The 56,349-nt window shown below is 36.8% G+C and overlaps 5 protein-coding genes across 14 annotated transcripts in view; all 5 read left to right on the forward strand.

The window, feature by feature from the left end:
* LOC109052829 (pre-B-cell leukemia transcription factor-interacting protein 1-like) overlaps window positions 1-3,382 on the forward strand; it is an 11,099-nt gene extending 7,717 nt beyond the window's left edge. For all 5 annotated transcript variants that reach the window (XM_042776341.1, XM_042776338.1, XM_042776342.1 and 2 more), the window contains one exon: window positions 1,354-3,382. In XM_042776341.1, the coding sequence (XP_042632275.1) occupies window positions 1,354-2,252 (899 nt within the window). In that variant the 3' untranslated portion in view covers window positions 2,253-3,382. The remainder of the gene's footprint in view (window positions 1-1,353) is intronic.
* A 263-nt stretch (window positions 3,383-3,645) lies between these two features.
* LOC109052785 (protein S100-A11-like) lies at window positions 3,646-5,882 on the forward strand. Its single transcript, XM_019070201.2, has 3 exons — window positions 3,646-4,053; window positions 4,308-4,463; window positions 5,600-5,882. Exons 2-3 carry the CDS (start codon window positions 4,335-4,337, stop codon window positions 5,726-5,728), a joined length of 258 nt encoding a protein of 85 aa, XP_018925746.1. The 5' UTR covers window positions 3,646-4,053; window positions 4,308-4,334; the 3' UTR covers window positions 5,729-5,882.
* A 10,691-nt stretch (window positions 5,883-16,573) lies between these two features.
* On the forward strand, window positions 16,574-22,581 carry LOC109052854 (protein S100-A1-like). Of its 2 annotated transcripts, XM_019070278.2 has the most exons (4): window positions 16,574-18,339; window positions 20,380-20,435; window positions 20,711-20,864; window positions 21,621-22,581. In XM_019070278.2, exons 2-4 carry the CDS (start codon window positions 20,413-20,415, stop codon window positions 21,819-21,821), a joined length of 378 nt encoding a protein of 125 aa, XP_018925823.1. In that variant the 5' UTR covers window positions 16,574-18,339; window positions 20,380-20,412; the 3' UTR covers window positions 21,822-22,581. The 2 variants fall into 2 exon arrangements, with proteins under 2 accessions (XP_018925823.1, XP_018925824.1); XM_019070279.2 differs by lacking the exon at window positions 20,380-20,435.
* Window positions 22,582-29,711: 7,130 nt separating this feature from the next.
* LOC122148795 (pygopus homolog 2-like) lies at window positions 29,712-34,871 on the forward strand. 2 transcript variants are annotated; one of them, XM_042776345.1, is made up of 3 exons: window positions 29,712-29,818; window positions 31,749-31,798; window positions 32,042-34,871. In XM_042776345.1, the coding sequence occupies exons 2-3, from the start codon at window positions 31,757-31,759 to the stop codon at window positions 33,662-33,664; spliced, it is 1,665 nt and encodes a 554-aa protein (XP_042632279.1). In that variant the 5' UTR covers window positions 29,712-29,818; window positions 31,749-31,756; the 3' UTR covers window positions 33,665-34,871. The 2 variants fall into 2 exon arrangements, with proteins under 2 accessions (XP_042632279.1, XP_042632278.1); XM_042776344.1 differs by having other exon boundaries at window positions 29,728-30,581.
* Window positions 34,872-36,218: 1,347 nt separating this feature from the next.
* LOC109052782 (cingulin-like) lies at window positions 36,219-55,360 on the forward strand. 4 transcript variants are annotated; one of them, XM_019070196.2, is made up of 21 exons: window positions 36,219-36,472; window positions 41,088-42,104; window positions 42,553-42,653; window positions 43,039-43,108; window positions 47,216-47,331; window positions 47,439-47,571; window positions 48,145-48,357; window positions 48,603-48,730; window positions 49,887-49,913; window positions 50,389-50,485; window positions 50,614-50,817; window positions 51,078-51,161; window positions 51,316-51,558; window positions 52,067-52,237; window positions 52,529-52,690; window positions 52,867-52,956; window positions 53,073-53,156; window positions 53,398-53,516; window positions 53,608-53,716; window positions 53,845-54,008; window positions 54,318-55,360. In XM_019070196.2, the coding sequence occupies exons 1-21, from the start codon at window positions 36,305-36,307 to the stop codon at window positions 54,448-54,450; spliced, it is 3,633 nt and encodes a 1,210-aa protein (XP_018925741.2). In that variant the 5' UTR covers window positions 36,219-36,304; the 3' UTR covers window positions 54,451-55,360. The 4 variants fall into 4 exon arrangements, with proteins under 4 accessions (XP_018925741.2, XP_018925742.2, XP_018925743.2 ...); XM_019070197.2 differs by having other exon boundaries at window positions 36,220-36,472; window positions 50,617-50,817; XM_019070198.2 differs by lacking the exon at window positions 49,887-49,913 and having other exon boundaries at window positions 36,225-36,472.
* Window positions 55,361-56,349: the final 989 nt, after the last annotated feature.

Here is a 56,349-nt window from a genome sequence, read left to right on the forward strand (position 1 = left end):
GCGCTGCTTTGTTTACAGCAGAAACCAAGGAAACGCTTTAAGCTCTGCCTGCTGACAGAGAGTGAATCTGTGTCTCGTTCAGCACATTCGATGTTTCATGCAGATATTTTTATGTAAAGTTTCACAAAACTGAAGTCAAACCATTCTGTTTTTGCTTCAAAATTTCAAAATTATACTACCTAATTTAAATTAAAAACTGCTCATGTATGTATCCAGCATCTTTGTTTGGATCATGATTAAAATGCAGTGGTTGCCTCTAATTTTAAATGGAAAGAGCAAAGACAAAGCGACTTACAAATGAGGACAATAGAAGCAATCACAAGAGTAATAATATGCAAGTGCTATATTAGTATATTATTATAGTTATATTTCAATTTCACAAAGAAATGTGCAGCATTTTGTCCAAGCAATAATAAAAGGACACATTTAATTTATAATTTGTCTTAAATCTCATAAAAAAAAAAAAGAAAATAAAAAAAATGTGAATCGAATAGTGAAATCAAAATCATGAATCGAATTGTTAGTTGAGTGAATCGTTACATCCCTAATTTTTAAAACTCAACATTTAAATTTGGATGTAGTGGATGGGGTTTGTAAATGTAACAGCCAAAATACATCTTTTGGTTTAATAAGATGAGTTTTGTTGTTTGTTTGTTTGTTGTTGTCTGTAAGATATTTAAAAAAAAAAAAATCCATGATTTCACAAAAATATGACGCTGTTTCCACCATTGATAATGATAAAAAACGTTTCCTGAGCACCATCAAATCAGTACATTAGAATAATTTCTGAAGGATCATGTGAAGCTAAAGTCTGGAGTAATGCCTGCAGAAAATTCACAGGAATAAATTATAATAAATTACAATATATATTACTGCTTATACTCTATTATTGCTCTAATAAATGCGGCCTTGGTGAGCAGGAGCGACTTTTTCAAAAACATTAAAAAAATCTCTCCAACCTCAGACTACTCAGAATAAATATTGTTAATGTATATTGGTAATCAGCTGATATTAGAGATTTTCTAATTCATTGGTTTCTGACACGGTTTACCTTCTAACCCTGTTAACACTGAAAACACTAATCATTTAATAACACTGTTAAATGTAACCTTTAGCGAATCTCAAAATAAGTATCTTTTTCATACTTTCCATATTGTCTTACTGCACATTGTAATATTATGATACCTAAATTCACTTGTAGTTAAAATCTCTTATATTAGTATGTTATAAGGTATGGATTTTTTATAAATAAACCAGTCTTTTTACAACCCTACATCAAGATGAAATGTGGGGAAAATATATATTTGCAGTGCATTCTACCATTTTATTTTTATTTATTTATTTTTTTTTCAGCTGAAGAAGATCTTCCACAACAGCTCAAAGACTCTGGCCCACCTTCCACTGCTGAGTCTAGTCTAGAAGGAACTGAGAAACACTGGGATAAGAAAGAAGAACTCAAGCGGCAGAAAACTCTTTTGGAGGAGAGCCGGAAGAGACTGGAGGGAATGAACAAGCAGGGTTTGAGGGAGAGCTTGATGGAAATGCAGAAGAGACTGTCGAAACAGGTGGATCAGCTGGGCAAGCGGGAAGAGTGGAAGAGGAAACACCAAGAGCACAAAGGAGAAAAGAAGGAATGGGGCAGAAAGAAAGAACACGACAGGAAGAAAGACGAGGCAGAGAGAGGAAAAGAGTGGAAGCATGGTAAGGACAAAAGGAGAGACCATCTCAAGAAGTACAAAGAAGAGTGGGACCACAAGAAGGATGAGAGAAGGCAAGAGAGGGAAAGGAGACAGAAGGAAAGACCTTGGGAAGCCAAAACTTCCAAGCATCATCATCATCCCCACCACCATGAGCAGACAGACTTCTGGAAACACCAAGAAGAGAAGCTCAGGAGGAACCGACATCCTGCCGAAGACTGCCATGGCGTATCAAACTGCGCTGATGCAGAGGGGCTTGTTCCTGTGAAGCTTATAGAGTTTCAGGACCTTCTTGAGATCTACCTAAGCAAACTAGATGGTGTTCCACAGGAAAGCAAGGAGTCTCTCAGCCGGCTCACTGCCCAGTTCTTCAGCGGCGGAGTTTTCACCCACGACAGAATGCTCTTCAGCGAGTTCGCCGAGGACGTTGCAGATATCCTGGAAGATCTGGCAGATGGTTTAGAAGGCAAACAGCATGACAGTGATTCCCTCGAGGAAGAGATGGAGGAGTTCGAGAAAGAGGCTCTGCTACAGTTCGCCGCCCCTTTGGTGTAATTGGTGTTGCCCACCCCAGAAACTCGGTTGAACGGATGGAAAAATACACCAAGTGAAGGAGAGCAAATGAAACAATCTTACCCATTACTTTCCCCGTTCTTTACGGACTGTAGATGTAGTTTAATGCCTTGTGTGTGAGGAGTTTTCTTGTCATTAGTGAAGTCCCACATGTGCGTTGGGTGTTTTGTTGTAAGCTACCTCTGTTAGTCCTGTTCTTCAGCGCCAAACCTTTTGACTCTTGCTTGCTGTGTAAAGTGTCAGTCACCTTAAGCATTAAGTGTTGCCATATAAATGAAACCGCTTCACTTTCAGATGGATTGGTCACGTAGTACAAATGGAGTTGTGAACGAGATTAACACTAAACTGGGTAAGTGCAATGAGATTGGTAGAGAGTGCCCCTTTATAAGTTGTCTGAACAACATAAAATTGACTTAAAAACGATGTAGAATGTCAGGACTTTTATTTTAGCTGCTTATTTTTTTATTTTTTTATTATTAAAATCCTGGTTTCTTTGCACCTACCCCATGATTTGCTTACTAAGCTGGTGTCAGACTGGTTTCTTTTTAAGTTTTGTTTTTGCCAGAGGTTTTAGAGGTCATTGTAAGCTTTCTTTTTTCACTTTCTACCCCAACTCGAGTTCTGCTCACACTTAACGTAAATTACAAGAAAAAAAGTAAAATCTTTTAGAATGCTTTTTTTTTCTTCTTCTAGGAATTTGATATGTCAGTTTATGTGCCTTTACTAGTGAGCACAGAATGCTGGTACTGAAATCAACTCAAAACCACATTGAATGAACATAGAGAAAGTTTCAATAATGTGGTGATGTGGACAATTATTTATATCCTCTTTCTATCTTAGAAAAAAACAGCCATTGTAGTGAATCATCAAGATCAATTGATTATAGCTGTGTTATTGTTTTGTTGCACTCTTTTGCCCTTTTCTTGTCTAATTTGTAAATACGAAGAAAAGGTTATTTAATGGAACTCATAATTTAAGTTATAATATGGCACAATAATATTTAATGTGAAAGAAAATTTAATACAGTTTCAAAAGAAAAGTATACAAGACCAAATGTCACAATGTATCAATATGAACAATTTTTGATGATTATTAAAATGATGTATCATTGCCATGAGAATTATTGAGATTTATTTTACAACTAACAAATCAGAAATGAGTGTTACCTTAAGGATGTCTGGTCTAAATTATTTTACCTTTAAAAATACCTTTACTTAATTTTTTTGTTTTGTTTTATATTCTATATAAAAGCACATTCCGTTCTGACCTCTAAAACTGATCTGTAGGAGACATAAAAGTGAGGTGTTTGTATTTGTACCAGCATGTCAGTTGATGCTGAGTAAGTTTTCAGAGTTATCAGATGAAGTTTCCCTGATGACAGATGTTTGGATTGGCAACATTTAGGAAACCTGATAGGTGTAGAGTAATCAACCTTCATGTGTTAGGTTATGCTTTGAAATAATCACAAACAAATATAAATAGTACTTTTTCTCAGTACCATAAACCATGATGCGGGGTGTATGCCATTAATCTGTCGGATATACTCCGTATTTTGTCGCCTGGATTACTATAAATGCATTGTGTATAAGTGTATGTGTGAAAGAGAGCCTGAAATACTTTGCTATGGAAACCCTGAAGCAAGAGATAAGAACCTCCTGACATGTGAAATGGAGTGGGTGTGATTTTAGTTTTCCGCTGAGTTTGATGGTCAGATGAAGAGAATATAAGGTGAGATGTGGTCATTTACTCACCACACCAGTCAGAACATCATTCCTTGGCTCAGGTAAGCCTATGATATTTTTCTGTTTTCTACTGAATCCTGTTTTTGGTTTGCATTGCATTACCTTTTCGCCCTTACAAGTGTTAGTTCAGCCAAAAAAAGAACATTCTGTCAGCTTGGACAGTGCTAAATATCTCCATGGATTTAAAGCATGATGGTTATGAGTAAATGGTTCTGAGTGAAAAAAACTTATTCCACAAAATGGGTATTTGACAACTGAAGAGGACTAACCTGTCAATTACTTTTTTGTTTTCTAGCCACCTAACTATCCTACTCCTAAAGTCATGGAATCTGCCATTAACGTGCTCGTTTCCCAGTTCAAGATTTACGCAGGGAAGGATGGCTCAGTAAACACTCTGAGCAAAGAAGAGTTTCAGAACCTGGTAACATCCCAGTTACCAACCTTTGTGAAGGTAAGCCTTTTGAGTTATTACAGGATATCCTAGAAATTGTCAGCTTCATATCTATTCTTCAATTCAGGTCAACTTAAATATAAAGGTTTCCATTTAGAACTCATTTAGTTGTTTAGAAAATCATCTGCTTTAAAAAAAAAAGGAATCAGTACAATGATCTTAAAGAACTATAATGTAATGTTAAGAACTTTTTTTTTTTTTTAATCTCCAGTACCATAAAACCACCTCAAAATGGTTTTTAATAAGAAGAGCCATGTCTGATGAATCTCAGGCGCTGCAAAGAGCCTCTATTATTAAGAGCTTTCAGCTACAATAAAATGATTGTCTTATACAGCATGCAAAATTTTATTCTAGAATTTACTATAGAATATTTTTTTATTAATTTTTTTCAACCCGTGACCTATATTAATGATATTCAGAAAATGAAATTGAAGATTGTTTAAATAAATAAATAATGGCTTTATTTACAGTGCGTAACTAGTATTCTTTGTTCTTAGAAAAATGAACCAAAATGGATAAAAATGCAGAATTTTAGTATAGAATTATCTTATATGTTTTTAATCTAATTTTTCAATTAATGGACTTGTTTACAGTATTGAATTAGTACTAATGCTGAATCTTACAATAATTTTTTTAATCGGTGTTTTTAAAAAAATAAATAATATAAATAATGTCCTTATTTAAAGTGCTTTTAGGCTACTCTGTGTTCTGAGAAGAATGACCTCAAAAGTATAAGCGCACCATTTCAGAGGTCTGGTGCGAGTTATTAGTTAACCACATCCCAGTCCTCTAAAGAATTCCTTGCGAGTCACGTGTTTGTGATTTTGTAGAGGAAATTACACATCCTTCCTATGCAAAAAAACTCTAAAGTCAGAGACAGACCTTATACTGCTAGCGAGTGTGAAAACAAACTGGATGCTTTCAGCATGTTAACATCCTTACCAGATCACTAAGACTGGATACAGTAGAAAAATGCCACATCAGAGCATTTTCTGTTTGGCCCATCCAGGACAGGAACTCCCCCCAAACTAATAGGTCAGCGGAAAAGAATGTGCAGTACCAGTGACAACCACTAGATGGAGACGCTATCATTGCAAGTGCGTATAAATGCCTGTCCATCTTGTCTTCTCCCACAGAATGCCTCTGACCCAGCCACCATTGATCAGCTCATGAAGTCATTGGATGCGAATAACGATGGAGAACTGACGTTCCTGGAGTTCTGGAAGCTGATTGGCAGTGTGGCGAACCAGCATGGCGGCTTTTAGCCAATAAAGGAACCTGAAGTCCTAATCTACTTGAAGAAAATCACTTTAATTTTACCCTATGACTTTCTGATGTAATTATAAAACTACGCAGTTAATGATTGTCCCAAGCAGGTGATGGCAAATAAAAGAAAGCGTTGTTTTATTCTCCTGGTAATCTTGCCTTGCCTCTTTATTGACCATGTCATATAAGATTCTCTGCACACCCTCCAGTCTCTCCCATTCTTTTGTGTAGACAATATAACGCATCTGATTTAATAGCATCATTTTATGGTAACCCAACACCACCCTAAGGCCCTCAACTATCCGATTGCACAGCGGCTTCGATTTAGATTTTAACAATTTCAGCTCCAGACTGCAGTCAGTTAAAAGACATCCTTATTGACATATTCAATCTCTCACACAATAGGTGCCGCCAGTTGCCTCGCATACAGGTGTGGCTTGGGGGAAGGGTGTTGGTTTCTTTTGGATAATAAGGGAGATTTAGATCTTATTTGCAAATGCAAATATATTAAACTGAATACAAAATTTCTGAGAATTTTGAATTTACCTGAAGAGCATTGGTTATCAATGTGAAATCCTCTGAAAAGATGCATTGAGTTTTTAATATTAAACCCATCATACTGGTTTGATGAGGTGGCAGCAGGGGTCTAAGAGTTTAAATTTTGCTGAACAGGTCACAGTTCCTGTGGGGTGCCTAAAAAACATTTTATGCAACAAAAAGAAAATATTTAAGATTAAGTCATAAGTGAACTTTGTATAATCAGAGCTGTGAGGCATGACCATAGTCCACACAAAGCGACGCCAGTCAGTACAAACCACTTTACATAGGTGGTGGCTCTTGTAAACACAGATAATCATAGTAAAGCGCGGGCACTGGGATATGATTCATTAGTCTATTTGTCTCCCCTGAGGCCTGTTAAAGGCTGTCTGAAGATTATCACAATATAATGCATTCCTGTTACCAAAAATTCGGACTAAATTAATTCCTGGGGCATTAAAAAGTAAATAAATAAAGATCTCAATATTGTATGTGTAGCGCATACCAGTGTTAGAATTTTACTTTTTAAAATTAATAGGGGCCATTATTTGCCCTCAGAATTGTTTTCCAGACATCTTATTATTATTATTATTATTATTACATTTTTATCCCTATTTTCTAATCAATATAAACCTGAAGAGTGTCATTTTTTATGACACACTTGAATATAATTAATTAATTAAAATACAAAAAGCAATATCACAACAATCAGTGCTGCTCATTTAGAAAACTAAAGAAATAATTGGTCTCTCTATGTTTAGATTAAACAGCTCTTTTAACATTATGGAAGATTTTTTTTAATCCAGCTAATCGTGTGTGTGTGTGTGTGTGTGTGTGTGTGTGTGTGTGTGTGTGTTTATTTTTTAATTTTTAGCTACCAGCTAGAAACCACCTTCTATGTTTCAGAGTTGCCAAATTCATTACTTTATAAGACTAGTATAATTTAAAATACATCAAATATTTTTACAGGTAAAGCAATAGGGTATTCTTCCCGGAGCCCTGCATGGTTAATTTCTGACACTCATGCAAACATCGTACAGGTAAGGGTTAAAGTTTTCGTACTTCCCAGTTCCCACTAAAGCTCACGTCCACTGCCATGACTCCCAGCAGGATCTCTACTGTATAACCAACAGAAATCATACTGTTGGTTTGACAGCAGTAGAAAACATTAGAAATATCACATCTGTAAATCCTCTCAAAACTCAAATGTCCTGTTTAAAGTAGTGAAATAAGTTCGTCCCCTAGTTCCCCTCCTCCAGGTACACGCCCTTTTCATTTGTCAGAGTCAGGGGCAAAAAAACGTTACCGAAAAGAAAAAAAAATCACGGAAGAGATTCGGCAGCGATTCGAGTCTGACAAGTTTTTTTTTCTTTTGAGGTAGGCTAGGGAAGAAAGGGGGAAGGATAAAAAAAGGTTTTACTGCAGCTACTGCGAACTGTCAGTCCGTGCTGTCCCCGTTTTAGGGTAAGTGCTCTAAAATCCGTTTCTTTCACCTTACAGGCTTATTTGAACACAAAACTTTGCAGTCTTGAAAATGTGAGAGTTTCCGTAGAGTGTCAACGCCACGTTTTAGGAACACCCTTCCACCATCCTCAGCCAGTTGGATCTGAAGACATCTGCCGTTTTCGCACACAGTTACAGCGACTTTATTATCAATATACTGAACTATATTCAGATAAATACACTTCTGTGCTTTGACGAGTTGTTAATGGCGACGATTTATTAAGAGTGCACGCGCAAACAATGACAATGTCCTTCATGAAAATCTTATGCGGCTGTTTGTAGCCTATTGCATTAATATTTTTTAACTTATTTAACTCATGAATATAACCTTTTAAGATTAGTGTGAAGTTATCGTTATTTAAAACGTATCTTAAGTTGAATATAATCTTCTGTTGACGTTATTATAAATATAAAAATTATATATATATATATATATATATATATATATATATATATATATATATATATATATATATATATATGAACAAAAAAACCCTACATATTAGGACACATTTTTAATTTTTTATATATTTATAATATAATTTTAGTAAGCTTAATTGTAGATAATTGAAGATCATGACATTTTGAGTCTCTTCTGCAACAGCAAATCAATTCCAAGTCAGAATAACACTTGTCAGAAAAGAGAGGCGTTTTACAAAAGCGTGATTTCAGGGTGAAGAAAATAAGAACTACCTCGAGATTGTTCCCCACGAGTTTTTATACACTGGTGAAGTTGTTCCTGTGTGAATTTTTAATGGCGCACACGAGCGGCGCGTATCACGTTCGCCAGTTTGGAAACAATCTCTTCTGCGCATTGGAGAGAAACTGTAGAGTGGACGCTGTTAAACTGCGTATGTCTGTGTCCCATTTTCCTTTTTTAGAGTTTGTGTGCACGGATTTATTTATTCATTTCGCCCAGGAACAGTACAAGGTCATGTGTGTTTTGGAGAGAGGCATTAAAGTAATGGAAGATCTCTCTTCATTACTTATTATTAACCCATCCACGTGCTGTCTGTCTGAGGGAGTTTTGGGTTAAAGCTCGAGACTGTCTAGGGTGGCAAGCGCAGAATTGCCAGGTCAGGGGCCAAAGACATCAATAATTCATATGACTTCAGGACTGGCACTGGATAGGGTTGAGGACCAGGGTTGAAAGTGTCAACCGGATCAATGAACGGTGCCTATAGTCACTCGAAATATGATTGTGGAGACAAGGTGTGTAAGACTTGTTGCAACAACACAGCATTGACTTCAACAGAGCAACGGCCCTTTGATCTAGGGCGCATGTAGACATAGTTTGTACTGTGGATAACGGCTGACTGTATCCGGGCTGTGTCTCAAACCTACACAGTGTTGTGCCACCTGCGTAGATGTTCACTTTCAGTTAGGATGCTGTTTTCTGTGTACACAGGTGCTGGTGCAGTAAACTGTGAGTCTAGGTCTTAAAATACAGCTTTTTATGATGACCAGGTTTTAAGGCACAGCCTAGAGAAAGTCACTTTTTCATGTACTTTTGAAACTAGGCTAATCATTTTATGACTTAAAAGTGTGTTTCAGGCATCTTTAATAGTTAGAAATATTATTTGTTTAGGTTACAACAACAAAAGTCATTTTTAAGGATCAAATCAGGTAAAATAGCACCTAAAGGTTTAAGGGTCAAATCAGGTAAAATAGCACCTAAAGTTAACAACCATTGTTTAAATTTTCTCTTTGTTTGCATGAATCATATTTTTCACATGTTTAAAACTTGTATTCTTTAATATCAAGTTTAAATATAACATTTGGCTTTTTCTCTTTATAGTATTAGACACTTTTGTAGCTTATCAAAATTGGTTTCAAACAGCAATTTTTTCAGTTAAAGACCATCTTCAGGTTTATATCTTATCATAGACAGCATTTTTGGCATCATACACTCTTCAAAATAAAGGTTCTTTATAGGCCTCTAATATTGTTCCATGAAGAAACTTTAACATCCATAAAACATTTCCATTCCACAAAAGGTTTTTTATAATGGGGAAAAAAGGTTCTTCAGCTGATTAAAATGCTCTTCACAATAAGAAAAAAAATGGTTCTTATGAGAAACTAAATGTTCACCCAAAATTTTTTAAGCATTTATAGGTGCAGTGTGAGTCAATACTTGTCTGTGATGCCCAGAAATGAAGTCTAGATAAGTGGTCTGCTTGGTTTTGAGTCATAGTCATTGTTTTACCAGAATGAAGACGGTGGACAAGTATGTAGCTTTCATATTTGGCAGCCTTTAGGAAGTATAGTTTATTTCTGCATTGTGACATCATTAGCTGAGTGTCTGTGTGCCATAGAAGTAGAAACTATTTCCTGCATCATTCCACCTGACAGTAAAGTGTAAAAGACTCCTTCTCACTTTCAAACACCCTATGAAACCAGAAACTTTAATATGCGTACTGCGTCATCTCTGTATCTCCTTCTCTCTCATTAAATTAGGCTAATGGTCATGTTTCTTAATTGCTTACTACCTCTCGATGTGGTTATTACTGCTGATAAGAGGAAACTGTGTGTATTTACGTCAGCTAATTTGGCAGCATCAGAAACTGTCTCGGGTGACAAACATACCTACACAGATTTTGACCTGCAATAACAGCTCAGAGGGCTTCTTTGCTGACCGCTGGACGTCACTGTTTTTTTTTTACGTCTTTGTTTGTACAGCTATGCAAATTATAAGGTTTCAGTCCTCATCTAACGAGCAAGCCGTAACTTTCTGGTTAAGTTTGAATGACTTTCGTAAAGAGCAATGATTGGAATTCAAAGGATGACAAACCCTCAGAATTGTGTCTCTCTGACACACTCGGTTCTATTGTTCAAGATTTTATCAGTGAAATGTACCTTTTGTTGAATGCATACTAGAAAACACTGGGTCTGTTCTTGGATATAACAGGACAATTTTATATGTTAGGCATTTTTTTTAAGGTACTTGAATACCTACCTACTTACTTTTTATAGTATTTATGAATATTTTGAATTAGCTTTTATTTTTATATTTCCAGTTTCAATTTAAATTTTAAGTTTTATTTTTAAAAATATTTATATGGCTCAGGTTGAGTACTTTATTTAACTTAAACTTATTTATTTCAGTTAGTTCCTAAGGCAACATTTCAGATTTTTCAGCAAATATATATTAATATAGTATTTAGAATATATTGAATTAGGTTTTATTTTAATATTTTCAGTTTTCGATTAAATTTTATTTGAAGTTTTAATATTTTTAAAGTGTTATATTTCTATATGGCTTTAATTTTATTTTATTTTTATTCATTTTACTACTTCAACTTCAACATATTTGATTTAGTTGCCAAGGCAACAATTCTAATTCTAAAGTTAAAAAAAAAAAAATTATTAGCAAATATTTATAATATTTATTAATTATTTGAATTAGCTTTTTATATTTATTTTTATATTTACGTTTTCATTTTAATTGTATTTAAAGTTTAAAAAAAATATTTCTATGTTACTTTAAATTTGATTTCTGCTTTATTTTAATTACCAAAAAAATTGTTTTTAATATAGTTAACAACAACAAAACTGCTTCTGATATCTGAACTTATTGTTGATGCCGCATATATTAAACACACATTTTTATGCATGGTTTCGGAAATTACTTTTTTTTTTTTTTTTTTTTTCCAAAATCTGATTGCTGCATCTTCATGCAGAACATAGCTGAGTGATGACCTTTTGCACCTCATCAAAGAATCTGAGAAATGCCATTCATTAGTGAGGTGACTATTGGCATTTCCTTCGAAACTTTGACCAATCAGTAAAAAAACTGTGTAGTGGAATGCATGAGACAGTGAACGTGTACCTGCATTGGTGAAATTTTACACGTGACAAAGGAGAAGCAATGCTGATCAAGAAAGAAAGGGAACAGCATCACTTCTTTACATTGAAAGAGGTGTGAAGAGCACGAGGAACAAACTACAGAGCCAAAAAAAGAATGAGTGAGGAAAGGAGGGATGTTTGAGCTGTTGGTAATCCCTTGAGAAACATGAAGCCGCTGTGCGGTTTGGTCATCGGTAGATCAGATGACCTATCAAAGATCAGGACAGCCACTGGCGTCTTGCCTCTTTCTTCTCTCTTCCCTTATCTGCAATTGACTGTCAGTTCTAACCTCCAAGATTCTCCACACCCTAGTAGACTTTCAGGTACTGAACTGAACTGAACTTGACACTCAAGACTGGAGTAATGATGCTGAAAATTCAGCCTTGCCATCACAGGAATAAATAACATTTTACAATATATTTTTAAAAAACAAAACGTATTTTAAATTCTAAATATATTTGCATTATTCCCGTTTTAATGTATTTTGATCAAATAACTGCAGCCTTGGTGAGCATATGAGACTTCATTCAAAAATAATAAAAACCCTACTTACTTTTTGAACGCTAGTGTAATTTTACTAGAGAAAATAAATATTTCTCATTTTGAATATTTCCCATTTTTCATGATGTGCATCTTAATGTCGTGATGCCTAAATTCACTTGTTGCCACACAGACTGAAGTAGTTTAAGTCTTTGGTTCTTTTAATTGTGATGATTTTGGCTCACATTTAACAAAAACCCACCAATTCACTATCTCAACAAATTATAATACTTCATAAGACCAAAAAAAAAAAAAAAAATTTTTAGTGAATTGTTGGCCTTCTTGGAAAGTATGTTCATTTACTGTACATGTACTCAGTACTTGGTAGGGGCTCCTTTTGCTTTGAATTACTGCCTCAATTCGGCGTGGCATGGAGGTGATCAGTTTGTGGCACTACTGAGGTGGTATGGAAGCCCAGGTTTCTTTGACAGTGGCCTTCAGTTCATCTGCATTGTTTGGTCTCTTGTTTCTCATTTTCCTCTTGACAATACCCCATAGATTCTCTCTGGGGTTGAGGTCTGGAGAGTTTGCTGGCCAGTCAAGCACAGCAACACCATGGTCATTTAACCAACTTTTGGTGCTTTTGACAGTGTGGGCAGGTGCCAAATCCTGCTGGAAAATGAAATCAGCATCTTCAAAAAGCTGGTCAGCAGAAGGAAGCATGAAGTGCTCCAAAATTTCTTTGTAAACGGGTGCAGTGACTTTGGTTTTCAAAAACACAATGGACCAACTCCAGCAGATGCACCCCAAATCATCACAGACTGTGGAAACTTAACACTGGACTTCAAGCAACTTGGGCTATGAGCTTCTCCACCCTTCCTCCAGACTCTAGGACCTTGGTTTCCAAATGAAATACAAAACTTGCTCTCATCTGAAAAGAGGACTTTGGACCACTGGGCAACAGTCTAGGTCTTCTTCTCCTTAGCCCAGGTATGACGCCTCAGGAGTGCCTTAACAAGAGGAATATGACAACTGTAGCCAAATTCCTTGACAAGTCTATGTGTGGTGGCTCTTGATGCCTTGACCCCAGCCTCAGTCCATTCCTTGTGAAGTTCACTCAAATTCTTGAATCGATTTTGCTTGACAGTCCTCATAAGGCTACGGTTCTCTCGGTTGGTTGTGCATCTTTTTTTCCACACTTTTTTCTTCCACTCAACCTTCTGTTAACATGCTTGGATACAGCACTCTGTGAACAGCCAGCTTCTTTGGCAATGAATGTTTGTGGCTTATCCTCCTTGTGAAGGGTGTCAATGATAGTCTTCTGGACAACTGTCAGATCAGCAGTCTTCCCCATGATTGTGTAGCCTAGTGAACCAAACTGAGAGACCATTTTGAAGGCTCAGGAAACCTTTGCAGGTGTTTTGAGTTGATTAGCTGATTGGCATGTCACCATATCCTAATTTGTTTAGATAGTGAATTGGTGGTTTTTTGTTAAATGTGAGCCAAAATCATCACAATTAAAAGAACAAAAGACTTAAACTACTTCAGTCTGTGTGCATTGAATTTATTTAATACACGAGTTTCACAATTTGAGTTGAATTACTGAAATAAATTAACTTTTCCACGACATTATAATCTATTGAGATGCACCTGTAATTTGTTTCAACAAAATAGTGTAGAATTTTAATATTGGTCATTTATCATCCATCAGCTATAATTTTAATATCTGTGCAACCCAAATGTCAGTTGTATAATAAATGTTTTCATCTTCTTGTAGAGTGAAAGCAAAGATGGAGGCAGCAATTAAAACCGTGGTGAGTGTCTTCCTGAAGTCATCCAAAGGCAAGGAAAACCTCGGAGGGAAGGAGTTCCAGAGCCTCGTGAAGAACCAGCTGAAAAACATTCTGACGGTTAGAAGCTGCATTCAGTTTTGTTAAATCTAGCAACACTTTGTTTGATTTTCATTCGTCATTCAGTTACCATATTTATCAAAGATCTTTCAGTAGACTTGTTTATTTTTTTACATGGCTACAGGTTGGCCCTGGTCTATTTCTTTTTCGAGTAGTTCTTTATTATCTAGACTTTAATGAGCTGAGCAGAAACCACAAACTTGTGTCCAAATAGTCATTTACTGTAAAGAATGCTGCTGTGTTATTTGCTCCGGTGCCACATTAAATTACATGTTTGTGCTTCGGACATGAATGATAACTCAAATCGTGCAGTTTCTTGTGGAGAAGTGTGTTATTAATCTTTTGAACAACCATTTTCCCCGACAGACCATAAACGGGTCTGTAAACTCGCTATAAAAAGCTGAATCATAGAGGCTTTTATCCATATAGCAACATGCTAAAAACCACGCAAAAATACCTTGACGTAATAACGGCAGGTTATTCATGAGCAAAAACCATGTATTTTTATTTCAGAAAGTTTGATTGTATGGCCTTGAGCAGTTAATTCCATTAAAATGCAAACTTGCTTCATCAGTGATTAACTGATGGAACTTTGTGTTTAGGGCTCAGAGGACAATGAGGCAGTAAAAAACATGCGTCAACAGCTTGACAACAACCAGGATGGGAAGGTCGGCTTCCAGGAGTATATGAATCTGATTGGCTATCTGGCACAGGCTGTCAGCGAACAGCGATGTTTGGAAAATGAAACACAACCAGAGAGTTCAACCCAGGAGACACAGGCTGAGGCGGCAGCCAATGCACAGGCAGAGCCGCCGAAGGCAGAGCCGCCGAAGGCAGAGCCACAGGCGGCAAAGGTGGTGGAGAAAGAAGATGAGCCAGTGGTAGAGGAGGCAGCGGCCGAAGAGCAGAAGCCAGAGGAAGAGAAAAAAACAGATGTGGAACAGGAAGGGGCGAAAGTTGAAGAGAATAAAGCTGAAAAGGAGAATAAAACAGAGGAAGCATCGTAGGAGATCGAGGAAGTCGAGATTGTCACATCTCAAATGCTTCTGTGTTTGTTTTGTTCGTCATTTTCATTATTGTGGTATTTTAATACATATAAAACCTGGCCAATATACTTCAAATTGTATTACTGCAAAGAGCCGTAGCCCGCTTATTACAGTTTTTTTCAAGAGCTAGGACGCATTTCTCAATGCTTTTCAAAACTCTTCACACTGTTCTCCTTATCTACTTTCAGCTTGGCACAGCAGTAAATTTTACATCCAAAATGCATTAAAAACACTTAACATCATAACACTAGTGAAGGTTGTTTCCCAACACACACCCTTTATGGGTTTTTACACTTGAAATGGTTAACCAAGAATGACACCTCTCTACTGTTTAGAATTCACTGTAGTATATGTTACATGGTCCATGTTTACATCACAGCACAAAATGCTAAGTTTTGTAGATAGTAATGAAATGAAAGACTTACACCTGTGTAGGTGTTCAGCTACATGTAATTGTTTTGATTGTGTCATTAAGATTTGGAATATATTTAAATATACAGTAGTATCATTACTGTAGAAGTGTAAAAAAATTGCTGTCTTTCTGTTTTGAACTCGATTTTAAAAGCTTTGAATAAAGCATGCCAACTGACCTATAGATAGATTGAATTTTGATGGTGATTGTGTTTGCGTGAGAAAATAATTAACATAATTTGAGAAATTCTTAGTCGTTAAATGCAGTTTGTGCCAAAGCAATGGAAAATGATCCGCAATGTAGGAGACTGCTGTTGTTTAGTATGTGAAGAGTTTTGAAAAAGTGACCTAATATTGAGAAATGGGTCCTAGTGATTGTATTAAAACTGTAATACTAATTTCTGTTTGTATGCACATCAATTCATGCCTGTGATTCAATCGTTTTGTACTAATAGTGTATCTTAGAAGTTGGCAATAGCCGCAAATGTGACAAATGGCCAAAGAGGTGCAATAACTAATCACTATGTCCTTTTGTTTGAGCCAGATTTGTTGTAAGGGTACTGCAACCACTGTGTCCCCTCACCAATATCTCCACAAAACATCCGTGAATGAAGAATAGACAGCATTTTTATTGCATAATGTTGAAAAAGACACAGATATCCTTTTTAAGTGTCCATTATGTTTACTTTTTGTTTGTGCCACTTTCTAAGGACAGGGTTACTATTTGACTACGGTGCTGGTTGTAAATGTACTATGTATTTTCCAGTGTTGCAGAAGCATAAAAAAAGAGCAAGTTTTCCACCTCGCTTATTTTTTGATGAAATGCCATTCTGTAGGAATTTAATATAATGCATCACCATTTAAATGTGGGATTTGCATTTGTGGCGCACATGGGAACACTATGCAGTCCACATACTTTGTTGTTCACATTTCTGGGCCTTGTTTGCATGAGAATAAACAAATTTGCTTTTAAATAATGCAGTTTTATGGCATGCTTTCTGGCTGGTGTATTCGGATCTAACTCTCTCTGACATCCTCTATTAGCTGGTCTTTCTTTTTTTATACTTCCACATGCTGTCCACTGTGTCTAAAGAGCTGGAATATCAGATGCTTAGTCTTCTTATGATAGCTGATGCTCAATAATTAAATGGCTTTGGGAAGGAATCCACACCAGGGGACCCTTGTGGCCCCGCTGGAGCCCCAAGACATCCCAAAGTATCAGTTCACAAAGACCTTTACATTCACATAGCATTCAAACTTTATTTTAACTATATTAGCCAGCATATATTTAGGTGTATTTTGTTTTTTTGTAATGTCTTGGTCTCTAAAGTCTAGGTCTCTTAGAGTGTGAGCAGAGTGTTTTAATAGCTTTGCAAAGTTAATAATGTCTTAAAGACTCATATTCACAGCAGGACTGACTGGTTTCACCTATATGTTGTGCTTTTAAACACATTTAATATTTGTGATATAATTTTAACTAGCACGTGTTAGCATTTGTTTAGAGCATAAATAGACAGACAGACAGATAAAACTAGCTAGAAATATCTAATTAGTAACATTAATATTCCATCATATATTGACTGTTGCATAAGATTTGTGCTAGAAAACCCTGTAACAAGTCTGTTGAGGAACCTTAGCATAATGTTTCTTAATTTTTTTTTTGCTAATTATCAATGATTCAATGAATTTTGATAGCAGCTAGGGTAAATATGCGACTTGTTCCGGTTTGTTATGAAATGTTTATGAAAGCCATAACATGCATAACAAGAAGAAGAGACAAATGCGAAGGTATTTTCACTTTAGCCATTATCTAGCAGCTTAATACATTATAGTATACATTATACATACTACATTATGCATTCTACAGATATGAATAGCCTACAGCAGTGTGAAATCCTACGCTGCCTAAAAAGGGCTCATTTAGATCATGCTAATGAGCTCTCGTTTAGCTCATGCTGTCATGTATATCCTGGCTAAATCTAAAACCTCTGTTTACTTTGGTGCGTCCGACTCTGTGTGTCCGTCTGGTGTTACTAGGCCCCACTACATTAGCATTATAGCATCAAAAAATCATGAAGTTTGGTGAACATTCTTTAACCACATTTTGTTTGTATACTGTGGAAAATGGTTTCGATATATATTTGAAAAGCCACTAGAATGAACATGTCAGCATTGACTTTCAAGTTTGATGTTATTCAAGTCTGTCAGTCAAATAGTAGCTAACAGCTCTGCCTTGGTAGGTGATTGCAAGGCCCCACCACATTAGCATTATAACATACCTTATGCAGTTTGACTAAACATTCAAGTTCTGATCACATCTTGTATGTATATTGTATGAAAAACAGTATTGAAATCTATTAGAGAAACAACTAGTTTGAACATGTTGCCTTTAGAGCTTGATGTTAATCCAGTTTTTTCAGCCAAATAACAGTTGATAAGAGCTCTTCATAGTTACATAAAACCTGTTCTGTCTTTTAAACAAATGCATGAGCATTTCATAAAGTGTACAAAGCTCAATGTAACCAACTGACCACATACGCAGCCCTCATTTTCTATGTTGTACGACTGACCATCTCCATCTACTCAACAATAAAGGACTGTAATGCAAACTCCATTGGCCTGTAGAGTCTTCTTGTGTAGAGTCAACTGGCATGACGGGGTCAAATGGCCCTTATATTGGCAGGTGAACTAAAGGAGGAAAGTACGGGAGGGGTGCCGAAACTGAAGATGCTCTTGAGAAAGGAGGGGGCCGAGTGAGTGATATTTAAACCCCAGAGGTTCTCTCTCTCTCCTCATCTGTTCCTCAAGCTCTCCGGCTGTCTATCACTATCTCCTGCACTTCATTACAGACAAAGGAAGCACTCCATAGGCAATCAGGTAAGACAGACAACTCAGACGAGAGAAAGGACTCCTTTCTCTCTATCCAGAAAGCTAATGAATGGATTGGATTATTTACTGATAACTTTTCTGCTAGTTTTATTCAAATATCTGTCCATAGGTCAGTGCTCCCATTACTTCTGTGTGAAGTTCTCATGGGATATAGGTATAACCTATAACTTATATGAATGTCTAGTCTTGGAAGTTAAACTAACTCAAATTGAAACATTCAAATATATATGTTTCAAACAGATTTTTAAACCTTTAAATATGCATATAGAGTGAATTCAGGTAAATTGGGACACATTTTGCCATTGTGTTTGTAGTGTATATAATGTGATATATATATATATATATATACACACACACACACACACACACAATTTAATGTGAAATCTTGAAGAAGATGTTGTTTAAAGTATAGGACTAGTTTTAGACCAGGGCCATTAAGTTGAATACAGGTAAAGTGATTTTTTTTAAGCTTTTTAAAAACTATCCATATAAAAATATAATCCATATGGTTTAGAAAATCATTTGCATAAACATCTCTGAACTACTCTATACAGAATAATACAAACACTGAAGTGTCCCACTTTACCATGTATTCACTGAACAACATGCCTGTCCTAAATAATGGTTTTGTTTTCCATTTGAATTTTATGTAATACATCAATGAATGAGTTCTATATATACTTGACAGGTTTTGTTTTTATGTAAATAAATGAATCTCTCATCCTTTACATGTCAAAGAACGGTCAGTTTCCTTAGTGTCACTGGGTCACTTGGTGTTATATTTCCATTCTCATCTTGGTTGCCATCGCGTCACAGTGTCCATTCTGATACTGCTAATGAGAAGGTGTTTCTGTATCTTATGTCCTACAAAAACATGTGCCATAATTTCACCTTTCAGCCTAATTTTTTCAAATGATCTTGCAGTTGAAATAGTTTATTGCTGTTCTTCTATTTTCCGCTGCCTTAAAGCCGCTTTGTCCTAAAATGCTTCCAGTTGAACATTTTTTAATGGCTTTGCGGAACATTAAACCATTCTGACCTTTGTAGTTAGTGTCCATTTCATGAATAATGGTTCTTGGTTTTAGTACCTGAGTGCTGTAGTTCACCATTTTTTATCCCAAAACCGCATGTCACCATTCGAGCTTCCTAATTAGGTACTCTCTTAGGTTAACTAATTAGTGAAATTAGATGGTGTAGTACTTCAAATAAAGAGCTGAGCACGGAGGCCTCATTAGAGTAACCCTGTCCAAAGTTGCAATTCAATTATATATAGATATATATATAGGACAGATATTTAAGAAAAAGGGCAAACGTTAATTTTACTATTTAATTCAACTTATTCCATTACTTTTACCTTTATAATTGAGCAATCAGTTAGTTGTTTTTTCCTCCATCTGTTTTGCTTTTCTATTAATATAACAATTTTCACAATGATACAGTCAACAGGACTCTTTTTTTTCCACTTAACTTTGGCCTGTATCTTCAAAATTAACTAATGGATTTGCTTTAGGATCATTTCAGGTGTGTATTGTGTGTGTGTGTCTTCACAAGAGCCTCGGATTACTTGGAAGAAGGTTCACTTGGGAACTTGCCCGTAGTTTTATCTTCATTTTGACAGTTTTATATTTCACTTGCGGTTTCCATTTAAGAGATGCGGCCCCTGTTACATGAGCAACAGATGATTTAGATGTGAGCAGGGAAGCATTCACACACAACTAATTAGCGTTCGAAGAAAACTTAGAGAGTTGTGTAGCACAAACAATTTTTATAATCATGTATTGAGTGAGAATGACTCATAAAGTGCCACTATACTTAGAGGTCTAACATTACCTCTGCAAGTATCATTGACATCAAAATGAACTAAATATGTTTAGTTGGTTTAACTCTATTGCAGCTATAAAAACCCTGAAGCAAATCGTTCAGCTTTCCAGCAGTGTTTCTGTTCATGGCCAAATTCTGTTCATGCTCCAGTCTTTCTCGTCTTCTGTTGTACCTCATCAATGACTGTGTCTGTTTCTACTTGCACAGTAGCTCGCTGAACCTGGAGAGAGAAGATCCAAGATGCCTCGCTCAAAGTGTGATGTGTAAGAATGTTGCTTTTTGAGTGACAAACCCCTAATCAGAATTTTCCTCTAAATCAAATAACCCCCCAAACAGTAAGGATATTATCTCAAACAAATGATTGAGAGAACATTTCACATTTTGTTTTCACCCATAGTCTAAAACATGAGTTTGTGCCAGAATTAACTGAGCCAAAGCTCCGCCCATGCTAGTCATGTGATCATACATGCAGCAGGGTCTAGCGAGGGGCGCGCCATGTCGTTGTATCTAACCTTTGACCTTTTTCATCACCTTACAGCATGTCCAAAGAACCAAGCTCCAACTTGGAAAGCGCCATGCAGATGCTCATCAAGACTTTTCATAAGTATTCCGGGAAGGAAGGCGATAAATACACACTCAGCCGAGGAGAACTAAGGGAACTTCTGACAGAGGAGCTGGGAAATTATCTTGGGGTGAGAAGAAAGCATGTGCACAATTACAAATTTTTTGCAACCTATTTTGGATACACAAAGAAGATATTAAATAAAAAGAGGGCGGGGCTTGATTTTATCCAATGGGAATTGACTGGACAATGCAAAGTGGGTGTTCTAAACTGAAATGGAGCCATGAGTTTGGAAGGGAGGGATTAATAAATAAGAATTTGTAATGTCAGCCAAAAATGACAAAGACAAACATGTTTTATTTTGATTAATAAGCACCAATAGATTGTACACAATAAGACCAGGAATATACATTAAGAAAGTAAAGTGTAAATAAATGAAAAAGTGACTTGATAAAATCAATCAATATAATCAACGATGTAAATTTAATAATGAGACAAAGTCGTCTTAAAAATATATTTTTGATTTTGTTCACATCCCCTCCCACATTTTGTTAAAATCTTTCCACTTAAATTCTTCAGAACTTCTGCAAAAAAAAAAAGAAGATTGAAATACTTGCCATCTGCCAAACATATATTTCAGCCAAAACAAATATGACACAACCTGTAACGCAAGCTCAGATTTGCATCTTCTGTAAGTTACAGAAATGCCCATTTGATAAGGGTTGACAGATGCAGTGACCCTATAATTATGTCTCATGCAAATATGGCTTTTTGAACACACGAATTCCCTTTCATTAACATTCCCAGAATTCCTCATTAAGTGTATTTTATTACATATTGATACACCGTTTTAATTCTCCATCTTTTCCTTTTTGTCTTCATGCAGAATGCTCAAGATAAAGACGCGGTGGAACGAGTGATGAACGACCTGGATTCTAATAATGATGGCGAGGTGGACTTCACTGAGTTCATCATCCTCATGGGGGCGCTGACCGTGGCCTGCAACGATTTCTTCCTGGACAGCCCGGCACCCAAAAAGCCCGAGAGCAAGGGCGATGCAGCCACAACAGAGGAAAAGAAAGAGTAATGAGCAAATGCTACAAGAACAGAGAGAGAAAATGGAGAGAAGTATTAGTAGGTTGCATGGTTGAGAACAAGAGAGTGTGTTTCATCCATTTCTTTTATCAGGACCGACAAACCTAGTTCCTGGAGGAGATTTCTATGCTTTTATAATTCAACTGAAACTGTTAATATACTTTCAAAGCAAAACTAACAAACCCTGAGGGCAAAGACTTGTGGGTTTGACAGAAACACACATCAGTTCAATGCCAGGAGCTGGTTTGTCTAATGCTGAACTATTTTTTTTTTTTTTCTAGTTATTGAGAAGTTCTTCAGGATGGGTGCCTTCTGTTTCATGTGACCGCAGACATTATATACAGCTATATATAGTGTTTTTGAATGAAGCAGCAAAGTGTATTTTGAGTGCAATCAGTGGCTACTAAGTGTATGTCAAGGCCTTTATAGGGAGAATGGGATAGGAAATAGTGAATTATGCACAGTTATGACTGCTCATTTTTAATAATTCTTAATTGTGACTTGAAAACAGATGTTGAGGTATTTACATTTATATCTTTCATGATGATGATGTAATTATAAATACCTGTTATTGTTGACAGCACTATTTCATGGTTACCATAAATTCTGAACAGTGTTCATAATCTATAATAATTCAGTGTTGAAGATGTGGACTTGGTTTGTCTCTTTCTTTACATCTATTTTTTAGCCTATTTTTATTTAATAATCAGTATGTATCTTCTTAATTATAATAAATGTGCAACTGACCTCCATACATTTGTCTGATATTTTTTGTACTGTGATTCTAAATGCAATGTTAACATATTGAACATTTATCCTATTTAAATGGTTTTCTGTTATCTCTCTGATTAGTATAAGAAGGTTTAGTTTACTACACAGGGTTTCCAAACTGGGTTCCAGAAACACCCAGGGGGCTACTATTTATTCATTTATTTATTTGAGATACTAATTAACTATGCTTACTGTCATTTTCTTTACATTCACAATACCAAATTTTTTATAATATTATATCATCCGGCTTCCAAAAGATGGTCTGAAGTAATGAAATTAATCGTGATATGTTAAATAATTCTAAAATTATATAATATGTTAAAAACTAATATTTTAAAATAATACAATAAATATATTTGATATTTTAAGTCAATCTAACTAAAAAGTAAATATTTCCAAGAAATATTTTTTTTCTTTTTTTTTCACAATATCAGTTAAATTTTTTTTCAAACAGAAAATCCTAAAGATTGAAAGTGCCTGAACCAGGGTTATTATTATTAATTAAAACTAAAACTAGAAGCATAAACTTTTCATTACTTGAAATAAAATAAACATTAACTGAAATAAAATATTTTTTTTTTAAATCAGCTAGTTACCAAACAAACATTTGCCATTTGCACTTAGTTTAAGATGAAGTAATAAAAAATAAAACGTATTCACAAAAAACTTAAGCTAACATTCAAATGAAAAGAGAAAATATACGAATAAAATCTAATTCAAAATCTTAATAAAAAATATAATAGTATATCAGTGACACTACTTGGAATAGTCTATTGTCTAAAAAATTATAATTATGTCTGTTCCAGCAAACATACATGTTTCTATCAAACAGCACAATCTTATCATGCTGGAAACAATGTTAAATTTAAAAGTCTTTGCATAATTTTCAGTTTTTGGGTCTTTTTCGGGCAGAATCGTTCAGTCTGCAGCATTGCAGTAGACAAAACTCTGTTTAACGGTTGACTGAAGTGTGCGAGAGTTACCATAAATCCACAACAGTGGGGATTCCCATAGATGTTGGTGTGTAAATACTATAAGGGTGCTTGCTCGAGCACATCCTGGACTTGTTGCTCATTTCCGGCTCAACCTGTTTGACTTGATCTACTGCTGCTAGCCATGTTTACCTTGGCCTGTAAAGGAGAAACAATAAGCAGCCACAAACAGTTGCGTTAGAACAAAACAGAAAGAGCTTTAAAATGTCTGTAGTGATCCTGCATTCATATTTCCAGAAGCACATTTGTGTTCAGCTCAGAGCCAATTACTTCAGTCCAGACAGTCCTGTTGAATCAATTATGAATGGTATCTTTAATTTCAGTGATATAAGCTTATACTGGTTCATGTTACATAGCAACTGATCACATGTTGTGTATTCATTTTGCTCTAGGGAGACAAATCTTCATTGGATCAGAGCTGTATACAGTGCCTGGATCATGCTGATGAACACAGTTTACACTATATAACCTCATGTCATGTCACTGAGATGTAAATGACACATACCTGCGCATGCAATGGCAATGACATCATCAGCAAGGCTGTCACAAACCTGTAGTTGTGTTATACGGGTTGCATCAGCTGAAGCATGCTGTGCATGTTTATAGAAATGTTTAACATTTTTTCTTTTCACTATTGTTGCAGTGTATTTTACCTAATTACTAACTTAAATTTTGCATTCATTAAAATTATTATTATTATTCACAGTACTTTTCAAAGGTCTCTAATGTTGACCAAAGCTGCATTTAATTGATCAAAACACAATAAAAACAGTAACACTGTGAAATATTATATGATTTAAAGTAAATGGTTTCTATTTTAATATATTTTAAAATATCATTTATTTTGATCCTCCAGAAATCATTCTAATATGCTGACATGATGCTCAAAAATTATTTCTTATTATTATCAATGTTGAAAACAGATTTGCTGTTTATATTTAATATATAGTATAATAATATTATAAAATAATATTGTCAAGGAAACCTTGATACATTTTTCATCATTCTTTGATGAATAGAAAGTTTAAAAAAGTGTATATTTTAAAAATACAAACCTTTTGTAACATTAAAAATATCTTTACTGTTACTTATGATTGGCTTGATGTATTCTTGCTGATTAACTATATTAACTTTTTTAATAAATATAGTGTCCAAATAAATTGACTTATTTTTAATAAATTAACCTTTTAAATTAACATTTATTTATTTTTACAGTTTATCTTTTTGTTTGTTCATCATTTAAACCCTTTTCCCCTTTTTGTATTGAATTATGCTATCAAATGCGGTTTTAATATTTTAATATTTTATTATCAGTGAAATCCTGTTTTTATTCATTTTCATTTATCAGACACGTTTATCCAAAGCAAGTTAAAAATGAGGAATACAAGCAATTTATCATGAGGAGACAATAACATGAAGAATGTGCACTATTCACAAGACTGTCATCAGCATTGTAAATCCTACAAAGTTTTTTTTTGAAAGCTGTGAAAACGTGGATTTTTTCTTTTGCTATTTGAACAAATGGGGATGCAACAAATATATTTGTGGAAGTCTCCCATTCACTGCTATAGAAGTTTACTCAACTATGACCACTTCCGCTACTGAGAAACCTCTGCTAATAGACAAAATGTTTATCCTTTATCGCCACTTTATCCATGCAGGATACAAATTATGCTTTCACACAAATAATTAATCCTAATATGTAAACATGTATGAACATTTCGTCATCATCCAGACCACAGACAGTGTTCGTGACAGTCTTTTGGCCAGGGCTGAGGCTGTTGTGGCAGCTTTGACGTGGTGGTGTCACCTGACCGGGTCCGGCTGGTAACTGTAGTGCTGCATGTCACCGTTATCTGGCCATGCTGTCTGGACCAGCCCTGACAGACACTTCAGCTTACCTCACGTGCTGAACGTCTCCACAGCAGTCTCCAGCTCTGCTTCTGATCCTCTCGCGACAGACGTCCAGCTACTGATGATCTGTACTCACGATAACAACAACAACAACAACAGTGTCCATATCAGTGTTCATACATGCAGACAAACACGTACTTCCTGCACAGTAAAGTGGAGGATCACACGATGAGCTGATGTATATGAACGTGCATTTGCAAGGCCTTTATTAAAAGCATGTTTGACATTCTAGAGCTTAATGTTTCTCAGACAAACGTGAGCGTGTGTGGGAGCCACAGAAGAGAATGCAAGAGATTACAAACATCAGTATTTATCTACACTGTATCAAATATTTCCTCATACTTTTTGATACTTGATAGTAGAACTGTAAGAAGCCACTGCTACTATACAACAAAAAGGTTAATTAATTAATTAATTAAAATAAAAAAGAAACACACACACACACACACACACACACACACACACACACACATATATATATATATAATTACAGAAATTAATAGGCTACTTTTATTCAGCAAGGATGCATTAAACTGATCAAAAATGACAATAAAGTGACAAATAAATGCCATTCTTTTCCCCTTTCTATTAAGCATTTCTATAAGAATGGTTTCCACAAAAATATTACACAGCACTGTTTTTAACATTGACAATAATAAATGTTTCTTAAACACTAAATCAGCATATTCGAATGATTTCTGAAGGATCATGTGACACTGAAGACTGGAATAATGATGCTGAAAATTCAGATTTGCATCAAAGGTATTTTAAACTGTAATAATATTTCCACAATATTACAGTTTTTACTGTATGTTTTATAAAGTCTTGGTGAGCATAAGAGACTTTTCTCAGAAACATTAAAACATCTTTCCAGCCCAAAACCTTTGAATGGTGGTGTATGAAAACTGAACATTATAATGTTCCCACAACCAAAATGTAATTTAAAAAAAGTAATTTGTTGTCTGGTGGTTCTTCTGGTTGAACGCTGTAGTTTGAGGCTGAGACCAACTACAGTTGTTCTCACCCTTGTTTTAAACACATGGTCTGTTCTGTAACTAACTTTATATCTCACAATTGCTTTATTTCTTATATTTGCAGTGTGTGTTTAGACCACAATTACAAGCCACTTGGCGAGCTACGTTTGTAAAATATACAGTTTGACTAACAAGCTAACTGCTACAAGCTAAAGCTCATACTCTAATACTTTCTCAGGCCTGTAAAGTTTAGAATTTTAAACTAAAGTTTTGTAATATCAAAATGAATAATTACCATATTTTTAGCATGTCACATTGCAGCTCCATGGCAATCTACTGTAAAACCAAAGAGGCTGTTTTCTTGAGGCCTCATTGTTTCTGCGGAGGGCTTTGATTGACACGTTTTCACGTGTTTGGTGTATCTTTAACTGCTGGTTTGTCTGTCTCATACAATATGCTCATGGAGGATGGCTCTGGTCTTAAATTGGATCACAGCAGGCGTCACAAGAGAACGCTTATCAGACTCAGCTATCATGATGATGAAGTAAGAAAGGTAAAAAGAGAGGGATCGTAGCGTACCTACTGAAAGAAAAGGGGGAGGACCTGCACGTTAAGTGTCTTTAATACTGGTGAAACGATACCGAGGCAACACTTTGCCCATTTTTAGCAGCGTGATTTCCTTCGGCTATCACTTATTGCTTGCTATTCTACCCTAAACCCTGGAGGCCACATAGACTCGTGTACATCTGATCTGCAAACAGTCATTAACCCTGTCGCCTGTGTCACCCCTTCACCTAACCTTCACTGCGATCTTACCCTGCCTATGACAGCAGTCCTGAATTAACAATTCATCTCGATTTAAGGCAATGCAGACAGTAACTCAATCCTGAGGCTAAAATGAACACTAATGGGTTTCGAAGAGGGCCTGAGAATGCAGAAATCATTCATGAGGAGCGCTTGGGAAAGACTTATCAATGAAATGATTCATAACTAATGACCCAGGGTGGATCATGGCAAGGTGAATGAATGACAGTGGGACCATGCACCTTTGGATCTGGGCTGGGTCTTCATTTTGTATTGTGTGATTTATGGCAACGCACATCTCTGAGTAACACACAGGGTTATTATAGTTAACTAAAACTAAATTACAACCATGAAAACATTTCTCTTGTTTGAAATAAAATGTACTTATTTATAAAATGATGTTTTATTCCATCTAGATGCCAAGGCAACATTTCTCATATACTTAACGTATAGGCCTACTAAAATAACTAAAACAAAATATAAATTAATAAACTGGCCAACTATAGACATATTTGAGAAAAAATTTAAATGATTAAAAATATCAAAAACAAACAACAAAATTACTAAAACTTACTAAAGAATTTATAACTACTTCTAAATATTATTAAAAACTATAATACTATCTCAATGATATTTAAACAACGCTGGTAAATGACAACAAAATTATGGCAGAGAGCGGGGAATTTTTTTTTCATAAGCAAAAGAAAAAATAAAGTTATGAAGATGAAGATCATTGATAATTGAATGAAGACGATTCCACATTTTTCTAAAGAATGGGAAAGAATAACCTTTTGGTCATTAATTGGTTCAGTAAAAAATGCAAGTAGCAAATAAACAAACAGATTAGATAGATGGATAGATAGATAGATGGATAGATAGATAGATAGATAGATAGATAGATAGATAGATAGATAGATAGATAGACAGACAGACGGACGGACGGACGGACGGACGGACGGACGCATGGATAGATAGATAGATAGATAGATAGATAGATAGCTAGATAGATAGATAGATAGATAGACAGACAGACGGACGGACGGACGGACGGACGCATGGATGGATGGATGGATAGATAGATAGATAGATAGATGGATGGATGGATGGATGGATGGATAGATAGATTTAAAATATATGCTAAGTTCATTTATAATGCATCACTTATATTGTATTACAAGGGGTGTACCTAACTAGTATGCTATTTAAGGGTAGTGTGAAAGTATCCTCAAGACATTCAAAGCAGAAATGGTTTCAGACGATCACAGTAAATTAAGTGACAATAACAGATGTGAATATGTTTTAAGTGCTGGCATGATTGTCCTGTTACTTTTACAATTTATATTCCAGTGTGTTATTTGCAGTGTTCTTTATATAACCAATAAAGGCTGCCAGACCTCCACTACACCATTCTCTTACTCTAATTTCTTTCTTATTAGGTGAAGAAACCAAGTTCAAGGGTGCAGTGCAGTTGGCATGTACTGTGTTAACTCGACAACAAGAGGGCAGCAGAGTCAGTGGAATAATACATTTTGGTTGTCTCTTGAGATCCAAAGCAGTGAAGGTTATGTAACACAGTTTTGCCATCTGTGCTGAAAATGTTTGATTTATGATGTGTGTTTGGGTGACTGATCCTAAATCAGTAGTAGTACAAAGAGAAAACCTCCATTGGTGCACTGATTTAAGTTGTTCTGACTCGTGACAGTTGTTTCTTCAAATCTCAATATCCAACACATTTTCATAAACTATTCTAAATCCATTTAACTGTAATTATTTTATTATTCGATTTTTGATATCAGTGTTCGGATGCAGTTGATAAACAATATGCCTACAAATTTTGACATAAAAACTAATGTAATGTCATAAAAGATTTCATTTTAAATGATTTTTTTTATTTTATTTAGAACAAGATTATTTATTTATAAAGAGAGAGGGGGACAAATGAATCAAATCGCGTTCAATTAAACTGATTCCATGCAACGGCACTCTTAAAACTACAACTCCACTCATGCATTGGAACCATACAAGCATTCAGACGCGCCTATAACGAACACGGGGGTAAACATTTTCTTTTTAGAAAACGGTCAGAGTACATACCCTCCAAAACTGCACAAGATCATAAATAAATTCTAATTGTACCAATTTACAACAATACCGACTGCAGTGAACTGATTGTGAAATGCACAACACGGAATTTCTTTCTGCCTCATTCGCAAAATTGGTCTGATCTCGATCAGTCCACATGATTGATACACGGGGGACGGGAGAAAAATTTGAACAGTTACAGAAACAGTGTTAGACATTTATTAGGTTTACCTTGCCTAAATGCCACCTATATACCTTCAAATACAAAACAATTATATTATATCACTAGTAACGTAAACATTTTGTAAAAAACACGTACTCGTTTTAGCCCAACCACCCCTATTTTGCAGACATGCCCTGCGCGAGTCGACTCCGGCTGTCCCTCTTTGTCCGGCAACGAGCAGGCCGTAATTAACATGGCCAATTTCGCGTTTGGGGATAAATATTAAATCGTAAGTCTATTTGACATTGATTGTTTGTCATATGCGGGTTGACATCCATGTCTTGATGCAACGGTCAGGTGTATCTAAATGAGCTGTGTGAGCAACGTTAACCGTCTTCACCTTGCTTGTTGATGGCTAAACCGCTAATGGTAACGTTAGCTAGATCGCGAATTCAAATCACGTTTGAATTAAATTCAAACGCTTATCGCGTTATTTACAGTCGCACGTCACTTTCGAATCGAAAACAGTTTAAAATTGGGAGAAGAGCTCGGTGTGCTTGCATCTAAATGTCATTTAGACGGCCGTCCAGGTAGAAACACATCTGTATGTGATCACTTTGCAAGCAGGCAGATGTGTATTTACATTCAGTCCATCCCAACCACTTCTTATCACGGCTGGTTTGTGTGCTTGCAAATATCTTTTGATCAATAACTCAACATTTTCCGACATATCTGCGGTGCTCATCCAGATCGCATTATTATTATTTAGGGGTGCATGCGTATAAACGTGCAGATAAATCTGACTCGAACCATTAATGCATCCTTCAGACATGTTGCTGAGTAGGTGCATGATCTCACTGGCCCATCGGTACAGTTCAAATTAACCATTTCACGCGCAATTCCTGGAGCTGCGGGGTGATACTCGTTGGACCCGTGGAGGTTTTTGTTAAATAAACTAATTTCTGTAAATGAACGGTGTCATGACACCGCACCGACAGTCATTTTAATGGCGGGACAGCAGGCGGGACAGAGTCAAGGAAAACGAGGCAAAGGTAGGAAACTGTCAGTCAGCGCATCTTTGTGTCCCAGCGGGAATCCACACAGCCCTGGCTGCAAATCTCCCTTTTCCCTGTCCGCACATGCCTGAATGTACGGTGATCTTGTTTACGTGGGATCTGTCTTTGGGTAGCTTTATGTCAACCTCGCACCACTTGTCTATTCACGCGTGTTCGTTTGGGTTTTTTTGTTTTTACACACATTGCATTCAACTCTTTTCCAACTTGTTATTTTCCCTAAAAGCAAGCCTCTTATCTTGGGAACAGGGTTTGGGATCTCTAAAGGGTTGCATAAAAAAATCATCTGCTGTAAAGTTTATCTTAAGAGATAGACTGATAATTCCTTTTTAAGACAGATTGTCTTTTAGTGTCTGATAACTGATTTGCAATTTTTAAATACTCCTTTATTTCTGCATTTTGAAATTAGACTACAATTAAATGAGATCAATTTTATATAAATTGAAACAAATATTTATTATGAAATTATATTTATTGACTAGTGACATTCTGTGAAGAGTAGTTAAGTGTCTGTCTTTAGAGACTGACCATATGGCACCATGTATCAGCAGACCAAATATTACAATATATTCATTAAAATATTGGTCAAACTGATTATCGGTCAGGATCTCTAGTCTTCAGTTTCATGTCATAATGTTTAATAACGTGGGTTACACTTTGATAATCTAGGTTTTATTGTTTTTTTAGTTATTATTATTATTATTATTATTATTATTATTATGATTATGATTGAATTTAATTGGTTCTCAAGAAACATGTAGGCTATTTATTGGAGGAACTGAGATGTGTGGTTGTAAAATTGAGTTGTTTCCACACAGTTAGAAAAAAAAGTGATCTAGACAAAAGCTATTGAGACTTATATATGTTTAACAAAATAGTCAGTTACCAAATTCATTTATTACCAGTGCTCTGCTTTGTCTCTTCAAATGCCAGTCAGGTTCACAGTTGATGTTAGCAGTGTGACACAGTGAGCATGTAACTGACCAATTCCCCCTAATACCACCTGGCAAATTACAGTGAAAAATGATCTTGTGTACATTTTTGCATTAAAAAAAGTTATATCTAAATGTGGTTTTGGTCTAACTGCTACTTTCTCCCCTCCATATTCTTGTTCATTGTGCCCCCTTTCCATTTCTGCTTCCATAGGTTCCCAGATGAAGAGCCCAGAGAAAAAGAAGAGGAAGTCCAACGCTCAGGTTAGTTTTTGAATATTTGGTCTAAAAATTTTATATATAGCTTGACTTTGTTGTAATATTTGCAATGGTGTTTGTATATTAGTAGACTTGCTTCCCAGCTTAAGCTAAATGTTAACAAGAATTATATTTAATGACAAATTTAGTGCATTAAAAATATTAATAATATGTGTATTTAGTAAAACATTAGAAACTAAGCAATTCAGTTTTACCAACTCATTTCTCACCTTTTGTATTTCCTGTTAGGGGGCAGCATTCTCCCACCTCTCTGAGTTTGCACCCCCTCCTACTCCAATGGTTGATCACCTGGTGGCCTCTAACCCTTTTGATGATGACTTTGGTCTGCCATCGCGATCTGGTGGAGGGGGTGGTCCAGGTGGTGCCTCTTTTCTGCCTAGCCCAGGGGGTGGTGGAGGTGGCTATGGCGGTCCCGGTCGAATGGGAGGAGGTATGGGATTCATGGGTGGCCCAGGTGGACCTGGAGGCGGACAGCCTGGTCGACGACCCCCTTTTGGTCCCCCAACGCCAAATACTGGACCACACCACCCACTTGGATTTGGGGGCATGCCGGGCTTTGGAGGTGGTGGAGGCGGAGGAGGTGGTGGAGGAGGATTTCCACCAGGAGGCCCATCCCAGTTTAACATGCCACCCAATTTCAGCCCACCCATGCACCCTGGGCAGGGCTTCAATCCAATGTTGTCACCTGGAGGAATGGGTGGCGGTCCAGGAGGTGGAGGAGGTCCACCTCATCCAAGGTTTGGGATGCCTCAGCAACAGCCTCCACATGGACAAGGTGGCCATCCCTTCAATAGCCCACCCTTACCTGGCCCTCGTGGGCCTCTGCACGGCCCCATGAACCCTATGGGGGGTATGGGAGGAGGAATGAACATGATGGGCATGGGTGGTGGAGGTGGTGGGGGCAATATGGTGGGTGGTCACCCAGGTATGCCTCCACAAGGACAGTTCCCTCCTCCACAAGATGGCTCGTACCCTGGATCAAGTCCTCCTGTTGGTGAAGAGGGAAAGAACTTTGGTGGCCCAGGTGGTGGTCCACCTGTTCCCTCTCAACAGCAGCCACCTAACCTTAACCCCTCCGGTCCTCCATCCAACAATGCCACCCCTGGTCCGTCCCCAGCCCCTGGACCCCCACAGCCTGGAGGAGGTTTCCCAGGTCATCCAGATGTCCAACAACCCAACCCTAACACTCCAGGTCAACCCCAGTCAGCTCCTCAGCCTCCCAATCCCAACTCGTCCCCCACAGGCCCACATAATGGTCCCCAGCCTCAACAAGCACCAACAAATCAGCATCCTCCACCCAACTCCACTGGTGGCCCTGGCCCCAACACCCCATCCAACCAGCAGCAACCAACGCCACCAAACTCCGCTCCAGGTTCAGCGCCCTACAACCAGCAGAACAATGCTACTGGAGGTCCAATGCCAAACCAGCCACCCAACTCCAACCAGAACAACCTTAACAACAGCAGTGGTGGCAACACTCCAGGTAGCAACCCCAATCCTCCATCCAACTCCAACTCTACGCCCAACACCCAGTCCCCACTTCCCAGTGGGCCCGCTCCACCAGCTGCTGGCCCGGGCTCTGGTCCCCCAAAGCTAGGTGGAGGCATGGTGTTCCCTTGTGGCCTCTGCATGTCAGAAGTGCACGATGACCAAGAGGCCATCTTGTGCGAGGCCTCCTGCCAACGATGGTTCCATAGAGACTGCACAGGCCTAACTGAGCCAGCATATGGGCTGCTAACTAGGGAGAGCGCCGCGGTGTGGGCTTGCGACTACTGCCTCAAGACAAAGGAGATTCAAGCTGTTTATGTGCGCCAGGGACTCGGACAGCTGGTTGCTGCAAATGATGGCTAAAGGATAGAAGAAGATTGGGGAAGAGGGATGTATGATTTATTTCTTGGTGCTTCATGCCTTGTGTTTCATGGTGAGAAAGTGAAATGGAAGCGAAGAATTAATCCACCAGAAGAGAGCGAGACATACAGATAAAACTGAACTTCTTAATCTGTTGTTACATCTTGCATTTGTTTCTTCACAGACCTCATAAGCACTTTTAGGGCCCATGTCTCTGATTAAAAAGCATTGTACCAGATGTTGGAAATGTTTGTATATAGAATATCATGACACATTTTCAAAATTCAGCTGTTTTTGATTGATGTTGCACTCATAGGTCTTCATTTCGCCTTGGTGACAAATTTGGAGAAGCAGCTTGATTCTGGCCACAGTGCAAAGCAAAATTCAATGTGCATGTACAAGAATTTGACCTTTTGTGTGATTATACCCAAGATCAGCCTCCAAAGAGCTGTCCAACTCCCCCCCCCAAAAAATCCAACTTCTTGATCTGCAAAGCACTGACGCCAACTTGCTACCTCAAAATTTTGACATGTCTGGCTAAGAATGCTTTAAGTCAAGAGTGTATAGTCACCACACAACCTCTCCTCTCCTCTGTGATCTCAATTTCAGTATATCCAAAGGAATATGGCAGCGTCCTGGAAAAGGCATATAATACATGTAGATAATCAACATTTCACTGTGTGCGTTGTTGAATACATGAGTGATCTGACAGAAATTGGAGTCCTGCGATTCTTTAATTATAGTCTAAATTGTTTCTCTTCATGTTCAGCTACTCACTGTTCTTGACATAATGTGGACAATGATGGCTGGTGAAGGTGCCGATACTGGTAATCCATAACCATATCAGTGTATGTATGTAGTCTTTGGATTGCATGTGAACCAATGCAGTACTTTGTCAGAACTGTTTATAATTGTTACATTTACTGTTCCATCTAGGCCTCATCCTGGGCTATGAAGTAGACCAAATAACAGAACGAAATCAAATGTTGTCACAGAGTGAGATGTTTGCAGTTTCTTCCTTTTTTATTTCTACATTTCTGTCCAAGTTGCCTTTTTTTCTTATGGTACTTTTTATGTACCTGTGTGTATGCTGTTCAATGTGCTTGCTCTGGTGCCCTCCATTCGCCAGCATTGTTCAGTAATATGGGGGGTGTTCTGGCCTCTGGCACTGTACTGAAAGAAGTAAACTGAATTGTTTTTTTTTACAAGTCTTTTTTGTGAACTTATTATTGTATTAAATATGGGTTTAAAACAAAAACTAAACTAAGGCTTGTAGTTAAAGATACCTTTTTTAGCATGTTTATTTTCAGCACGGCAGTCTATAAAGTAGTATATAAAAAGTTTCTTAAAATATATATTCAAAAGCTGGCGTTTTGGTGCTACTGTCAGTTAAGGTGTTTTAAACAAAACACTTGGATCCATAGTGATTTCATGAGCATATTTGTAATGTCTATAATAATTTCATAAATTTTTTCATAAACACAGAAGACTAATTCACCATGGTTTCCCTCTGGAATTTCCTATGGGTTTTCAGATTTGAGTAAAATAAAGTCTGTGGTTCATATTATTTTGAGGTTGCATGTTTTGTTGCAACAACTTAAATTATCTCAGTCTTACGTTTTGAAGCTTCTCTGTTTTTAAAAGACTTACAAGTTGCTATTCAAACTATATGGTAAACTATACTCCATGGTTATAGAGTCAGACTTGTAACCCAAAGGTCGTGGGTTTGAGTCTCAGTACCGACAGGGATTGTATTTGGGGGGTGTGAATGACTAGCACCCTCTTCCACCTTCAATATCATGAGATGAGACCCTTGAGCAAGGCACCGAACCCCCAACTGCTCCCCACAGCAAAAAAAAGCCTGCCCTCTGCTCCAGGTGTGTGTTCACTACTCAGTGCTGTGTGTGTGCGCGCACTTGGATGGGTTAAATGCAGACCACTAATTCTGAGTGTGGGACACCATACGTAACTACACTCATGTCACTTTCACTTAATATGTTTGAAAACAAATAACCACATACCTTATTTTACTCAAAAAAAAAAAAAAGCTGTTTTAAATATCCGAGGAAACTCATGCATCAAAAATGCAAATTCTGAGTGTATAAACTAGTTAGTAATGCTAAAGTAAGCTATGAATGGCTGTATTCATGAAACATGAGCAGAACAAATGTCTAAATCATTCACAGAGCAATGATTTTGCAAATGATTAAGACAGAAATTTGTTCTAGTGTTTTTATTTGTTTAAAAAAAAAATCATATTTCCATTTTTGACACGGAATTATATTCTAATAAACCGACAAATCTGCCAACTAAAACTTTAATAAGAAAGAATGTTAAAAATAAAACTTAGTTTATCGGTCTTAAACCACTTGTTATGACTTTATGATAAACGTTTAGCTAGTTAATTTTCACAACATTATTATTGTTTCAATATTTTTTTTTTTTTTTTTTTTTTTAGTAAGTTGTTTTAAAACATTCAATTTTAACGGGAATAACAGTGGCATCAAGTTTCTTAAATTGGTTAATGGACGGGCCCTGAATTATTTGTATGTGATTGACATTGGATCTCGGCCAATCACGTGCTCGAATCGGCCGGCCTTGGGACCACTCTCCAGCCAATAAGCGCTCAAGAGGGGCAGATCGATGACGCAAAGGCAACAGGTTGTTTCGGAAAAAAACGCACTGACAGTTTTGCATGTACTGTCCATCCTTGGTCTCAACGAGGAGTTTTTAATAGACACTAAACTTAAAAAGAGCTTCTTTATTCTTTTGTGCCTTGTGAAGGCCAATGTTGAAGGTTTCGGAAAACAGGTAAGCAGAAGGAATGTCTTTGTTTACCCAGCGGTGTATGTATATTTGCCTTGGGCTTTTTGTTTTTGTTGCTGTTCATGGCTGCGGGTTTGTGTCCAGCCTTTCAGTTGTTATAATCCATAATCACATGGCTTCACAATTACGATGGAGTTCTGCTGAGCGAAGCAAAGAAACACCTGTTGCTTTGTGTCTAAAGGCTGGGTTACAGAAGATGCGCTGATCCAGGCTCTCCTCTAGAAAATAATAAAGTCACTATGACTTTGACCTGCGTTGATCTCAGTAGGACCGATCAGCATAATTTTTGTATATTATATAACGTTATATAGACAAAGATGCGAATTTTAAATTTTAAACATGATTTAAAGGGGGTTTTGATTGCATAGGTGTATGGTGTACCTTGTTGTCTATATCTTTTACAAAGTCAAAGAACAACAAAGCTAAACAATCCATCAGAATTGTATCCATAAAACCTTCATTGTATTATTAATGTAACTTTAACCCTGTATATTAAAATAGCATGCTGGTTTCGATCCCACCGATACTGACTGACTTGCTGGGTGGGTGTGACGCAATTTATAAAAAAAGAAGAAAAAAAAAAAAGAAAGAAAGTTTCATTCTGCACCTTTTCTTGTCCTTCCTCATCTCTCTCTAGTCATATCTGTGAACAGAGAAACTTATGTACAAGAGCAGCTCCTCTAAAAAGCGTCTGTCTCGGTGTAATTTAATATTTAGCTCTTGGTTATTTCCAACACTGCAACTAGAACATAGTGGAGTGTAACTGGCACAATAACTAAACCTAGCCTAAAACCCAAATTCTATCCTGTGTAGTATAGTAAACTGGCACATAAAATATAAATAATTAAACAATGAAATAATGACAGTGAATAAGTATACAAAAGATGTAGTCCTCATTGGCATATGCATTCTCACATGGATTGAATTTTACTTAAGAATGTTTTTTTTTAAGGGCTATTTAAAATTTCAAAATGAATATTTTTTTGTTTATGTGCTTGTATAGCAGTTACTGTATTTTGTCAACAAGAACTAGCCAAAAGCTATTATATTACTTTATGACAGTATAAGGAAAGAGCCTATATATATCCAGTTATGATATATAGACCCTGATATTAGCTTAAATTATTGTGATTGTCTGTTTAAGGTGACAAGAAAAACCTGATATAACACTCTAAAATGAACGTCATTGTATTAAATTACAAAACATCAAATCAGAAAATTGTATTAAAGAGAGCACACTACACATTTTTAAAAAGTCACAAAAATTAAGCAAAAATTAAGTACAATTTATTGCTATTCAAATTCATATGTTTGAATAGCAGTTTGTGGAATATGTTCATGTTCAGGTGGTTATTCTGCTCTGACACCTGTGTGAACTCGAGGAGAATTTACTTCAGACATCCAATTAAAATAACCATGGGACAAATTGGGGGAAAGAAATTAAAACAATGGCTCAGAGAAAAAAAAAAAAAAGTTATAAGTTGGTTAGAGAAATGGTCTAGCATAATTTTCACACAGTACAGAAGCCACTTGGTTAAGAGTCTGCTTTTTCGGGCCCATGTAAATTAGATAATATTTACTTTTCAAGTGATGAAAAGCGAAAAATGTCTATATTAGGGCTATAAAATTGACATAAATTGCATTTTCCCCAAAGAAGCACAAGCAAAGAAAACAATTAATGGATTATGTTTCAGACACGAGTACCCTCAGGGTACTCATTCTTTCAAAGAGAGTGGAAACTGTAAATAAAACCCTAACAAGGTATTTTTTTAAACAAGAGTTGTTTTTCTCAATATGTAGAGTTAAGTAAATCATCGTTTTTTTATTTCCATGTGAAATATGCAGCTGGGATGAGTCATGTTACTGTATGTGTTATTATAAACCTAAAGGTTCTGATGGATCTCATGATCTGTAACAGTGCATGCAGTGTTTGTGTGTACACATTTACATGAGTGGTTGACATAATGTGCTTTTTATGTGAGTCATGCATTCAGAACTGAAAAATCAATTTCTAGAAATTTAAGTTTGGTTTGAGTTTAAAGTTACTCTCTATGTTATTCACTGTTTCAAGGAATTGACGGAAAACCAAAGTGAATCCAAATTATAAGATTTTAAAGTCGACAGGAAATAAATCTATTTTCTAAATACATTTTTTCTTTTTTGATCATCTGTTAAATTCAAATGTAATTCAAAGAAAAAAATCTGTCACTACTTCCATTTCATCGCAATTTTAAATATACATTATGTTTGATAAATGTAGGGTTGCAAAGGGGTGGGAAATTTCTAAAGGTTTCTGGAATTTTACTCAAAATTTTCTGCCCCTTTGCAACCCTAGATGTGTCAAAACATTAACAGTAGTGTGGTTGAATTAAAAAGAAATTGAAAATGCAATTAAAAGCTATAGAATTTAAATGTGGTGTTATTATTACTGTTTACAGTAAAACTAAATATCAATAAAAAGATAAGCATGTGCACTAATTAACATGCTAAATCAAAGGCTTCATTTCAGTAGACTAATGATTAGAAATTATCTGATTTGCCTATTAGATTTTTTTTTTTATGTTAATGTTGCATAAAATAGGTCAGAAATGGGGTGTCGATTTGGTTTATTACAAAGAAATCAATCATCACATGCTTTTCTAAGTAGTCAAGTGTATGTGCAACAACCAAGAACAAGCAGCCATTCTGATGTCAGTTGGGACCCAGTGCCTTGTGGAGGTCGAAAATCACATCCACATAACTGTCCAGACCTGTTTTCATAAGTTTGTACCTTTTTAAAAAAATTTTTTTTCTTTTTTTCTGATAAGTATTTGTCACTTGTATGTTGTCTTAAGAATCTCAAGTTAAAAATGCACAGTTTTCACATAATTAATCTGCTCCTTAAACCAATGAGAAATCACATGGTGGGTTCCATTTCGCAGGAATGCTTGTAATCCCGCCTGTGTGAGGAAGACAATGGCTGACTTTGAGTAGCTAATCACACCTAATGGGTCAACAGAGGCACTGACAGTTATAATGTAACCAAATCCCCCTGTTTCAATAAGTTGTTCATTGATAGACCCAAGTTTGTGGCCTGTTATTTTAGTTCTCAATGTCTTCACAGTTTTTGCCCCCCAGCGTTATGCTGGTACATTATAAGTTTGTGTTTAACACAGGATGCAATGTACTGCTTCATGCACATAGCAATTGTTGTATAATGGTTGACTTGTATAGAGATTGCAGAAAGAAATTTGCTTCAAGACTTCAAGCAGCACACAGAGTCTGGTGAGGTGGTAAAACGAGGGCTTTAGATGATGCCCTGCATAACTCTGGATGTTTTCTGCATCACTTGCTTTGTACAATAGAGCACATATGCGTCTGTTTAAACACCAGTAACTCAGTTAATCAGCAGATTAGACTCAGCATTTTTGATCATTCACGCAAACATGCTATGTGGCGCTTTGATATGATTTGAGGAATGTTCCCATCACAGTGATAAGCTGTTTATTGAGCTAATGTTAGCTCTCCTGTGTAAAGGAACTGTGTTCTAGAAAAACAGGAAGACAGGAAGCGGAGTGGAATGTGCTAAAACCTGCTCCTACCAGCACACCTGTTTGCCATACACAAACAATATCTTTCTCTTTTCTAATGTGAGAAGACTCTTAATACCTGTGCGGATACCTGATAGCTGTGGCACGTACAAAACTGCTTTATATTTCTATTTACCAAAAAGTGGTCTCTTGGGAAATCAGTAGTATTAATAGTCCAAAAAGTTTTTGAAAGGTGATCCCAGATGGAATCTGCAAAACAGCTTCAAGTCTGATAGGACTGAATTGTGCACAGAAATATAAAGTATTTGCAGGCCGATGCTGAATTTTTCATCTTTTTCTGAAAAAGCTTAGATGCTTGAATGAATTGCTTGCCATTCTTGCTGTAAAAAAACTACCGTAATATAAAAAGAGAGTAGTATTCAATATGTTTTTTGTGTTCACAGTGTTAATTTTAGTTTTAGTCATTTTGGTACTAGCTTATTTTCTTCTATTTATTTGCCAAGCCAACATTTCAACAAATTTTTGTTTATTTCTTTAATATAGTTTTTCTATTTTATTTAATTTCAGTTTTATGTCAATTAACGGAAACTGTTTTTAATAGTTTTAGTTTCATTTAAGAATAACACTACTGGGATGTTTTTTGTTTTTAAAATTTCTTGTGAATGTTTTGTGGGCCCTAAACTCCATGCCAAGTTTTTATGAATCACAAGTACGTTCAATGGGTTGTAAAGCTTTATAAACAACGGCAGATTGTTCAGCTGACTTCGCATTGAAAAAAAAACATCTTTGCAAAGAATTTCCAGCAGACAAAAAAACTGAAGTGTGACTTCCTGTAGAACCTAAATATGATGCAATCTTTTGATCAGACTGTAAATCTATCCCTTTTTTTTAATTTGAAAATTTAAATATGGAGTCTACCCTGATTTGGTTCAATTCATGTTGCGGCTTCTTTGTGTATCTGTCCCCTCTTTGGGCTCTTCACATAGTCCACCAAACAGTCTAGCCTTTTAGTTTAGTCTCTAAATGGGCCAGTGCACTGATTTATTAAATTCTTTGTCTTGTTACCACAGCAGGTCACAATGAGCTCCCTCTCAGCAGACAGGAAGCCCCCTCTGGACTATGGTGTCCAGATTCGCTTCATCAAAGATTTGGATGACGGAGGGTTCCCAGACAGGAGTCGACTGGCCGGTGGAGTTGGTGGCATCAACAATGGGACTCCTTCACCGTCTAAGTATGGAGTAGCTGTGCGGGTGCAAGGCATTTCAGGACAGCCATATGTGGTGCTCAAGGATGGAGAAAAGGGGGACTCTTATGGGGTACAACTGAAGACTCAACCACAAATTCAGAGCTCAGCCCCAATTGTCTCTCAAACGTCCCCTTACAACACCCTGCTGCTGGGACAAAGGGAAGGGGCTCAGACTCCCCAGGGTTCTTATATCCCGGCTGTCCAACCTAGTTGTCCAGATGAGGATTTTGGGAGCCCCTTAAGGAGGCCACCTGGTGACGGACAGGCAGGGACTCAAGGAGAAGCCGAGGCCAGGTCTACAGAATGCCTCACCCCTTCTGCTGTGGCTCCCAAGGTGGACAAAAAGGATGATGATAGTTTTAACGAAGCAGGTCTTCGGAAGGTCAGGCAGAATGGTATTGGGAGTAGTCTGAATGGGACAGGGCTAAATGGAGCCTCATTGAATGATGACCAAGCCCCAGCTATAGACACCAAGTCACTGGCTCCCATTAATAAACTCATTAGCCGGTTTGGTGGTGGTAGTTCTGGTGATATTTCAAACTTAGAACCCCGAACTCGGCTTCATCTTGATAACCGAGTTAGGTCTCACAGTGTGGATGTCCTCAACAAACCTACAGATGAGCCCCCTACAACTTCACCAATGATAAACCCCTATGCTTCTATTACTTCAGCTACATTACCCAAACTTAGCTCACCGAAACCATCAACTGGCAGTCTAGGACGAGACTCCACCTCTGTGGCTAAAGTGGCTGCTATCCCCAATTCCAAACCCCTCACCTTCAGCCAATCACCAAAACTCTTTGTGCCCAAAGAGGGACCAACTGCTGTACCAAAGAAACCAGTGAGTCCTCAAGATCTTGTTCTTCTTCTTGCTTAAGTTGGCACACCTTTAACCACAGATCTGTCGCTACGTCCTTTTCAGTGTAACTTTAAAGGTGATTTTTTTTTTTTTTGGAATAGCATGCTTAAAAAGTCTGTAAACGTGTATAAAAATGTGTGTGGGTTTTTTCCCAGCCAATCAGAAAGTTTAGCTAGTTAAAAATGCTCTCTGCTTGTTAATACATATGGGATTGTTGTGCCATTGAGATGGCAAACATGGTTTTGGAAGGTGGATGTTTTTGAGAGGATGTAGTTCTCCATACACCTTTGGTTAGAGAACTGCCTCAAAGTTTTTTTATTGGCTAACATATGTTTTTTTTTGTTTGCCTTATTTCTCTGAACACCTATTTCAGTGATGTTGGTTAATTAGTAGGGTTTTATGTATTGTATTCCTGTATTTTTTTTTCCAGGTGACCCCTGACCTCATAAAGAGCCAGACCACGAGTGCAGAAAACGGAAATGGAGAGGATTCCCAGACCAAACAAGCTATTTACAACATACTTAAAGAAGGGTATGATGATTCTCTTACTTTACAGAGCCTCAAAGTTGCCTATAAATGTATTTCACAATATATCCAGTTGGTGAAGTGCATTCATAAAGACAAACATTATACTACTTTTTAACAGGCTGATATTACTGAAACAGCTGTAATATTGGAAGAGTGACTCGAGAGATAAACAAAATTATATTTTGTAAGCTTATACTCAACAAATAGTAACATGCTGATTTGCAATGCACTAGCATCCAACCAGAATATCATGTAAACATGCTTAAAACCACTCAAAACACCCTAGTAACCCTGGCAACATACTGGCATACTTACATTTTCTTAATACATGCCATAATCTAGTCTGTCTCTGGCTCATTCAATTTCCTTTTCTATTTTCTAACACTAGGTCTATTGAGAGTGAGTCAGCCATCAATCACAAAGCAAGCCTCATTCATGAAGGGTTCTGTGGGGTGAAGGTAAGCATGCTTGTATTCAATAAATCAGTTTGCATTTCCCAGCAGTGAATAGCGCTCAGCAGTGTCTGCTGAATGAGGAAACTACATCTAGAGAGGGTGTGTGTGTGTGTGTGTGTGTGTGTGTGTGCCCATATTTTGCGTATCGGTCCCTGTTTTGCATGATTTGTGAGCGTGTGTTTTGAAAGAGAGAATGTAACAGAGAAAGATATTTCGAGACAACAGCGACAAGACTGTATCTTTGTGAAGAAATGAGCGTGCTTGTAAAAAAAAGTTTAAAATGGACAATAAACATGATTATGTATTTTAAAGAGTAGACCAGCTAATAAGAGGCTTTATTTAAAGGGGCAGTACACCAAAAATTAAATTCTGTTTTTCATTTTGTTAATCCTCATGTTGTTACAATCGCATATAAATTTCTTTGTTTCATGGAACACAAAAGGTGACTTTGAGGGAAAATCCTGGCCAAAGTAATAACATTTTAAGTATTAATTAGAATTTAACTATAATTTATTCAGTTTAAATATTAACTTGGCCTGTCAAGCTCCAAAATGATAAAAAAGCACCATGAAAGTAGTCCATATGGCTTACATGCTATATTTCAGTTTGCTGAAGTGATTTGATAGGCTACTCAGGCTATTCACTTATTTTTCCTAAAATGTTGTTGCTGAGAGATGTCGATTGTCTAATTTGTTAACGAATCATACTTTTGAATTGGATCTTTTCAGTGAACATTGATCCAGGTCACAAAATCAGTTTGTTCATTTATTCGTTCATGAATTGGACAGATCCAGTTCTCATAGTAACATCAGAATGGACAATTATCAATGAACAACAACTTATATTCTGTTACTTAAAGTTTGTTGCTCACACAAAGCTATCATATGACTACAGAAGACATCATGATATTTAATGATCACTTAATATTTTTATAAAGCTTTTGTCCTTTTTGGAGCTTAACCGCCCCAGTCCTCATTCACTTTTTATTAAATTGAAAAGTGGCAAGGATATTGACTGAAAGAAAAGCACCTTTTGTGTCTTCATGAGAAGAATGAAGATCATTCAGCTTTAGAACAAAAATGAAAGTTTGTAAATAATTTTCATTTTGTGGGAAATATCTCTTTAAATACAGAGTTTCTGTATCTTCATAAACACATGCATGGCCGTGCGTGTCTGTATAATATTGTTAGCCTATGTGTTTGCATAAGCTTCCCGCATGTGAAATATCCTCCTGCGGTCTCTTGGCAACCATCGTCTCAACAAGGAAAGCTGATTAAGGCTGCGTCATTCCATCAATAATTAAGTTACACTGGAAATGGAAGCCTGTGAGGGAGGGTTTCCCCTCAACCTGGGGGCCCTCAGCATGTCTGTTTGGGTTAATGGTTTTAATGGGCACTTGTACTTGTTTGCACTCTTACGCTGTCATATCCCACTAAGCGCTCGTCCATGCATGATAAACTCTGTTGTTGTTGTGGGCAGTATTGCTGGGAGACGTTGTGACTGTTGTTATTTAAGCTCATTTAACTACTGTTAAAAAGTTTGGACAGTAAAGACATTTATTAATGTTAACATATTAACATTTTTAATGTTATAAACAATTTCTATCTAAAATAAATGCTGAAAATTAGTCCTGAAAAATAAAAAATTTAAAAAATGCTGGTGAGCAAAAGAGACTTTTTTTCAAAAACTTAAAAAACAGATCCCACACTTTTGAACACTAGTGTATGATGATTAGCTGAGCTGATGTGATGCAGTTAGGTTGTATTTTTTCTAATAATTATCTACATGTCTAATTGTTTTGATTTACATTGGTTCTAGAAGTTTAATTCATACTTTAATAGTACTTTAATGTGTTCTTTTTTTATTCAAGAAGTAATTTTAGATCCTGCAACACAAGAGGTCAGTTCAAATGACCTGGTAGTAGCCATGTGTGGTCATTATAATGATGGCAACAGCAGCTGAATGGTCTGATGGGATATCCTAGAGGACTGGGTTATTTGAGCAGCAGATAGCTGCCTGCTGGCAGTGTGTGTATGTTTCAGATCTAATAATTAGTTAGTTTTATGTTTCCTCATTAAATTAAGATCAGCCATGTGCAGTAATAAGATAATTCATTTAAGGCGTATCTGTGTCAGGACAGGAGTCACTCAGAAACTAATCATGTGATTGACAGTAAGAATAACTTGTGTAGTGTAGATACGATGGCTAAGACAGGATGTAGTGATTCCTGAGGGGACATTTGAAGCAAAATTGCTGCTGTTAGATGAATACATAGCTCCAAGATAACACCGATCATCCTCCTTGTAGAAATAAGCATGTTTGTTTTGGGGCTGCAACTTGTATGAACTAAGCTACGTGTTCTGGTTTTTATAAGGCCCATTGGTGGCAAATTGAAAGACTTTTTGTTTAATAAAAATAAAAATAGAAACAAATTCTTATATGGTTCTAGCACAGTAGTTCAACTTTTAATTTTTCAGGTCCTCTTCGTATCTTATGCTTAATTCAGGGAATTCTTTGTTTATTGGTGGAGGTAGCATTAAAGGGTTAATTCACCCAAATATAAAAAATAGGCTGTGTTTTACTCACCCCCGAGGCATCATAGGTGTATATGACTTTCTTCTTTCAGACGAATCCAGTCGGAGTTGTATTAAAAATAGTTTTTGATGTTTCAAGCTCTATCATTGCAGTCAGTGTTGCATTCCTTCAGGTCCAAAAGAAGTGAAATAAAAAGCGCCCTTCCACACAGCTCCGGGAGTGAACAAAGGCCTCCTGTAGCGACTCGATGTGTTTTTGTAAGAAAAATATCCATATATACAAAATGTAATATTCACTTTAATCTAGCTTGTGCCAACAGTTGTACACAGAAGCAGTTCCGGGAGCATGACGTATGAGGTCAGCTTTGTGCATGCGCCGGTGAATCTCGTGAAAACCAACAGGATCAAAAACAGTAAAGGAAAACCAGTCTCCTCTTGGCTTATATCGAAATCCTCCCACATTCTCCTTTACAAATCCTAATTTTGTAGTGACAGTTGTTTTGATATCTCACTTCTGAGCGGCGCATGCACAAAGCTGACCTCAAAAGTCATCAGCCCAGAACTGCTTCCATGTATAACAGTGAGTGCAAGCTAGATTCAAGTGATTATTATGTTTTGAATATGGATATTTTTCTTATTAAAATGCATAGATTTGCTACAGGAGGCCTTTGTTCACCCCCCGGAGCCGTGTGTGAGAAGTGCCCTTTAAACTTTTATTATGGAAGTGCCCTTTATTTAACGTCTTTTAGACTGAAGCAATGCAACACTGACTGCATTGATAGAGCTTGAATGATCAAAGACAATTTTTAATGACTGAATTCGTCTGAAAGAAGAAAGTTATATACACCTAGGATGCCTCGGGGGTGAGTAAAACACAGCCTAATTTTCAATTTTGGGTGAACTAACCCTTTGAGCAGTTATTAAATGTATTTATTTAAATAAATGAATAAATATGAAAAATATTTATTTACTGTACTTATCATGTTGATTCTGGTTTCAAAACAGAAAACAATTTCCACTTGTCCCCCAATTTGTGAAAACATTATTATTTATTATTTTTATATTACTTACCATATAAGTTGGATAATTGTTTAGTTCTGGTGGTTTCCAGTTGACTATGTGTTGACATGACCCTGTGTGATAAAATCACTTACTAATCTTGTCTGTGGAAAGCTATTCAGTCTTTTAATTCCTGACATAACCACGTTAAGTCAGTAAACCCTGTAACTTTCATATAATGCACGTAAGATACCAGGAAGGAGTTTTTACGGGATTTACTTCAGTAATGTAAAGCCTGTTCAGCTGCCGTGAACAGTAGCCCTGCCACTACAAGGATGATTTAAATAACTTCAAAGATCACACATTTTGACACAAGTGCTTTGATGAAAATATGAGCTTCTGCTTCCATTCCTGCTTTTAAACCCATAGGCTTCTATTGTAAATGCATTAGTGTAAGTGTGAATTTTCTTTGCTAATCAACAGCATGCTGTCAGTAAAGCTTTATTTGTTTGAAAAGCCGGATCACTACATTAATTGTTCAAACTCATTGGGGTTTTGTGCTTCACATGGTCCACAGATCTTAGTGACTGACAGCAATATGAAGACTGAACTGGAGCAAGCGTTCAACAAAAACACACAATTACAGCAACTCCTGGACAAGACCAAGAGAGAACTGCAGGAAAACCAGGACCAGTGAGTCTCTGTTTGCATTATTAACATCTAAACATAAAGCAAATGTGCATTTTCAACAGAAAATATAACCCTGTGGAGTTTGTCTAATATGTTCCTTCTGTGTTCAGAATGGTGGAGCTGCGTATGGATCGAGAGGCAGCGGAGTCTCGCTTACAGCAGCAGGAGGATCAGCTAGCTCAGCTCCAGGAGGAGCTCAGACGAACGCTGGAAAACTCACCTCAGTCCGATGCAATGCAGCTAGTATGCACACAAACAAACAACATACAGAATGATTGTGGTGTCTGCCATTATTGACCCTTACTCAGCCTTTTTAATGCTTTAAATTCCTTACAACATATTGCACCAAGATGTGTATTATTCATTGTTTAAAGTGTAATTAAACACAAACTCCAGGTAATCAAATTGAAAAGGTATGCAACATTAGATACACTGTATCTACACACACATTGGGGATGTCAAAAGTATCGATGTCGGTACTAAAATTAAAAAAATGTGAGGATGCCAGCATTTCCGCGTAGCATTTTAAACACTGTTGTGCAGATTCTCAAACACCTCTGACTGGCCATTGTTCACGCATTCAACAGATATGTCTGTAATTGGCTACAATGATCATCGCTTACACAGATACACACTATAATTATGAAGTGACTAAACATTTGCCACTCTGCCACCCAAAGTTGCTTTTCCAACTCATTTGCTCTTATCATTTAAAAAAATCTATAAAATAAAGTTTTTTTTTTTTTTTACATTTTAGATTTGTAAGTACATTTATGTTGCATACATATTTCCCTTAAACACTGTTTTTCTCTGCAGGACTTGATGACGGTGCAGGCAGAGCTGTCAGAGTCTCTGATGCTGAAGCAGAAACTGGAGGACACACTGAGGCAGAGAGAGCGAGAGCTCACTGCTCTGAAAGGGGCCCTGAAGGATGAGGTGGAGTCCCATGATAAAGAGATAGAGGCCATGAGAGAGCAGTACAGTCAAGACATGGATGCCCTGCGTCACAGCATGGAGACTGTCTCACAGGTGAACATGCACAACATTGCCTATGTCTCACGTTCCAAGTCCCTGCGGGGATTAACATGGAAGAGAAATGTTTGATCACTTGTCACATCATGCCTGATACCTAGGCTGGATCGATTCAGATGTGTGATCTGTTTTGTTGTCCAAACTATTGTGAGAAGAACTTTTAAGCATCTTGAATGGGGGCAAAGTACAGAATTGAAATTTTCACTGATACCTGTTGTCTTTTTCTCTGGCCTTATCCACAGTCTCAGCTGGAAATCGAGGAGGAGCGTCAGAAGGTGAATGCCTCCATTCTGGCTCTGGAGGAGGAGCTAGAGGGGTACAAAGAGCAGAGTGACCAATGGAAGAAGCAGCTTAGCTACACCAACAGAGAGTAAGCTCTGACACATGAAACATCAAGTTTTGAAATATTATATGGTGATGCCAATATTTTGCTGAATCCCAATAAAATGAGCGACAGTGGTCATTGGTGATGTGATGTGGATGGGTCCAATGACAAAGTTGGGAAGTGTTTAATTTTATGCAGATGAGCAGTGAAGCCCACCAGTAACGATAGGGCATCCAGCATTAGGAGCAGCCACTATAGGTAATAACCACCAGAGTTAAAATTACAGTATTTTAGCAGCATATGTTCATATCTAAGCCACCTTAATCACTTAGAATTTTTTTTTATAATTGTTTTAAAAGGTGTTTAATAAGATCTTAAGGTGTTGTTCCAATGTTCAAGTCCATATTTGTCTAAGGAGTTAAGAGGGTCATCTGTGATCATATTCAAACAACCTTGTGACAACACCCTTTGTTAACATTTAGTGTTATCTTGAGGACTTCAGTACGTATGATGAATGTTTGGCTAGAATTTTGTCATCTTGTCCTGTAGGCTAAAAGGTCCACATTTAATTTAACTGAAGAGCTACTTCAAACATAGAAACTGTTATTATCCTGCATTCAGTTCACTAAAAATATTAGGGTCTTTCAGATCTGTTATGCTCACCAAAGCAAAATTTGAATATCATTTGAAATGTAATTTATTGCTGTCAATACTCCAGTCTTCAGTGTCACATGATCCATCAGAAAGCATTCTAATATGCTGATTTGTTGCTCAAGAAACATTTCTTATTAGCACTGTTGAAAACCATATGGCTGATTCTTTGAATATAATTTTTTTTTTCACTGTCATTTGACTTGACTAATTTGGTAAATGTAATGCATCCTTGTGGAGAATACAAAGTATACAATTCTTTAAAAAATAAAATAAATACTGACCCCAAACTTTTGAATGGTACTGTATGTTGAGAACAGAGATGTTCTAAAGGACATTTGAGTTTTTAGAGCAGGATTTGACTCAGATTAAATCTCATAATCATGTCCCAAAGGTTTCATTATCTGTTTTATATGTTGTCTTTGTTTGTCTGCATTTTTTTAAATGTGTTTTATGAGTTTCATGCTATATGTTCATGTCTGTTGTGTTTGTTCAATGTTTATTGTTGTCTTTCTGTTGCATGTGGTCACTTCTGGTTCTTGTCTGCCAGGCGGGGGCAGTGCAGCGCATTTCAAAAGTGAGACAGAGTCCTGTAGATGCACAACTACTGACACCTCAGCAGAAATTAATCATCAGTTAACTACGATTGATGAAGTGTTTTAGTGTCAAATCTGGCACCCTAAACTAGAATCTATTATCCTGGTTTCAATTTGGCTGCAATTCAGCGATTAATTAAGACTAATCAAAATAAAATCCTTTAATCTTACTGTCTGAGCTGATGCATCGAATACAATAACATAGTACTTCTATTAATATGTCAAATGTTCTTGTGCAGGAGATTCAAATTGACGCTCAAATGAATCTTCTTGATCAAATCTTTTCATATGTCATGAATCATTTCAGTTCTGTTCATGATTCTGAAAAAACACAGATCTTTCTATAGGATGTTGATTCTTCTACTGGATGAAATCATTGTAGTGGATAGCTGCACTAACATTGAATGTAATATTGTGTGTTGGTGTGTTTTAATTAGTGTTTGTCTCACTGGACAGGCTGCTGCAGGCTCAGCAGGAGAAGGAGGAACTGGAAGAGAAGCTGCTCGCAGTAAAGAAACAGACTGATGAAACTGATTCAAACTGTTTAATGAGGGTAAGATACAAATAGAAGTGCCACAATCAGTTTTCTGTCTGTGACACCTAACTGTTCACTGTGAATGCTGAATTTTAAGACATGGATATGTTTTTTAGTGTGGTATATGTAACATTGCATTTTTGCAGCAGTGCCGAGACGATTTGAAGAAAGCTCTTTCAGAAGTGGAAAAACAAAAAGCAGAGACAGCAAAAAGGGAAGAGGAGCTTAAAAAAGTATCAAGAGCCAATGAGAATCGAGAGAAGGAGCTGAAGGCAGAGATTGACAGACTAATAGATCAGTCTAAGAAAGACAAAGAGGAACTTGCAAAAATACTGGAGAAAACAAAACAGGTGATTCTTGAAATGATGATAGTTAAAACCTAACAGGGTGCATTAAATCCTATTTCATCCATATTTGTTTTTGTCTTTACTCGACATATTTAGGAAATACCACCCACACTAGATCTCACTGATCTCGCTTGACATGCTGAATTTTAAAGAGGAAATATGTTCTGATGTACTGGAATTTTTTTCACTTTCCTCGAGGAAAAGAAAAAGTACTGTAAATGTAATATTTGTTGCCTTATTCTATTTACTTCCTGTTTGCATAGCCCTCCACATCAGAGCAATCTCAAGAAAGCAACCTAGAACTTCAAGAGGCCAATGCTCGCTTAAGAGAGAGAATAGCACGCATGGTAAAACACCCCTAAAAATCCAAAATAGCCTTTTGCATTTAAGCATTTTGTTTTAAAATGATTAGCATAACCATTTATCTCTTCTGCTTTAGCTTAGTCTTCTATGTACAATTAGTGTATTTTCTTTTAACCCTCTTTTCCTCTTCCTTTCCAGACACGCCTGCACTCCAGTGTTCCTGACAGCTCCTCAGATGTTCTGGAGGACGAGAACCGGAGCCTGAGGAACCAGCTGGAGGAGTCCCGGCGTGCAGCTTCTCGACTGGGTCAGGAGAAAGAGGAGCTCAGCAGACGGTTGGAGGAGAGGGAGAGAGAAAGGGAAGCACTGAGACGTGGCAAGAGCGACCTGGAGGAGCAGAAGAGACTGCTGGACCGAGCACTGGAGAAGATCAGTAAGGAGGTGAATGTGTTTTTTGCTCCATTAAAAAGTGCTTCTATTTATTATGGTTATATTTTAAATTTTTTAATGTATACATCCAATACTGTTCAAAATTTGGTGTTGGTACGATATTTTTAAAATGTTTTTGAAAGAAGTCTCTTATGTTCACCAAGGTTGCATTTATTTGATCACAAATACAGTAAAAACAGCAATATTGTGAAATATCATTGCAAATGAAAATAGCTGTTTTCTATGTACATATATTTTCAAATGTAATTTATTCCTGTGATGCATCATTACTCCAGTCTTCAGTGTCACATGATCCTTTAGAAATCATTCCGATGTGCTGATTTGCTGTGCAGAAACATTTCTTATTTTTATCAATGTTGAAAATACTCGTGCTGCTTAATATTTTTGTGGAAACTGTGATAGATTTTTTTCAGGATTCTTTGAATAGAAGGTTTAACAGCATTTATTTGAAATAGAAATATTGTAATTGTTTTTTATGTTCTTCATTTCTTGCTGTCAGATGGAGACTATGATGGGAGATTCACGTCAGTCGGTGCAGGTTCTTCAGTCTCAGTTGGATGAATTCCGAGATCGTTCTCGTAGAGAGCTGCAGGACGCTCAGAGACTCAGTAAGGACAGGCTGGTTGAGCTACAGAGAGTGCAGGCCCTCCTAAAATCCACCCAGGAGGAGGTGAGACAGACCATGTTTCACTACATACACATAATGCTAAAGTACAACAGTGTTTATAATGCAAAAAGCAGTAATTCTAGTTACATCCTTCATGAAAATCAAGACACTATCTGTGAGAATATTCCCACTGCTCCCATCCATCAGCACATTTACAACTATTGCTATTGCCTTTGGATATTTGTGTCCTCTGGTCCTTTAATCTGCCTCTGGTTTGAACTTACAACCTTCCAGTTCAGAACTCAATCACACCATAGATAAGAGACTCCGTGCTTTGTTCTGTGTGTTTCTCAGGTGTCCCGTCTGAAGAAAGAACTGCTGTCATGCTCAGAGGAGAGGGACAGCGCTCAGCTGGATAAAGAGCTGCTGAACAGCCGTCTCAAACACCTGGAGAATGAGCTGGAGACGGAGAGAAGCTCACAGACGGACCGCAGCAGAGAGATCCGTCTGATAGAGGTAACTGTGTATGTTTGGCACCTGGACTTTTGAGTGAAACCAAAAGTCTCTTTTTAGGGGCTTCGTTGAATGTCTATGTGATCAAGAGTAACAGGAAAGAAGAACAGGGAGATGCCTATAGCTTCGTTTCAGTGATGTTTGTTAATGTACCTTTTATCTTCATAAAAATGTTTCAGGACAAAGTGAAGACATTAGAGATTGAGTTGGATGAGGAGAAGAGTGGAGCAGAGCTACTAAATGAACGCATCGCTCGCAGTCGAGAGCAGGTACACAGACGCACATTAGTTAAAGGCTGCTTTTTATTTGTCATATTTATGTTTTTGTTTGCAAGCACAAGCTATACACAAGCAAGGGTATAGATTTAATTGTTATTTTTTTCTAGGTGGATCAGCTCCGTTCTGAACTGATGCAGGAACGTTCAGCCAGACATGATCTTGAGATGGATAAGAGTGCACTAGAGAGACAGGTACACACCGATACCTTTCTAATAGACTTGGTTCTAAATTAAGATTATTATAATTGCTTTAACAAACACTGATCTGAAATAATATAGTAATGCAGTTTACCCCAGATTTATTTAATCACATTAGTATGATGCACTTTTGTCACCATTAATAATTTTATAATGTATGTATCTATGTATATGTTTAAATCCTTCATTCTGTCGTCGCTCGATATTTCATCTATCGTCTCTCTTGGTCTCTCAGGTGAAGGAGTTGAAGTCTCGTATTGCTGATATGGGCTCTCAGACTCGTCCCTCTGCTGGAGTCACGATGCTAGAAAACAAGATTCAGGAGCTGGAGGACCGTTTGCGTAGTGAAGAGAGGTACAGAACTGGACAAGCACAACTCAATCAGCACATAACTAGATATTAATCAATAAAGCATCCATGTATCCACTGTCTTTTGTGCATTTAGAGAAAAAAACACCATTGTAGTAGCTCAGAGGAGATTGGACAGGAAACTTAAGGACGTGACGGCCACCCTGGACCAGGAGCGAAGTCAACACGCTGAACAGAGAGACCAGGCAAGCGCGCACACACATTTAAAGATGCATGTATTTTTCATGTAGGGTATGTACTTATCATTCCTGTAAATGTATAGACATAGCTGTGTTTGTATCTAAACAGCTGCTGCGTGTTTGTGTCTCTCCAGCTGTCTCTGCGAGTGAAGGCTCTGAAGCGGCAGCTGGATGAGAGCGAGGGGGAGGTGGAGCGTCTGGAGGGCGTCAGACGGAAGGTTCTGCGGGATCTTGAGGAGCAGCGGGAGCTGCAGGAGGCACTGCAGGTCAAAGTCAACGCACTGGAGAACGAGCTCAAGTGAGTTTTCTATCAAATATCCATATCAAATAATTAAGAATACTGTATATACATAAGATACATATATGTCAGACATGCCTTATGTGAAAAAGCTTCACTGTCTTGAAAACATCTGAGCTAATGTAAATGTAGAAGTCAGTAGTGTGCTACTTTTAGCAAGTTACATACAGTTTTGTTGAATGAACATTTTTAATGGTTGTTTTTATTAACATTCTGGCCACTAGAGGGTGCACTTACAGTTCTAAATTATTAACAGGCCTATGGCTGATACTCTCTTATAATGTGTGTGTGTGTGTGATTGTTTGTTAGGAGGAAGGTTCAACAGTCACGACGCCCAGCTCTGGAAAGCACCTTGAGTTCTGAGGAAGAGGAGAGTTACTCAGACTCAAAAAGCATCACGTCTATTCTCACTGAAACGCCACTTCAGACCACCAACTGTTAAAGCCTGAACGAGAGCGGGGGAAAATGTGGTTTTGCATACACTTGATTTTGCATACACTTGAGTTTTCTGGTAAATGTAAAAATAACAGAAGAGACATGAAGGATATAAATGGTGTGGGTGCTGGTGTTTTCAACAAAAAGTGATGTCAGGTGTGTTTTACATTGTTAATGAGATAGATGGGGTTGAAGGCCTAATAAAGCAGTCAGTGTGAAGATTTGTCAACCAAAAGCTCCTTTAGTATTGTTTTGCTAAAACTGGTTAATTCTGAAGAAAAATTGTTTGTTCTTACTCTGTTTATGAGTGTCATGTTGTTTGTTTTAGGAAGACTCAATGTAAATATTATTTGTATAAAATGTTATGGTTTTTGACATCCTTAATCATATTACTGAAATTCCCTGTGGTAATTGGAAACAAAAATAATGAAGGATTTTATCTTTATACATGATGGAATGTATAAATCATAATGTCAAGTGTTCTCCTTATTATCTTTAATGTTACGCACTAGTGCAAATTATAAAGAAGGATATTTAGAAGGCTTATTATTGTGTTGCTTTAATTTGAGAATTAAACTTGCACTATGAATGACACCTTTTGTGCCAAGACAGAAAAAAGAAAAAATCTTTTGATGTAATGGCATTGAAATATTAGCCTTCAATTTTTTCATACATTTAGAAAGCTAATAAAAATTAAGCTGCTTTTTTGATCATTTTACCAGAGACCTATATGTTCTATACTGTATATTCAGATTTATCACAATGTATTTACCACTCATATAATAATTTGTAACTCTTAAAGATGTTGTTTGAAACACAACTTCATAATACACTGTACAATATTAGATATGTATATACTGTCCCGTGTTTAAAGTTTATTCTTCCACTACACAGTAAAAGTAACTTTTGTCACATTACTTTGATGTGTTTTCATTTTACTGCAAAATTTTCTAGTAATGCTGCATCTCCCCTTTATGTTGTTTATTTCTCAGCTTCAGTCAGTGTCATGTAAACACTATTCAGCATTTTTGTTTTTACCATAAACTGCAAACATCTTTGTTCATCATAGACTGTAATATGGGTTTAGCCTTAAAGTAAACCATTTTATATTATATAGATTTGCAGTTATTGGTGTAAAGAAATGTTTTGCCCATTGATGCTTCAAAAAAAGAAAAGAAAAAAAAAAAATTCAGAGTGCAGTTTTAGTACAGGTCAATAAATTGTAAACTGTTTGTACATGTGTATGGATAAGTGCTATATAAAGTGCTTATAAAGAAAAAGGCCAGTGTTTTCAAGTCTAAAATATTAGACTGCAGAGACCAAATGGTATAGAGCTTATATATATGTGTTGTTGTTTTTTTTTTTTTTCAAAAATATGATTTATTCTTAAGCAACATTCTCATCAGTTTTCTATGAGCTGTGACATAAATCTGTGTGTTTTTTATATTTTATCCAAAGGACATTTTTTTTCCTTTATAGAGGGCATTTTCCCACTAATCTCATTTCAAATGCTTACATTTGATCTATAAATTCACATATAATAATGTGATTATCTATACATTATCAAATTAAATCATTAACACTGAAAAATACAACTTTTAAATATTTTTGAATATACAAACAAGAAATGATGGTGGAAATTATACTTTTCAAACGCCAGCAGTGAGCTTTTAATGAGTGAGTCATTGAGTCGTTCATTCAAACGATTCGTTCAAACAGCAGATTCATCAGATGTTTATGCATGCAACACTTTTGACTCAACCGATTCGTTCAAAACACGGAAACAATCAGCAATGAATCGGCTGGTTGCTGTGAGATGCGATGTGTTTCCACCTAAAATGTAAGTGACTTAATATTATTGCATTTGCTTTACCATTTACCATGTACATTGCATACCAAAGTCATG

Source organism: Cyprinus carpio, chromosome A19 (genome assembly GCF_018340385.1).
Source record: "Cyprinus carpio isolate SPL01 chromosome A19, ASM1834038v1, whole genome shotgun sequence".
NCBI lineage: Eukaryota > Metazoa > Chordata > Actinopteri > Cypriniformes > Cyprinidae > Cyprinus > Cyprinus carpio.

What these genes read in the sequence shown, in the direction of transcription:
- LOC109052785 (XM_019070201.2), top strand. Translation starts at nt 4,335, where the DNA reads ATGGAATCTGCCATTAACGTGCTCGTTTCCCAGTTCAAGATTTACGCA. An exon ending in AGTTACCAACCTTTGTGAAG is followed by an intron (nt 4,464 to 5,599) that starts GTAAGCCTTTTG and finishes CTTCTCCCACAG; the next exon opens with AATGCCTCTGACCCAGCCAC.
- LOC109052854 (XM_019070278.2), top strand. Translation starts at nt 20,413, where the DNA reads ATGCCTCGCTCAAAGTGTGATGT. An exon ending in CCTCGCTCAAAGTGTGATGT is followed by an intron (nt 20,436 to 20,710) that starts GTAAGAATGTTG and finishes ATCACCTTACAG; the next exon opens with CATGTCCAAAGAACCAAGCT. An exon ending in AGCTGGGAAATTATCTTGGG is followed by an intron (nt 20,865 to 21,620) that starts GTGAGAAGAAAG and finishes GTCTTCATGCAG; the next exon opens with AATGCTCAAGATAAAGACGC.
- LOC122148795 (XM_042776344.1), top strand. Translation starts at nt 30,536, where the DNA reads ATGGCGGGACAGCAGGCGGGACAGAGTCAAGGAAAACGAGGCAAAG. An exon ending in TCAAGGAAAACGAGGCAAAG is followed by an intron (nt 30,582 to 31,748) that starts GTAGGAAACTGT and finishes CTGCTTCCATAG; the next exon opens with GTTCCCAGATGAAGAGCCCA. An exon ending in AGAGGAAGTCCAACGCTCAG is followed by an intron (nt 31,799 to 32,041) that starts GTTAGTTTTTGA and finishes ATTTCCTGTTAG; the next exon opens with GGGGCAGCATTCTCCCACCT.
- LOC109052782 (XM_019070196.2), top strand. Translation starts at nt 36,305, where the DNA reads ATGACGCAAAGGCAACAGGTTGTTTCGGAAAAAAACGCACTGACAGTT. An exon ending in TACAACATACTTAAAGAAGG is followed by an intron (nt 42,654 to 43,038) that starts GTATGATGATTC and finishes TTCTAACACTAG; the next exon opens with GTCTATTGAGAGTGAGTCAG. An exon ending in CTTAGCTACACCAACAGAGA is followed by an intron (nt 48,731 to 49,886) that starts GTAAGCTCTGAC and finishes CTTGTCTGCCAG; the next exon opens with GCGGGGGCAGTGCAGCGCAT.